At 45.7% G+C, this 72,089-nt stretch overlaps 1 protein-coding gene across 8 annotated transcripts; it reads right to left on the reverse strand.

Annotated features, from left to right (window-relative positions):
* Positions 1–13,040: 13,040 nt before the first annotated feature.
* PEG3 (paternally expressed 3) lies at positions 13,041–45,844 on the reverse strand. 8 transcript variants are annotated; one of them, XM_053210584.1, is made up of 14 exons: positions 45,663–45,844; positions 41,403–41,495; positions 39,330–39,372; positions 38,661–38,790; positions 34,674–34,810; positions 32,939–33,008; positions 30,446–30,522; positions 27,737–28,216; positions 27,043–27,132; positions 26,229–26,378; positions 26,035–26,144; positions 22,019–22,121; positions 20,860–20,952; positions 13,041–20,691 (listed from the first exon to the last, which is right to left on the reverse strand). In XM_053210584.1, exons 8-14 carry the CDS (start codon positions 28,128–28,130, stop codon positions 16,667–16,669), a joined length of 4,965 nt encoding a protein of 1,654 aa, XP_053066559.1. In that variant the 5' UTR covers positions 28,131–28,216; positions 30,446–30,522; positions 32,939–33,008; positions 34,674–34,810; positions 38,661–38,790; positions 39,330–39,372; positions 41,403–41,495; positions 45,663–45,844; the 3' UTR covers positions 13,041–16,666. The 8 variants fall into 8 exon arrangements, with proteins under 8 accessions (XP_053066559.1, XP_053066558.1, XP_053066560.1 ...); XM_053210583.1 differs by having other exon boundaries at positions 32,939–34,810; XM_053210585.1 differs by having other exon boundaries at positions 32,939–34,810; positions 39,330–39,409.
* Between the last annotated feature and the right edge of the window lie 26,245 nt (positions 45,845–72,089).

Genomic DNA, 72,089 nt, shown 5'->3' on the forward strand with positions numbered 1-72,089 from the left:
CAGGTGCCCCTCTCCACCTTGATCTTCACAAGCGTCCTCCACAGATGCCCTCCAAAGCCTTCCCAGCAGCTCCATTCAGCAACCCCACCACCCGCACTTTGGCCCGCACCCCCACTCCCACCTGCATCCTCACCCCTCTATGACACCCCCACCCCCACAAATACCCCTCAGGACTCTCCCCTAATATCCTTCTCTTATGCCCCCCCCACCGTCCCCACCGGCCATCAAGTACATAACCTTCCCCACTGACTCCTAACTGACCTCTCCAGTGTGTTGAACCCCACGGATGCTCTGTGCCTCCCCCTCCCTGCCCCCGTCTCACTAGCATGGAGGGTGTCCCCCAGCCATCTCCTCTGTGAGGTCCCCTGTTCTGTGTCCCCTCCAGTTTTCTCTCCTGCAGGTGGCAGGAAGCAGCCACACAATTCAGAGTGGCTGTCAGCTAGGAAATGGCCTGGAAAGTGCCAGCGGTGGTCGGGATGACTCTCTGGTCCTCTGCCCGGCTCCACACCTCCCACACCCATCTCAGGGACCCCCAGACAGTACACTGGAGCCCCGGACCCCAAGGTGTTTCTGTGCTCTGCTGGCTGGGTGCCTCCGCTGCCCTTCATGCAGAGGCCCAGCCAGGAGATCCTCATCCCCATCCAGATCCAGAACCTGATCCCACCGCCACAGGGCAGGCTCCCATTAGCACCCCAGACTTGAGCTGAGCAAGGGCGGTCCCTTCTGAGCCTCACAGGCCTGGGACTGTCCCTCTGGCCCTGTCAGACTTGGCGGCTGCTTTCCCGCTGGGCAGGGGCGGGGCGGCCCTGCTCAGCTCCTCTCCATTTGCTTGCTCAGGGCCCCTCAGGACTGGCCCAGAGACCCGTGCAGGACAAAGAGTGTGGGAAAGAACGTGCTCTCCCAGGGCTCAGGGACACTCCCCGCCCCCACTGCCCCATCTGTGCTCCCAAGACAAGACAAGCGATGCAACAGTGCCTGAGCAGGACACAGGCCGCTGTGTGCTGGCGACAATTTTATTGTGTTTACAGGTTGAGGGGCAGGAGGCCTCTCCCACCTCCTCCTCTCTGGCCCTGAAGCACTGGCCCAGTCTCGGGGTCTTCTTCGTGCACCCAAATGGAAGAGGAACAGGAGGGGCCCTGCAGGAGCATCAGATCAGACACACCGGGACCCCCAGGGACACTGGGCTCCCCCCACACCACGCGGAGATTGCACACAATGCATACACAATGAAAACCCACAATCACCCCCTTGGCGCTCACAGTCTTATGTGGAATCATTGAGACTCACGTGGATCCCACAGACACACAAAATCTATAGACGCATCCTCATGCTCACAACACGGGGGGGAGGGGTGCGGTGTCAGGTCCCTACACAATGGCAAACACACACATTCCTGGAGCCTCACAGACAACCTGCGGGCTTCGCACTCCGATTAGCAATCTAAGACTGACTTGCAGACCCGCACACGGAAACAGGCAGACACAAAGTCCAAAGAAAGCACAATGAAGCACAGACACACAAACCTTTACACACACACACACACACATTTTCAAACGAACCCCAAGACGCCTGGACATAACGTCACACACACGTCTGCAGACACACGCTGCAAGGAAACTCTGAGACACGCACACACCCAGGCCTGCAGGTCTCTCCGGGAACACGGACACGCATGCGCACACGCCGGGGGACACACGCATCTGTAGACGCACAGCTTGCAAACGCCAAGTCACCCTCCAGACACGCAGACGCCTCTGGCTGACACCCAGGACCCAGGCTGAGCCTTGTGGGTGGACCTACCCCCCCCCAGGGGTCCCCTCCTGGATGCACACACCCCACACGCGCCCAGCCCCCACCCCAGCCGGGCATGCGCACACAGACTCACTGGAGGCGCTGGAGCCAGTGCGCAAGCGCCCTTCTCATCCGTGAGTTTTCAGTCCTGTCCTCCTCACAAGTCAGCCCTCTCTGTCAAAGGTCTCTTGAGGTCTCCCCGACACTCCACGGCCCCCTCCCCTGCCTGGTCCTGGCTCCAGACTGACTTTGGGGTGCCGCCAAATTCATTCTTCTCTGTCTCTGCCTGCCAAGTTGGCCACTGTCTCCCCTGATGCCCAATTGACCTGTTCAGCATCCTGGAGGCCTCCCGAATTACGTCTGTCTCCTCCATCAGACTGCCTTAGAACAAGGCCCTACCATCCTGCCTCTGGAAGCCCTCCCCACCCCCGCCCAGGTCTGCAGGCCTGTCCTGGAGGGAGCCTGGGTGGTCCCCTCTTGCCCACTGGCCCATCCTTCTCTGTCCCTTCCAGCCTTTTCTCCTGCGGGTGGCCACAGAAATTAACGGGAGCTGGAGGCACTGACCAGTTCCCATGTGTTCAGAGCAGGGCTGCCCGAACGTGGAGGCGACCCCTAGGTCTTGGCCCGGGCTCCGCAGCGTGGATGCACACTGGTCTCACCGATACCAGGGCCCACACTGACTCTTACCCCGCACCCCTCTCCCCCCGCGGCTGCACACACTGGGCTCTCTCCCAGGCCCCACTCGCGGCAGGGCTCGGCATGCACACTCACTGGAGGCTCCAGGGCTGGTTTGCAGGTGCCCTTCTCCTCCTGGAACTTCACGAGCGCCCTCCACAGCGGCTCCAGTCAACAACCCCCACCCCCACCTCACCCGACCTAAGCCCGCACCGCCACCCCTACCCCCACTCCCGCAAACATCCCTCAGGACTCTCCCCTAAAACCCTTTTCCTATGCCCTGCCGGCCGAGTCCATAACTTGCCCCCTGACTCCTAACTGACTTCCCAGTGTGTTGAACCCCACCAGATGTGTCCTTGCTCTCCCCCAACCCACGTGTCACTAGTATGGAGGGTGTCCCCAGCCATCTCCTCTGTGAGGTCCTGTGTTCTGTGTCCCCTCCAGTTTTCTCTCCTGCAGGTGGCAGGAAGCAGCCACACAATTCAGAGTGGCTGTCAGCTAGGAAATGGCCTGGAAAGTGCCAGCGGTGGTCGGGATGACTCTCTGGTCCTCTGCCCGGCTCCACACCTCCCACACCCATCTCAGGGGCTCCCAGACAGCACACTTGAGCCCCAGGACCCCGAGGTGCTTCTGTGCTCTGCTGGCTGGGCGCCTCCGCTGCCCTTCACGCAGAGGTCCAGCCAGGAGATCCTCGTCCCCACCCCAAACTGATCAGGATCCTGATTCTGCTGCCACTGGGTGGCCCCAGATTAGCACCCTAGCCTTGAGGAGAGGGAGGGCGGTCCCTTTTGAGCCTCACCAGCCAGGGACTGATTTTCCCCCCAGGGTCTGACTCAGCACCTGCTTTTAGTCTTTGTAGGGGAGAAGTTTTCTGAATTAGGTCTCTCCCATGGGCTTTCATGTTGTGACCTTAAGATAAATCTGGGATCTACCTTGTTCCAGGAGTGTGGGTACCAGTGAGGGATTTAGATTAGCTCAAGGTCATTCCCTAAGTCTGTCCACTGAGATACTTGAAAAAAATTTTTAAATGTTTTTAAATTTATTTTTGAGAGAGAGAGAGAGGGAGAGGGAGGGAGGCAAAGTGTGAGTGGAGGAGGGGTAGAGAGAAAGGGAGACAGAGAACCTAGAGCAGGCTCCAGGCTCTGAGCTGTCAGCACAGAGCCTGATGTGGGGATCGAACCCACAAACTGTGAGATCACGATCTGAGCTGATCATGTGAGATCTGTGAGATCATGATCGGATGCTTAACTGACTGGCCACCCAGGCACCCCAGTGTTAATTGTTCTTTAAATGTTTAGTAGAATCACCAGTAAAGCTATCTGGTTCTGGACTTCTCTTTGTTGGGAGGTTTTTGATTACTGATTTAATCTCCTTATTCATTATTGGCCTGTTCAGATTTTCTATTTCTTCATGATACAGTCTTGGTAGGTTGTGTGCTTCTGAAAACGTATCACTTTCATCTAGGCTGTCCAACTTAGTAGTGTGTAATTGTTCACAGTGGGGTCATAATTTTGTTTTGTAATTCTGTGGTCAGTTATAATGTGTCCTCTTTCATTTACAGTTTTATTTACTTGAGACTTTTCTTTTTTTCCCCCTTAGTCTAGCTAAAGTTTTGCCAATTTTGTTTATATTTTTTAAAAACCAGCTCTTTGTTTTATTCATCTTTTCTATTGTTTTGTGTTTGGAAAAGACATGGTGGCTCCCATCTTCCTAAATTAGTTAAGCCTTCTTTTGTGGTGTAACATATGAAGTATCTGAGAAGATGTTTTGTGTGCACTCGAGAAAAAGGTATATTCTACTACCACTGGATGAAGTGTTCTGCATGTCTGTAGGTCCATTTGGATAGCGTTGATCCAATCTGCTGTTTCTTTATTTCCTGTTGGATCTATCCACTGTTGAAAATGAGGAACTAAAGCACCCTACTTTTATTGTATATTGCTGTCTCTTTCTTCTTTCATTTCTGTTAATACTTGTTCTGTGTATTTAGAGACTCTGATGTTAGGTACATATATAATTATTATATTTGCTTGGTGAATTAATCCCATTACCATTGTATAATGACTATTTTGGTCTCTTGTAACAGTTTGTTTGCTTGTTTGTTTATTTATTTTGAGAGAGAGAGAGAGAATGAGTGGGGGTGAGGCAGAGAGGGAGGGAGAGAAAGAATCCCAACCAAGTAGGCTCCATGATGTCAGTGCAGAGCCCGATGCGGGGCTTGAACTCAAGAACCATGAGATCATGACCTGAGCTGAAACCAAGAGTTGGTTATGTAGACTGAGCCACCCAGGTGCCCCTCTTGTAACAGTTTTTGGCCTGAGGTCTACTTTGTCTGATATAGGAATAGCCACTGCTATTCTCTTTTGGCCAACGTTCCATTTACATGAAGTATCTTTTTCTAACCCTTCAATTTCAGCCTATGTGTGTCCTTAAACCTAAAGTATGTCTCTTGTAGGCAGCATATATGTGGATCATGTTTTTGTTTTTTGGTTTTTTTAGTTTGTTTTGCTTTTGTTTTTGTTTTTTTACCCATTCAGATATTCTATATGTTTTGATTGGGGATTTAATCCATTTATACATAAAGCACTTATTGATAGGTTAACTGTTTCCAGACTTTTAAAAAATAGTTCCTGGGGCGCCTGGGTGGCTCAGTCGGTTAAGCGGCCGACTTCGGCTCAGGTCATGATCTTGAGGTCCGTGAGTTCGAGCCCTGCGTCGGGCTCTGGGCTGATGGCTCAGAGCCTGGAACCTGCTTCCGATTCTGTGTCTCCCTCTCTCTGACCCTCCCCCGTTCATGCTCTGTCTCTCTGTCTCCAAAATAAATAAACGTTAAAAAAAAATTAAAAAAAATAGTTCCTTTGTTCTTTTCTTTGTCTTTTGCTGTTTTCCTTTGTCATTTGATAATTTCATGTAGTGGTATGTTTCTTTCTATTTTGTGTATCTGCTATTTTCTTTAAATTTTATGTTTATCATAAGACTTAGAAAGCATCTTATATTTTTAACCATCTATTTTAAGCTGATAACTTAATTTTGATTGCACAGAAAAACTCTGCTTTCACTCCCTCCCCTAGACATTTTGTGATTGATGAAACCATTTACATCTTTTTATATGGTGTAGTCATAAGTTATTGTCATTATAATTATTTTTAATGATTTTGTCTTTTAATTTTTATACAAGAATTGAAAGTGATTTATGCACAACCATAACAGTATTTGAGTATTTTGTGTTTAACCATATACTTATCTGTACTAGTGAATTTTATATTCATAGGTTTTCAGGCTGCTGATTAGTGTTTTGTTTTTTGTTTTTGTTTTTTTTTTCAGCCTGAAGAACTCTCTTTGAAATTTCTTGTTTTTTTAATTTATTTTTTTTTAATTTTTAATGTTTATTTTTGAGAAGAAGACAGAGCACGAGTGGGGGAGGGGACAAAGAGAGAGAGGGAGACACAGAATCTGAAGCAGGCTCCAGGCTCTGAGCTGTCAGCACAGAGCCCAACACGGCGCTCGAACCCACAAACTGTGAGACCGTGACCTGAGCCAAAGTCAGATGCTTAACTGACTGAGCCACCCAGGTGCCCCTCTTCGGGCATTTCTTGTAAGGCAGATCTAATGGTAATGAACTCCCTCATCTTTACTCTGGGAAAGCCTTTATTTCCCTTCATTTCTAAAGGACAGCTTTGGCATGGATAGTATTCTTGACGGGCAATTTTTCCCTTTCAGCACTTTGAATCTGTCACCGCATTCTTTTCTGGCCTGCAAGGTTTCTGCAGAGAAATCTGCTGACAGTCTTATCTGGGCTATCTACTCTGAGACAAGTTTTGCTACTTTCAAAATTCTCTTTTTCTTTAGCTTTGGACAACTTGATAATTTTTTTGTCTTAGTGTCTTTTAAAATTCAACCTATTTGGAATTCTACGGGCTTCACGAATCTGGATGTTTATGTGCTTTCCCAGAATTGGGGGAATTTCAGGCGTTACTTCATTAAAATGGCTTTCTGCTTCTTTCTCCCCTCCCTTACCTTCCCCCTCCCCTCTTCTCCCCTCCCCTTCCTAGGACTCCCCCGTAATGGGCATATTTGTTCATTTTATGTAGTCCCATAAGTTTTTTAGGCTTCCTTCATTCACTCTTTCTTATTCTCTTTGTTTTGACTAGATCATTTTGAAGGACTTTGTGTCAAGTTCATTGATTTTTTTTCTTCTGTTTGATTAAGCCTGCTTTTGAACTCCACTCACAAATTTCTCAATAGTTATTGTATTCTTCAGATCCAGTGTTTGGGTGTTTTATTTGTTTTTATGTCTGCTGATGTTCTGCTTGTTCATGTATTGTCTTCCTGATCTCATTGACCTGTTTATCTGCGTTCTGTTCTCACTAGGCCTTTTTAAAAGTTTATTTATTTATTAAAAAATTTTTTTAATGTTTATTTTTGAGACAGAGACAGAGAGACAGAGAGAGACAGAGTGCAAGCAGGGGAGGGACAGAGAGAGAGGGAGACACAGAATCCGAAGCAGGCTCCAGGCTCTGAGCCGTCAGCACAGAGCCCAACACGGGGCTTGAACTCACAAACTGTCAGATCATGACCTGAACCACAGTCGGACGCCTAACCGACTGAGCCACCCAGGCGCCCCCAAAGTTATTTATTTTTAATGTAACTCTCTCCCCGCAGTGTGGGGCTTGAATTCACGGCCCTGAGGTCAAGAGTCACAAGCTCCTCTGACTGAGCCAGCCAGGTGTCTCTAACTCACTGAGCTTCTTAAAGATGATTATTTTGAATTCTTCTGTCACCATCAGGAGGTGTCCCACGAGTCTCGGGAGGATGAGGCACGTACTAAGAGCCTCACACCCCCTGCTATAACTAGCATGCACCAGCTGACAGCCAGGGAAGACAGCAGGCCAAGGTGAGATGGCAGAGACTCCTAGCCCATCCCGAACCGATCCTACAGACACTTATTGTGTGATTTATTGAGGTTTCACGGTTGGTTGTTATGCAGCGTTATTGGGATTCATAACTGCTATATATGGTACAGAAGTGGGGCAGCAAGCCGACTGACACTGAGAAGAGGACGGTAGGCAGCGAAAGAAAAATCTAAATCCAGAACGAGCTTCTCTTCCATTGAGGATAAAACATTGCCCTCTCCATGATGAAAGGGGCTCCACGTGATCCTCCTGCCTCCAGATGTCTGGCTGGTGTGGGGCAGATACAGAACCAGTCCTGGCTTCTCTCTCACTCATGCCTTCCCAGGGCGGGGAGTGACTTAAATCAAAGGAAGGATCTGGAAGGTCCATCTAAGAAGTGCAGAGCCCAGTTCTCAGTAACCTGTTTGCCCACAGACAGCGTGTTATAGTTATGTCTTTTTTTTTTTCTTAAGAGAGCGTGGGGGAGGAGGGGGGCAGAGGGGGTGAGAGAGAATCTCAAGCAGGTCTCATGTAGCGCAGAGCCTGATGCAGGGCTCCATCCCGTGACCCCAGGATCATGACCTGACCCAAAATCAAGAGTCTGACGGTCAACCAAGCCACCCAGGTGCCCCAACTTGTTATATCTCAATTGCTCTTCATGTGGCAATGTTCTGATCCCCAATAATTAGTTTGTTCAGGTACAATGTCCACTAGTCCTTGGAAGATTTATTTCTTTGTCAACAAATGGATTGTCTGTGTAAATGGCTGCAGGTCCCTTTACAGGAGGCTAGGGGTAAGGCATAAGTGTCATACATAGCAGAGTCCTTCCTCAAAGGTCCTGGGACTCTCCCTTAAGTGTCTATAAATTGACTCAAGGAGGTTGTGACTCCAGTACGGTGGCCCTAGTCCACCTCTTCTTCTTATGAGCCTGTACTTTGGCTTATTTTCTTATATAAATCACTTTTGGGGCATCACACCCAAGTTTCTGTGTTGGAACTCCCCCTGGGATCTCATTACAGCAGCCAGGCCTCCTATGAGAAGTGGCTCCTTCCTTTATCAACACTTGGGTTCCTCCCATCACCATGGAGATCACAGAGCATCTCAACTGCTGCCCCTCCCACAGGCGCCCCCTCAACTCTGTCTTGTGTGGGAGGGAAGTGGTGAAATGAGGAGTGTTTCCAAGTGGTTGGAGCTTCAGCTGTCTCAGTCTTTCCAAGTCTCCCACACATCGTCCTTCCGATTGCCAGGATCCTGTTTCCCTAGGGCCACCCTAACTTTCCATGTTACAAATACAGCAAGGCTATCAATGTAGCTGAATAAGTCAGTGGCCTGCAGGATCAAGGTGTTTGTAGAAACCCTCCGATACTTCTGTTCTTGACATTAAAAAAAAAAAAATTGTTTTGAGAGACAGAGAGAGAATGTGAGCGGGAGAGGGGCAGAGAGAGAGAGAATCCCAAGCAGGGTCCCACTGTCAGCACAGAGCTCAAGGTGGGGCTCGAACTCACAAACCATGAGATCATAACCTGAGCCAAAATCAAGAGTTGGGTGCTTAACCGACTGAGCCACCCAGGTGTCCCTTGACATTTTTCATGGTTTCTGAATTTGTCTAGGACAACAACTATCAAGCCCTTCACCCCAGGAAGGAGATGACTCCAGAAGGCCAACCACAGGCAATAATTAGGTATTTTACTGCCATATGCCTTGATCCTCGAGTTTCCCATCCCAAGGCCTAACATCAAATTCAAAGTATCCTACATTTCCCTCAGGTTTATTATCTCCAATCCATGCTCTGGTATCAACTTCTATTTCAGTTAGGGCTCTTTTGGGTTGCAAATAACTAACGCTGGCCAAGTAAAGCAAATAAGGAATAGATTGGAAGGATACGGGGTAGCCCAGACAATCAATGACTCCTTAAGAAGGACAGTTACCAGAACAGCTATCTCTGTACAGGAACTAATAACAATCAGCACTACCATTGGAATGACTTCTGCATTATCCTGCTCTGGGAGCCCAACAGACACCAGGGTCAGCCTTTGGTTGGGGAAAGGGGAGGACACTATGGCATTCACATAAGACAGAGTAGTCTCCAGAAAAGGGAAGGGATTTTTTGGTTTTTAAAGAAGGTTAAAGATACAGGGATTCTTAGGGAACTCAAAAGTAGACAGTTCAGCCAGGATCCACAAGGTACTGGGGTGGGTGAGGCACCATGAGCCAAGTTTCCCTCCAGCTATATGGCCGTATTCCATGCCTGTTTGTCCATCAGCACACCCAGCCCCAACCTATGACCATTCAGGTAGCCCTTAGTCTGAGTCTGACTGCACACTGGGAGCCCAAGAGCACCCATCAGCTGAGACCAGGTGTGTGTGTGTGGGTGGGGGGTGGGGGGAGTCAGATTTCATGGAATAAACATGGCGGCTGGGTGTGGTTACTTCTACACCTGACATGCAGTGGAGGAATTCCTAGACAGTGTAAGTGCTGGTCAGGCAAGCCCAAATGACCTTCACTTAATTACCTTCCTCTACTTCCTTTTGTAATATACTCCTCAGGAAATCAATCTTAAAGAGAACTGACCCTGGCACAAAAACAGACACATAGACCAATGGAATAGAATAGAAACCCCAGAACTAGACCCACAAACGTATGGCCAACTCATCTTTGACAAAGCAGGAAAGAACATCCAATGGAAAAAAGACAGTCTCTTAACAAATGGTGCTGGGAGAACTGGACAGCAACATGCAGAAGGTTGAAACTAGACCACTTTCTCACACCATTCACAAAAACACACTCAAAATGGATAAAGGACCTGAATGTGAGACAGGAAACCATCAAAACCTTAGAGGAGAAAGCAGGAAAAGACCTCTCTGACCTCAGCCGTAGCAATCTCTTACTCGACACATCCCCAAAGGCAAGGGAATTAAAAGCAAAAGTGAATTACTGGGACCTTATGAAGATAAAAAGCTTCTGCACAGCAAAGGAAACAACCAACAAAACTAAAAGGCAACCAACAGAATGGGAAAAGATATTTGCAAATGACATATCGGACAAAGGGCTAGTATCCAAAATCTATAAAGAGCTCACCAAACTCCACACCCGAAAAACAACCCAGTGAAGAAATGGGCAGAAAACATGAAAAGACACTTCTCTAAAGAAGACATCCGGATGGCCAACAGGCACATGAAAAGATGTTCAACGTCGCTCCTTATCAGGGAAATACAAATCAAAACCACACTCAGATATCACCTCACGCCAGTCAGAGTGGCCAAAATGAACAAATCAGGAGACTATAGATGCTGGAGAGGATGTGGAGAAACGGGAACCCTCTTGCACTGTTGGTGGGAATGCAAATTGGTGCAGCCGCCCTGGAAAGCAGTGTGGAGGTTCCTCAGAAAATTAAAAATAGACCTACCCTATGACCCAGCAATAGCACTGCTAGGAATTTATCCAAGGGATACAGGAGTGCTGATGCATAGGGGCACTTGTACCCCAATGTTCATAGCAGCACTCTCAACAATAGCCAAATAATGGAAAGAGCCTAAATGTCCATCAACTGATGAATGGATAAAGAAATTGTGGTTTATATACACAATGGAATACTACGTGGCAATGAGAAAAAATGAAATATGGCCTTTTGTAGCAACGTGGATGGAACTGGAGAGTGTGATGCTAAGTGAAATAAGCCATACAGGGAAAGATAGATACCATATGGTTTCACTCTTATGTGGATCCTGAGAAACTTAATAGAAACCCATGGGGGAGGGGAAGGAAAAAAAAAAAAGAGGTTAGAGTGGGAGAGAGCCAAAGCATAAGAGACTCTTAAAAACTGAGAACAAACTGAGGGTTGATGGGGGGTGGGAGGGAGGGGAGGGTGGGTGATGGGTATTGAGGAGGGCACCTGCTGGGATGAGCACTGGGTGTTGTATGGAAACCAATTTCACAATAAATTTCATATATTAAAAAAAAAAAAAAAGAGAACTGACCCTCTCACCCTGAACTACACTGACCCCTCACATAGAAAGGCCATCAATGCTGTGACCAAGGGGTTAGACATCACAAGAGATAACCATAGTTCAGTGGGATTTCATTTTAATATAAATAAAAGTTTCTAATAATATGAAATCACCAGGGATTCTGCCACTGTCAAATTCTAGTCAGAATTAAATGAAAACTGTATTTTTATATCTAACAGTAGAATTCAATGATGTGACCTGCAGATTAGAAGGAGTCAAGTATTTGACCATTTTTGTGTCATGGAGTCAGGGACAGTAATTCCAAATTGGGCATAATGCACACCACCATTGTAGCCAGCAGTGATATACTCAGCAACCTGGCCAAAAATCTCTGGTCATGGTGGAATTACAAGGTTCCTCAAAAAGTTAAAAATACATCTACCCTATGACCCAGCAATAGCACTGCTAGGAATTTACCCAAGGGATACAGGAGTGCTGATGCACAGGGGAACTTGTACCCCAATGTTTACAGCAGCACTTTCAACAACAGCCAAACTATGGAAAGAGCCTAAATGTCCACCAACTGATGAATGGATAAAGATGTGGTTTGTATATATAATGGACTACTACCTGGCAATGAGAAAAAATGAAATCTGGCCATTTGCAGCAACGTGGATGGAACCGGAGGGTATTATGCTAAGTGAAATAAGTCAGGCAGAGAAAGACCGATACCATATGTTTTCACTCATATGTGGATCTTGAGAAACTTAACAGAAGACCATGGGGGAGGGAAAGGGGAAAAAAAAAAGTTACAGAGAAGGAGAGAGGCAAACCATAAGAGACTTCTAAGGACTGAGAACTGAGGGCTGATGGGAGTTGGGGGAGAGGGGAAAGTGGGTGATGAGCAGGGAGGAGGGCACTTGTTGGGATGAGCACTGGGTGTTGTACGGAAACCAATCTGACAATAAATGATATTAAAAAAACCAAAAACAAAAAAACAAAAAACTCCCAGTTCACCGGGGAATGACACCCTACCAAATGCGTGAGATGTTTTGGGTGGTAAAGTCAGGTTAAAATAAGGGAAGTGACTCCCCTGAAAACTTTTAACCTCAAGGAAGAGTTGGAAATAGACACTTTAAAGAGATTCTAAACCATGATATTAACCTTTTTATGTTAAGGGCTCACTCTTGTTTGTGGGGTTTTTTTGTTTGAGAGAATCTCCTATTTGAGATTAAAAATTAAAAATGCTAACTCAAGTAACTGAAATACAGTTGTGGTTATCAAGTTAAAAAAACGCTACTGGAATATATATAAGTGCAGTTAAAAATGTGGACTCAAAGGGATGCCTGGGTGGCTCAGTCAGTTGGGCATCCGACTTCAGCTCAGGTCATGATCTTGTGGTCTGTGAGTTCAAGCCCCACATCAGGCTCTGCGCTGACAACTGAGCCTGGAGCCTGCTTGAGATTCTGTCTCCATCTCTCTCTGCCCCTCCCCTGCTCTCTCTCTCTCTCACTCTCAAAAATAAAATAAAAACATAGAAAAAAATTTTTAATGCATAATCATGTACTCTTAAAAGGAATTGTTGAGATATGCAATACTTAAAAATGGAGTAAGATTTGTAAGCCAAACTTAAGGGCCTAAGGAGGCACTGAGCTTTTGGACTTCTGGTCATAACAAAAGACTATATTTACCAACCCCAAACTTGTAAAATGGACAAAAGAGGAGACTGACCAATATCTTATTTTTAACTTTATTTTTATTGTTGACACTATTACAGATAGATAGAACAACCACAACCATATTAACAAACCAAAAACCTGTGCACAGAAACAAGATGAAGAAAATATATCAAGATGTTAACCACAGTCTTTGGATGGTGAAAATATGGGTGAGTTTCTCTTCTACATTTCTGTAACTTCAAAGTTTCTATAATGAACACATACAGTGTTTATAATGGTATATATGTAATAAAGGTGGATTACCAAAACACTATGATAGAGACCATTCGAGGAAACCAAGACAAAATATTTCACCATAATCCCACAACGACCACACAACTATTTAATTGTTTTCCATATTTCTTCCCATCTTTGACTCTATGTATACCTATCATTAACACCCTAATTATCATAGACTGGTGCACAGACCGAGATGTTAACAGCAACTGTTGCTGGGTGTTGGGAATATGGGTGAATTACTTTTCTTCTAGTTTTACTGAATTTTCCAAAGTTTGCTATGAGTATGTATTATATTTGTAATGGAGAAATACATACACAAGATTTAATACCAAAACACCAAAGGTCATTCAAGGAATTTGAGACAAAATATTTAACCATAATCCCACAATGACAACACTATTTTAATTATTTTCAGTATTTTTTTCATTTTAGACTTTATGCATACATATTTAACACTGTTATAATCACAAGCTTGTGCACTAAAACAAGATGGAGGAAATAGATCAAGATGTTAACAGTAGTTGTTGGGTGTTGGGAATATGGGTGACTTTTTCCTCTTTTCTAATTTACTATATTTTCCAAATTTTCCTCTGGGTATGTATTATGCTTGTAATGGAAACAAACATAATAAACTTTGTTATAAGAACACTATCATAAGGAACATTTGAAAACATTAAGATGAAAGTGTTTAACCATAATTCCACAAAGGTAACATAACGGCTATTCTGAATACACGTTTTGACACAGTTATAATCATAAACCTGTGCACAGAAACAAGAATAAACAAGATGTTGAAGAGTGTGTATCTGTCTTTGGAAGGTTGGAATATGGATTTTTTTTTCCTCCACTTTTCTGTATTTTCCAAGTGTCTGATGATGTGTTCAAATTATGTTCACAATGGAAACGTGATTATAAACTTTTTAGTAACACTACTATAAAGAACATTCAAAGAATTTAAGAAAATAATGCTCAACTATTAGCCTACAACAACAACAACACAACAGCTTTTGACTATAAGCATACATTTTTAATCAGTTATAATTGTAGTATAAATATAATTCTGTGTCCTGCTTTTTCCACTTAATATTCCGTAAATATATTTCCACGTTGCTACATAACTCTCGATTATCATTTTTAAGCAGCTGCGTACAGTCCATGAATACCTTCACGTAATCGTCCTATTGTTTTGGCATTTATGTCATTCCTAATTTTTCACTAACATGAGATTGGAATGGACACCCTGTCATTTGGCAAGTTGTTTTCTGAAAAGGTTCTACCAATTAATACTGCCAACAGCGATCAACCCAAGTTCACCCTGATAACATAACGCTGGTTCCCATCTAAAGGGTCCCCCTCCTGTGCTGCGGGGCCTCGATTCTCCTGTTTTCTTGGCTGTCCATTCCAACCTCAGGTCCTTCGATGCAGCTGGCCCTCACCTATACCAAAAAGGCCCCTTCTTCACGGCCCAGGACATCCTGCTCAATTCATTCCCACCAACCTGGGCTTCCCAGCCCTGCTTCCCATTTTTCCTTCTGTCTGCTTCCCCACCCTCCTAGATCTGGCGATGTATTAGGACTTCCTTCTTTGGCTTCCTCATTTCTGCTTCGTGCTCTCAACCCTACAGCCTTCCTCAACTTTGGCATTCCCTGCAGCTCTGACACACGTTCCCCAAGCCCTAACCACGCGGATCTAGGAGAGGAAGATTTAGACACGTTCCCCCAGCACATAGGTTAATTTTGCTTGCTCAAATTATCTGCTGTTGTCTTTTGCTCACTTAATCTACAGATCCACTTCTAAGGTTTTTTTTTTTTTTTTAATTTTTTTTTCCAGCCAACTCAAAGCCAAAAAATTTAATAGTCATTATGCAAGGGGAGGGGAAGCAAAAGGAGTACAGGTGGTCCACAGAACAGGACACAGGAAACCTCAAGCTATGAGGTCAATTTGTGATTAAGTGGAAAACTGAGGTGATCCGACAAACGTGACACTAGTGGATAGATAGCTCGGAAATACTTAGAAGGGCTGCAAGAGGGAGGAACAGATGGTAAGGAAACAAATTAAGGCTGCTGGGGAACCTGAGTCCATGTTAAGCTTAAGTTGACTGTAAAGAAAGCTTTTTTTTGTTGTTTTTTGTGTTTTTTTTGTTTTTTTTTTTTTAATTTTTAAAATTTAAGTTAGACATGGGGGAGGAGGGTCAGACAGGTGAAGACAAGAAATCAGGTAAGCGATAGAAAGCTCTAAGGATACTAGCTCCTGGGCACCCAGGGTGCAGACTGACTTGTGGCAGTTCACACTACTGAAGCCACGATGCTACTTGTCACTTAAGGCAGGAAGCGCACAAAGGAAGTGATGGAAGTTGTTAGCCTGCATCCTTATTTACAACACAAAAGTCTCTCCCTCTGGTTCTCAACCGTCAGTAGGCACTACTGTGATCTAGTGATGGTTGCAACCCACTCTTTAAAGGCAAAAACGTAGGATTTATAGGGAAAAGCTTCAGTTTTTGTAAATTCATTATCAAACACACATCAGGTTGGTTAAAAAAAAAAAACAAAACTTGTAATATTTTAGCATGAGAACCACTGCAAGGTACAATGTGGCAACCAACCACTTTGGGTCACAAAAGGCCAATCCACATATTGTAAAGGCTTACACAGCATTAGGTTCCAAAGTGTTGGTGTCGACGAAATGGCTGAAAAGGAAGTTCAAAACACTTCTCTTTTCAAACAGCAAAGAATAAAAGACATTTTACCTTTCATGCTTACACTTGTACAGGAATACTTAACAGTAAGGAATGACACACAATTACTCGAAACGATACCAATGGGGTCCAAATAATGCACAAGAAGTCTTTCTCAGAATCTAAGATGCTTAGAAATATATTCTAATTTGTTGCTCTCTTCCTCCTCCAAAAAAAAAAAAAAAATCCGAGTACCAGGTAAGGTACCTCTGCACAGTAAACTGTAACTGTATATAATATCAAATCCAAAGATATGTGATTACTGTTTTGCTACGATATGCTATTTTATATACACTGCAGGGAGCATTATATATAGGTTACAGAAATGTCATTTACAGTTGACTGGGGCGATTTCTGTAGTCTCAAAAACCCCTGGGGTTTTCCCTCAATAAGGTCACTCAGATGCAAGGTATGTGCTAGAGCTTTCCCATATGCACACACTGGTGCTGGATGGGAGACAGCTGGATGGGGGAGAGCTAGATGGGGGAGAGCTGAGACCAAAGCAGTTTCCACCTTTGGTTTCTTTTTAGTCTGAGTTGTCTGATGTTAAAAGTCAGGTGTGTACGTGCCAAGGTAAGTTTCTTCTGACATTGTTATGGATTGGTCTGAAGTCTCTGGTTTAGTAAGGGTCAAGTTCTAAGTGAAGGTTTCCTAACCTTTATACTTATGTTCTCAGCCGGTATGAGTATTCTGGTGTCTAGCGAGGGACAGGCGATCACTGAAAAGCTGCCCACAGACATCACACTTGAAATATTTGTCATCGGCCCTGTCGTTGTCGCTGGTGCTGGTGCTGGCATGTTCAGTGTAGCGGGAGCTTTCCCCATAGACATTTCCAGGCTCAAATATTATCACCCTGGCATGGGTTTTCAGGTGCTCACCATAGGCAGAGTTGGAAGCAAAGGTTTCTCCGCATTCCCTGCAGTCGTAGTATGGCTCCTCAACCTGAATCTCTTGATCTTCGCCTTCTTCTTCTGGGTCTTCGATCCCTGCCCCATCTGGCTCATCAGCATCTCCCTCTGGCTCTTCAGCTCTTTCCTCTGGGTCTTCGATCCCTGCCCCGTCTGGTTCATCAGCATCTCCATTGGGCTGTTCGGCCTCTCCGTTGGGCTGTTCGGCTTCCCCATCTGGCTCTGCAGCCTCCCCATCTGGTCCCTCGGCCTCTCCATTGGGCTCGGCGGCCTCCACATTGGGCTCGGCAGCCTCCACCTCAGGCTCGGCAGCCTCCACCTCGGGCTCGGCAGCCTCTACGTTTGACCCCTGGATCCGCAGCACTTCTCGTGGAACAAGGACATTGGCTTCCACCTCCTGGGCTCCTTCTTCTTCCTCTTCTTCAAGATGAAGCTTCTGGTGCTTGGTGAGAACGGTGTTATGAATAAAGGACTTCCCACAGTCCTTGCATTCATAGAATGGTGAATCTCTTTTGGGGGGCTCAGTAAGAAAGGAAGTATGAACAAAAGAGGCCCCATAATCATAGGGCTCGTCTTTCTCGTGAATTCTCATGTGCTCCCTAAGGTCTGACTGATTGAGGAAGGTTTCTCCACATGTTTTACATTCATAGTGTTTCTCTTCGGTTTGACTTCTCTGAAACTCAGTAAGGGCTAAGCCTGGACTCACTGCATCTTCACTTCTCTGGCCCTGTTCCGGTAAATCCTCTCTGGTGTGAATTCTCATATGCTCACCGAGGACAGAGCCATGAATGAAGTCTTGTCCGCACACATGGCACTGAAGGGATGTTCCTGCAGTGGGATTCTTCTGTGGGGCACGAGGCCTCCGCGGGTTGATGACCAGGGGCTGCACAAAAGGCTCATCATACCTTCTTTGGCCATAAAATTGATCTTGCTCGTGGATTTTCTGATGCTCAAAAAGGAATGAGCTATGAACGAAGGATTCCCCACATGCCGGGCATTCATAGAGCTGCTCTCCAATGTAATCTTTCTGATACTCGCTGACAGAATGGGTGTGGATTACAGAATGGGTGTACTCACGACTATCGATGAGATACTCTCTGCCATGAACTTTCTGATGATCCTTAAGGTCTGCGCGATCTGCAAAGCCTAGCCCACAGTCCTTACAGCCATAGATTGCATCTTCAGGCTCGTCCTGCTCGTCCTGCTCATCTGGCTCATTCTGCCGAGGCTCTTCCGGCCGAGGCCCTTCAAGGCCTATGCCCTGAATAACAGTGTCTCCAAAGAGCTTCCGACCATGGAATTCTTCTCGGGCATAGATTTTCTGATGTGCACCAAGGTCTCCGATGGTGGCAAAGCATTCCCCACACTCCCTGCATCTGTTGCGTACTTGCTGTTCAGCGTAACTTGTCTGCGCTTGCTCCTCGTCATAACTGATTTGTGTCGGTTGCACCATGTAGCTCGTTTGTGCTGCTTGCTGTGTGTAACTCATGTGCCCTGGCTGTACAGCGTAACTCATGTGCATTCCAGAGTAACTCGTCTGCACTGGGTGTTTGGCGTAACTCGTTTGCGCTGCTTGGTCAGAGTACCTCATCTGTGATGAGTGTCCAGCATAACTTGTCTGTGGTTGCTGCTCAGCGTAACTCGTCTGAGGATCAGTAGAGACTAAGCTGCGAATTACAGAACGTTCGTAGTTTTTACTTCCAGAGGGCTTCTTTCTATCGTGAATCTTCAGATGCTCAGTGAGGTCGTAGCTACGAACAAAAGATTCTCCACACTCTGGACATTCATAGAATTTCTCTCTAGGGCGAAATGTTTGATGGTCACCAAAACGTAGGGAGTGAATTACAGAGGTCTCATAGTTCCTACGCTCAATGTTTTTCTTCTTCGAACGAGCCTTCTGATGTTCACGGACATTTGAGGTGGGAGTAGATGATTCGCCATCCTTCTTAAGTTCACTGGATCCCTGACTAGCTGGACTTTTCTGAGATTCCATATGGGATACACTTTGTATGACAGAGTCCTTGTAGTTGTTATTCTTACCCCCTTCATTAGGGTTCTCTCTGGCAGGAGTTGTCTGTTGCTTATCATGACAGTCTGAAACAGAAGTGGAGGATTCTCCCTTCTCTTCACATTCAACGACTTCATTTCCATCGCAACTTTTGGGAGGTTTGAAAGCAGCTACACTATGGATAACAGACCTCTCGTATTTCTTTCCTTCAGAGGTATTCTCTCCAGCATGGGCTTTCTGGTGTTCGGTAACACCTGAGCTTTGAATGGTAGACTCTGCAATCACTTTTGGTTTGCTGGGCCCCACTGCACTGTGACTCTTCTCAGCCTTAGCAAAGGCTAAGCTATGAATAACAGACCTCTCATATGGTTTCCTCTCATAGACGTTTTCTTGAGGAGGAACCTTCTGGTTGTCATCAGGGTTAGAGCTGACGGTGAACGCCTTCTGGTCCTCATCATCTTCAGGTGGTCTTGTTATAGTATGACTCTTCTGGGATTCAGTGAAGGGCACGCTATGAATGACAGACTTCTCGTACCCCCTGCCTTCAAAGAGGTTCTTTCGAGAATGAATTTTCTGATGCTCACTGAGGTCTGAGCTTTGCCTAAAGGCATCCCCGCCATCTGTAAAGTCATACAGCTTCTCTTTTGGGTACGTCTTCTGACGCCTTTTAAGGGACTGACCAGGAATAAATGTTTCCTCACACACTTTACCCTTACTTTCAAAGAGGTTTCCTCTAGTATGGATCTTCTGATGTTCTTTCAGGGATGAGCTGTGATGGAAGGTCTCCCCACACACCTTACATTCATACATTTTCTCTTTACCATACGTTTTCGGAAGATCATTGGGGGGTGGGCTGGGTTTAAAGCCTTCCCCACGCTCATTATCTTTGTCATCTCTACCATGGATTTTCTGGTGGTCAATTAGGGCAGAGCTATGAAGGAAGGTTTCCTTACACACCTTACATTCATAGAATTTATCTTTCCCATATATTTTCTGGAGCTCACTGAAGGTTGGGCTAGGCATGAATGGCTCCTCATACTCCTCATCATTACATTCTGCAAGATGCTCTCTAGCATGAATTTTCCGATGTTCGGCAAGCGCGGCACTCTTATTAAAGGTTTCCCCACACTCCTTACATTCAAAGCGTTTCCCTCCAGCCTGACTTTTCTGAACCTCACTGACAGCCACACTATGAATAAACGATTCACCATACTCATAGAGATTCTCTCTAGTATGCATGATCTGATGTTCGACAAATTCGGAAATCACACTGAAAGACCTCCCACATTCATCACACACATAGGGCATTGCCCCAAAATCAAGTGGCTGCGACTCAGTGAAGGAGGGGGCGCTAAGGCTGCTCATGCTCATGGCTTTTCTCATTTCACTACATTCAAAAGGTCTCTTCCTTGCATAGCCCTTCTGCTCGTGAGCTGAACCCTTCCCATCTGTGTCAAACTGATAGCGCCTTTTTCTCTCAAGAACTCTCTTTTTGGAAACAAGACTCGAGTTAAAATTAAAGCCTCCCCCAAAGCCATTCCCTTCATAGCCCCTCTCCTGAATCACCGACTCCCTCTTGTTGAACGAAACTTCCTTCCAATCATTGTCTGGCCTTCTGGGGAACCTCTGGGACCGATCGTTAGATTCCCTTGCCCGTCCTGATTTAGAGTTGCGCGAAACGTCCTTGATGAATTTTTCCATGATCACCCCGTGGGAAGATTCATCTTCACAAATTCCCCGCCGATGGGTTGACTTTTTGGTTTCAGGCATAGATTTTAGACCTGAAAAGAAACCCCAAGTGTAAATACTCCCTAATTCCTATACCTGTAACATTGAGACTTCTGTGACGATGGTGTGAATATAAAATGTAACAGGTCTACCAATACGTACGTAAGGCTCCCATCTCATTAACTCAAATGGCCACTAGGTACAACCTGCCTCGTGCTTACCTCGACTGGTGCTTGGGTAGGCACTTCTCTTTGACCTCGATGAATGGCCCTGTGTCATGTGGGAGTGGCCGTCGTCTTCTGCAAGCTGAACCCCTGTTCACAAGAATGATATGACAGCTTACGCTCAAGCTGGGCACAAGACTCATCACCGTAAGATGGTGCCTACCTTCCTAGGAACCACTAAACAGGAGGTGGCCCACGCCCAACTCCTGGAGTGTCTTCTATGTGCAGTCCCATGTCCTTACTGTCCACTCCTCAGCCCATTCTAGCCTGAATTTTATTTTTTAATATGAAGTTTGTTGTCAAATTGGTTTCCATACAATACCCAGTGCTCATCCCAACAGGTGCTCTCCTCAATGCCCATCACCCATTTTCCCCTCCCTCCCCTCCCCCCCCCATCAACCCTCAGTTTATTCTCAGTTTTTAAGAGTCTCTTATGGTTTGGCTCCCTCCCTCTCTAACTTTTTTTCTTCCTTCCCCTCCACCATGGTCTTCTATTAAGTTTCTCAGGATCCACGTTAAGAGTCAAAACATATGGTATCTGTCTTTCTCTGTATGACTTATTACCTGAATTTTAACTAATTCTCCTGATTCCACCTAGAAATCTGCACAGAGACCACTACATGTCCTGAAATTCAGTGCACCTTTTTCAGTCTTCACCTTCCTGTAATGAACACTTAAATCCTGACACCCTCTTTTTCACTGGCTTCCATGATTCTCTTCCTCTTTCTTGACTCTTCCTCAGCTGTTCCCCTAACACCAGAGCTCCCTGAGGCTCCATTGCCTTGCAAAGCTCTCTCCCCTCAGTGCCAGCCAACTGCCCACTATGCTAGCCAACTTCAAGGGAAGTCCAAACTGGAACTCAGGATCCCATTCTAAGTAGGTATTTAAAAATCCTCACTGCCACCTCTCTAGAAAAAGTACCAACTCGTGGCAAGAGCCATCTCCCCATTCTCCACGACCTTGTACAATATACTCAATATACCCACAGCCAGAATGATTTCTCAAAAACACATCTCATCATTTATTTCTCTGCTTAAAATATTCCAAAGGCTTCTTATCACCCTTAAAATCCAAACATATTAACATGGAGTCTAATGTCCTACAGCTTTAAGAGTCAGGTGACAAAAAGCTCCAGTAACTGGGTCTCTCTGCTTACCCAGAGAGAGCAGCTTCCTGTAGTTTTCCATGTTGTCCTGAATCGGGTTCTGAGGCTTCCTGTCCTCGGTCAGGTTCACAACGTCCTGGTATGACACGGCATCCTAAAATACCAAACACAGACCTCTCGATGGAGTCCTTCCATGGGTGCCCAAGAGAGAAGAATGCTGGCAATACGGGCGCTACACACACAGATATGTAGAAAGTGCGCACAGTGTCTGGGGTTCTGAGTGATCCAGGGCGAGTTTTACTACGGACCTACTGCGTACCTACCTTGGTGCTAGACTGTGAGGAAGATCCAAAAGACGTATGACACACATTCCTTGCCCTCATGCAGCTTATAATTTGGTTGGAGAGAAAAGACTCATGAAACAATTAGAGAACAATAAACAATAAAGTGGGGTACAGATAATCAGTGCTAAATGGGTTTGGTAGAGGAACTTCAGTGGGGCCTTAAGTGGGAAGACTCTGACACAGAGAAAGGGGGCGGTGGTGTGAGAGCTTCAACAGGCCAAACATGGACTACACGTGGCATGTGCAGGGACGGAAAACGTGTTTCAGCAGGCGTCTGGTCAGGAGGTGGGACTTAAGCCTCCCTCCGCGGTCCCACTGTGTCCTGTGTTCACCTTCACTGCACAACATGGGTACATGCTGTGCTGTTCCAGGTGTGGAGATGTCCCAAATAACCCCGATGGAACCTGAAGCACTGAATGCCTTCATTTTATAGCTGACTTTCCCACCTGCTGAACACGTCTCTAAAAGTCATTTTACAAGTCCCTGAATTACTCGGAAGAGTCTCCTATGCAGGACCTCACAGTACCTTTTCTTACTGATGCCCTAGGACACTAGCAGTCTCAGGGAAGTGTTGTCCCAGGGACCACGGATGGCACTGAGGCCTGGAGATAGATGTAAGGATGGACATAGCACCGTGGGAAGCCCACAGGTTTTGGAACCAGAGAAAACTCAAGGACCAAAGGAGGACTGTACCATTTCTGAGCCATGCAACCTTGGGAACAGAAATCTTTCTAAGCCTCAGGTTCTTCATCTGTAAAATGGGAGAGTCAGCATCAACCCGCCTTGCGATATTACAGGTGAGGGTTTTCTGCAATGGGACGTGTTGTTCAAACATCAAGAAGAATTACATAAAAAAAAAATGTAAATTACTAAACTACTATGTAAAGACATTTTGATATTGAATTTATTACAGCTCCTTGCTGGGAAGTGGCACAGACACAGCCGTGTGAAATGCGGAAACGAGGGCACGCACGACAAGATAAACCAGCACATACACTGGGATTTAGAGGAAGGCCTCATTGATGCAACTCCCAACATCTAGTGATGAAAAGCAAAAGCCACAGCCAAAACTGAGCAGAGTTTCAAAACTAGAATTCTTTCTGGGTCTGGGCTGAGAAGGCCTAGAACGACGCACAAGCTACAGAAGCTCAGGAGGCTCTAAAACTCGGGACAGGCACCCTGTAGAGCAAACTGGCATCATTTTTGCTGGTTGCCCAGCCCCTGTCCGGTGGCAAGCTCAAGAGCCAAAGCTCCACTAGGCTCAGGTTTGTGACAGTATGTCCTGAGTCCCAGCACTGGCGTATTCTGCTACACCAGCAGGGACACAGGACATCCGTAGTGAGAGGAAGGAAACCAGGGCTCCTGACCTGGGGCGTTAGCAGAGAGAGCAGAGGAGGTCAAGAACTTGGGAGGCTCAGGGAGTCAGAAAGGTCACCGTCCCCAGTGCTGAGAGACCCCATGGGCAAAGGCAAAAGGGAAGGGTTATTTTTCACACTCTTCTTTCTGTCTGCCTGAGTAAAATAAGAGCACACTGAATTTTGAACTACACTGTTCTATGAAAGAAAAACAATGCTTTATTTAAGGTAAAGTTAATCTCCATAAGTGGGCGTCCCTATAGTGGCTCGTCACTTAGTATCTGCAGCCAAAACGGCACCTCAACTTGCAGGAGCGCCCACCGAGTTCCACTCGAATGGGTGACACCCGGAGAGCAGGCAGCTCAGAGAGTTACATGCGGTGCTAAAAGAGGATGAGGACTTCCTGCTCTGGGTGCCTCACGATACCATTCGTCTGCCTGCCGCCAGCCTGGCACGCCGGGTTAGGAGTGACCCGCCGCGACTAGACTCTCGGCCTACACTGACCAGGAGCCAACCCTCACTGGGGTCGAGGAAAGGCATTTAAAGAGCAAAGTAAGACAAAAGCCAATTAGCAACCTCCTCTCATCTTTATTTCATGACTGTTTCAACACCCCCTAAACAACGGCTCGTATCGCTCATCCCTCTACAGACAAGTGGGAACGGAGCAGGGCTTGCAAGCCGTGCATGCACACCGCACCACATTCTCGGAGGTAAGGGCGTATCACAGAGCCTTTTTGTTTTCAAAAACCAAGCTTAAGAGTGAGTCTGTTTAGTATTTTTGTCTAGATTCCTAAAATTTTGGCCAATTTGGTTTCTTCAAATAAGATAACAAAATTAGTAGCAAACTAAGTGTGTCACAAACTTAGTTTCCCTGGCACAAGGGACAAGGACATCTGGGCTGGAGGGACAGTCACCTCCGACCCTACCCACCTTCCTCTGCATCCCTTCCCCTGTAACTGCTGCTTTGGGGTGCTCTGCTTCCAACATCTGGACACTGCCGATTCCTCCCTCTCATACACACCTGCATTCCTTGCTTATCTCCCAGACAGGGGACCGGTGACAGAGATTTCAGGGTGGGATCCGAAGCCTTCTATCGGCTGATGCCAACTTCTGAGTGCCGCTGCAGGAGTGCACGGGGGACTGACCTGAGCTCTCTGCTCGGCTGCAGGACACAAGACCCTTGCAGCCAGGCCCAACCCCACCTTGTGGCTGACTCAGAAATTTTGCCCTCGGGGTTCCGGCCTGCCTGGCCTTTCTGTCTGGTTCCTGTCCCCGGGCCTTCGCCGGAGACCTCCTGACCCTACCTTCACCTGGCCTTCAGAAGTCAAGGGTTACTGCCTTCAAGATGCTTCCTTTCAAATCCAAATCCAAACCACTGGGACAACTGCTTCCCAGCGCTCAATTTTTCCTTCCCAGAGCTCTGTGGAACGAGCATCACACGGTATCCCACGAAGGCTTATTTGTGGGACTGCTGAATTCCACTCTGTCGTTAAGGCTTGAAGTTTCCAGGGCATGTGGGGACCCAGACGACCTCAGACACCATGGCACTCCCTGACCTGGGCGAGGTCCCTAGTGCTAAAAGGAGATGCAGGTTCCTTGCACTCGGCTCCCCTTCCTCTCAAAGCCCTTTCCACGCTGCGGCTCCCCTTCAGAATGCTGGGTCACGAGTGACCCTACTCCATACAGGTCAGCCCAGATCCCAAGGCCTTTTCCCCTCCACTGATCTCCCCAGCATACCGCCTCCTAAAACTACTGCCAGAACTGCCGACACGCAGGCGGTGCCGACCGCATGCCAGGCATCACATTAAGCCCTTCTTGGATACACATGAATCACACTCACTCCTCACAGCAGCCCACTGACCCAATCACTGCATCCATTCTTCAAATGAGGAAACTGAGGCTCAGCTTAGTCAAGCAAATGGTCCAAGGCTGCACACCTAGCAGGTGGCAGAGCTGGGCCTCACACCCAGCCCTCGCTGGCTCCAGAGCCTTCGCTCTCTCTTGCCTGTGTGCTGTGTGGATGTACAGCCTCCCTGGTTCCCTGCAGTGGGCCAGAAAGACCCCTGCAACGGTTCTGCTTCCCTGGCTCCATAGGGAACCACTGACATGACCGACGTACCACATGCCACAGTTGTGGGATGGCAAAGTGCTCCTCTGACAATGTGGGTCAATCAGAAAGTAGGCAGGAGTCACCCCAGCCACTTGCCACCTCTGCGGACAGGCCTGGGCTCCATGCAGGGCAGAAGTGCCCCTCTGCGCACCCAGGTGGGATTCTAAGGGTGGATGAGCATACCCTCCTGGGAAAGAAAGGCCTCTCTGCCATGAAATGAAGATGGCCTTTCCAGAAAGAGAGGAGACCTAAGCATACCTGGGATCTTGACTCATAATCCATCACAGAATCCCTACGTTTGCGTTCTCTTTCTGTTGCAAAAGTTGTTTTCTCCATCAGAGGAAGGGAAAGGTCCCGTTGAGGAAGTCCTGGGAAGAGACAAGGCGTCACAGAGGGACAGGGTGTGGTGTGGCCCTGCACGCCCACCAGGGAAGTCCGAGCATGGGACATACTGCCTCTGGGGTTCCTGGGGTATGGCCAGCGGTCCCGAGACCCCAGGTCTCTGCTCCTGCCTCTCCGCTCCCGGTCCCGGTCCCAGTCCAGATCCCAGTCCCGGTCTCGCTCCCGGTCCCACTCCTGGTCCCAGTCCCGGTCCCGGTCACCTGAGAAAGCCAGACATGGAGGAGTTAACACGGTCCTGGGCCACGCAGGATGGGGGCCCTAATCCCCCTCCTCCCTTGAGGAGAGATGGATCCCACACTGAGGTCTCCAGACTCCCATGCATGACCTGGGCTCTTCTGATTACCCTGGACCCAGAACACCACTTCTGGAGGCTTTGCCCAAGTGCCACGGACGGCAAAGCAAGCGCCACAGCGTGGTTTAGAGGCCGGTCCCCTGCAGACACTTCTGTTGTTTGCTGGCTGCCAGACCATCAGCCCCACACTCTGGACCATGACTTCAGACCCGCCTGCCAGTCTCAATGTGCACATGACCCTGCTCCAAAGAGACAAAACACGTGCCCTCCCAAAAGCAAGCTTCCTTTTTAAAAGTTCTTGAAGGACCTTAAAACAGGTTTTAGAGGCAAAGTAGTGATGAACTCTGCCCCTCCTGGGCCAATTTCAAACAGCTTCAAATACTTTCTCATTATTTAAAAAAAAAATTATATTCCACACCAGACACTGGTGTCTGCTTGGATATAAAAATGTCTCATTCCATCATCAACTGTCCTTCCCCTCAGATCTGCACCGCTGTCTCCACTGATGGTGCCAGGCCCACCATACACTTCTGGGCACTGGGCGGAGCTGGTAACCTGACACAGTTACTCACTGCAGAATGATGACGCAGAACGTGGCGGTGGGGACTCTGCTCCCTTCCGGCTCATGCTGTCTTCGCTGCGGAGGTCACTGTTGTTGTCATCTGAGAGGACCAGATACTGACTTAATGCTCTATCACCTCTCGCCTGTGTTCTCAAAATAGCTCCCCCGAGTGGAGTCTGCCCTTGCCCCAACCGTGCAACCCCCTGCCTCCCCGGGAAGCTGGAGGGATCTGATCCCCACATTCCTCAGCTTCCTACCACGCCTGGGCAGGCTACGTGGCTGCGACCGCCCTCACCTCCTCTCCACACAGCAGCCACACACAGCTCTCTGGGGTAACACACCCTTCGTGTCATGAAAAGGAGCCCAGGCCAGGGTTGTGAGGTGCACAGAGGCTTGTCAGTTCCTCACAGAGGCCCTCACTGAGGTGTGCCTTTCCTACCCACACCACCTTAAGGCGGCGGTTCTTAACTGGGGCGCTCTACTCCCCGGGGACAGGTGGTAACATCACGTCTGGCTGTCACAGCTGGGGAGGGGTGCAACCGGCATCCTGTGGGTAGTAGAGAGGGGCTAGGGGTGTGTCACTGCACATCCTATGACAGGCTGGCACCCCACGAAGAGAGTGACCTGGCCTCGACTACCAATGGTGCTGCGGCTGTGAACCCCAGGGAGATCATGGCTCCCCAACAGCCTCCACCGTGCCTCACCTCCTGGTTCATACATCTCCTTGTAATTTTCCAGCAGAGTAACTAGCTTCTCACAGTTCTCGGGCTTTTTTGCCCGCACCCAAGGCTTGATCTTTTCTGGAAGGATGGTCAGGTACTGCTCAAGGACCAAGAGCTCGATAATCTCCTCCTTGGTGCGAGTCTCTGGCTGCAGCCAATCGAGGCAGAGGTTTCGGAGTTTGAACAGTGTCTTCCGAGGCCCAACAAATTCCACGTAGAGGAAATTCCGAAACCTCTGATGAAAGAATTCAGGGTCAGTTGCACCTTCTCTTATGGTGGCATCCGGCTCCTTAGTCAAGTCACTGTCTAGCTCATGCACATCTGGGGCCCAAGACTTCTTGGGTTTGGTGGCAGACAAGTACTTTGGAGGCAGCATTTTTCTAAGTGAGATTTTCACTGGAGGAACCAAACATGAGTCAACAGGAAAGACGCGGCAGGCTGTGACAGTCAGTACTCAGGGACCTGTAGATCGTAAGGAGATACACACATGTCCCAGAAGTTGAGGATCAGGCAGCAGTGTGGGGCTGCCCTACATGGGCATCAACAACACTTTGTGAACAAACCACGGGGGCAGAGATGTGCACACTCGCAATACACAGATGCATGCGCAGCACACGAACATAGCCTCCCACAGGGGTAACAAGCATGACCTCTGGGCACCATCAAACCTGTTTGAGAGTCACCTCTGCTACTAACGGGTGTCATGACTGTGGGCAACTACTCAACGTCCTGGAGTCTGTCCCCTTATCTACACCAGGGAACAACAGCCCTCAACCCTTTTTAAAACTGTGAGATTAAATAAGCTAATATACCTAAAAGGCCTACCAACCCAATGCCCACAATGCTCAAGGTGCCAGGCATTACTAAAAGTGGAGGTTGATTTTTGTTCTCAGCAAAAATGGAAAAGGGGATACAGGGAATGAGGGCCAAACCTACCATTTCTGGTGACTTCTGAACATCTCTATCACTGTGGAAAGTTCTACTGGCCAGAGTGGCAGAGTCTGCAGGTCTGCTCAGGACCCCTTCCCTCGGCACCGCACACCCTTCTGACGAGTGCCTGTCCTGAACCCCAGCCTCGGGCTCTGCTAACACCACCTCCTCCGATAGGTCTCCTGAGCTGCACTATCCATCTCTCAGGTGTTGCAAGCACTCCTCACATGTATTTTTAAATGCTGCAGTTAACTTGCCCCTCTCTGCAGCCTAAACTATAAACTCTACTCGAGGGATTAGAGACTCACTTTTCCAGACCTGTATCCTCTAGTGTCTGCCTGGCACAAAGTCAGGTACCAACAATGGTAGAACAGATTGAAATTAACAGACATAAACCCATTTAAAAACTGGTTTTAGGGGCATCTGGATGGCTCAGTTGGTTAAGCATCCAGCTCTTAGTGTCGGCTCAGGTCATGATCTCACAGTTTCGTGAGTTTGAGCCCCGCATGGTGCTCTGTGCTGACAGCGTGGAGCCTACTTGGAATTTTTTCTCTCTCTCCCTCTCTCTCTCTGCCCCTCCCCTGCTCATGCTGTCTCTTTCTCAAAAATAAATAAATAAACTTTAAAAATAAATGAATAAATAAATAAGTAAACAAACAAACAAACAAATAAATAAAATAAGTTTTAGACGTAGGCACGCATTATTACATGGCTGAAGAAGCACAGCTAAGTTTCTGGGGAGAAAGAAACTCTCTGGATTAACCTCTATGCCCTTGCTTCCAAAGAACATTCTGGTGTGTCACCCACCATCACCTGCCCACTTTTCTACCAACCCCCTCTAGGAAAGAACCAGCTTTGATAATCCTCTGTATTGCTGCATTTATTTACCTAGTTGTCTTTTTATTATCTGCCCCTTCTTTTTAGAAAAACCTCTTAGACTGAGTTTAAAAGCTGATTTTCATCTTTTTTCTAACATAACCAATTAAGGCTATACATTTCCCGTTACCTAAACCATCTCCCTCTGTGGACAGCCACAAATGGTACAAGAAGGTAGGCAATATGGGAAAGAAATTTAGGTTTGGGTGGGTGAATTAATTCACCTGACAGTTTTGTACTTCTGGCTTTACTTCCAAGGAAGAACAAAACAATATGCAGCAAAAATTCTATGCTTTTGTTTTAAATGGAAAACCAGTAAGTTTAAAATTAAAGTTCTTTCTTTAATGTTTAAAGAGAAAACAAGGTGTTTCATTTATCATTGGGGAATAAATGTAGCAAACTCTGCCATGCCCTTTTCTCCCCTGCAGTGATGGGCTTCGGTTCTGCTCACGCACAAACACCACCCCCACACATGCTCTCTCCCACCGCTGTCCTCTGAAGCATCAGCACACACGTCCATCAGGAAGACCCTCAGCAATCAAGCACTGCCTCCCTGTCTGCCCTGCCCTCCTTGAGGACGGGTGACAACAGAGGAGAGGGCATGAGATGGCACCCTGCCAGGCAGAAGACTTCCAAAGCCAGGGAAGGAAAAGGACAAGTATCCAGTCTCTGAGGACTAGAGTGATGCTTGGCTAAGAGGGACAGAGAGACTGCCCCTGACAAGGCAGAGCTCTCAAACCCAGCAGGCCTGAATGGCAAAGATGAAAGGGCAGGAAGCCCAAGATTGCTCTTTGGCATTCATATCCCAGAGGAAACTCCAGTCCCCTAGAAGATGCTAGTGCAACTTCTCAGAGGTGACAGGATACCTTCAGGTATGTAAATCACCTGTTTGGGAAGAGGATCCTTTCCAGAACTTCAGAACAAGCAGCTCTCCACGGGAACAGAGTCAAAATGCCAGGGACCTGCAGACATTTTAAAGACAAAAATATATGGACAAATAAACATGGAAGAAATGTAAAAAGAGTGTTAGAGAATTAATTCTCCAAATGGCTGTGAATTCAGATAGCATTAGAGGTGAGGACTTACATATCGCCTTCAAGAAAAGGCCAATTCCCAGGTCATAAACCAACAAAGAGAAATACAAAGCCTTCCCGTTGTCTTTATGAAATCAGAATAATTTAAAAAGCCACTACAAAACTAGCATTAACAAACCACAGATCAAATTCAGTTATAAAAGCAGACAAAAATCTCTGGCACTATCACTGTTGAACACTATTCTTCAGAGTTCCAGCCAATTACGAGGCAAGAAAAATGTGAGGCATAAAGAAAGATCTAAAACTATCATTCTCTTTTATGTAAGAGCATTCACTCAGATTTTGTGAATCAATGGAAGCAGACCTGACAATAATTTAATAAGAAAATCACTTACAACAGGCTCCCTAAATACGTATCAGCAATTAAAAATTTTAAATAGTGGGAAGAGAACTGCCATTATAAAGACAGAAAAGACTTAATGAAAGACGATACCATCCACATGGATAAGATTACAAATTATAATAATAAAAGGCAGTAAACGGAGAGACATAGGATAATCATGGGAGATGTATGGATCTGGCATATTAAAGCTCTAAAACCTCCCCCAAGTTAATCTATATAATTTAATGGAACTTCAAAGAATATTAATGTTGGGGAACTTGGCGATGGTTCCAAAGTTGACCTGGAAGAGTTCCATTTGGTCAATATTTTGAAAATTCACATATCAAAAGACCAACAATCCATACAAAAAATTTAAGAAATATTTTCACGTAATCTCATGGTAAGAAAGTTCTTTTATAATATGCCTGAAGGAGAAAGACTACATAAAAATAACAATGATGGTTGTTTACACCATCAAAACCTAAGAAATAAAACAACAAAAAGACCCACTTGTAACTTATGATAAGAAAGTGGATTCTCTTAGGAATTGTGGTCTAAGTTGACCACACGTAGTCAAGTATCCGGCAGTGGCATGAAACGTGGCACTTACAAACTAGTAAGGAAGGCACACATTACTTCAGTAAACAGTGGTAGGAAGACTAGCCAATCTTTCACTTGGGGGGAGAAGGTCATACCATATATAAAAATGCTAAAACTAAAATCAAAATAAAATAAATAAAAGATTACTTTTTAGAATTATGGAGCAGGAAAGGGCTCTTCTAACTAGACGATAAAATTGAAAGCTATTAAGGACAACTTTGACTTCATATATGTACTTGTTTACTATGGTAATTTTTCCTCCCAGTACACATATATTTGAAGCATAAACCACCAGCAGGTGAAAACTACATACAGTAACTGTAGGATGAAAAGGTTTGACAGAGAATCAATAATTTTTCTAAGAAAATACAGGCAGGCAAACCTGACTCAGAAAGCAGAGGAAAATCTAGGGAAGAAATTTAAAAAGATGAAATAATTTAAGGAGCAACTTCCATAAAAGTTCCATGAGCAATGAGTTCACCATGTTATAAAAACCCTCCCAGAGCACAGAAAAGAGATGGAGGACATCTTACTCATTAATAATACGACCGTTTGAACACCCTTAAGAATTCGATCACAAGGTACACGCCAACTTCTACACCAAAAATTCACTCATTTCTTTTCTCAAGAAATTCAGGACTAGAGTAAACAAATTTGATGTTCTTTAAATGTGCTCAAGATTTTCTAACAAGGGCAACAGAACAGCCTGTGGTCAGCAAGAACATTATACATACATATATATATATATTTTTTTTTTTTTTTAATTTAACAGGAAAAACTTAAAAAAAAGAATCAGGCCCTAACAACTCCTTCCCACAACTGCAGAGGAAGTTCATTTCAGATCTGAGAGTAAAAAAGGACTTTGAGAACAGAGTAATTGTAAAAATGGACAACGTAAGTATCTGTATGAAAAAGAAATGGGCGTACTCACATAATGCTTATGGCAATGGAGATTTGATGGAGGGCAATTTGGATAACTTCTTGAAATTTTAAATGTACACACCCTGTCCTATAAATTCTATTTCCATGAATTTATTCCAGAAATACATAATCACATATGTCCAAGAATATAGTCACTGAATAGTGCTGACAATGCACAAAATATAGTACATGTTCATATAATGATTATGAAACCTTTTAAAATAATGAGCCAATTGTAAATAAATGGATATAAGATGACCTCTAACGTAGTTAAGTGCAAAATGGGACACGAAAATGTGTACAGCATTCTAAGAAACTATAAAAACAGACGTATTTACTTAGACAATTTCTGTAAGAATATATATGAAACTAGTAATAGTGATTAATAGTGATCACCCCTGGGGAAGGGAACTGGGGGCCAGGGAAAGAAGGGAAACTTACTTTTTCACTGTATAGTCTCCTTTTGTTTTTTGTTTTTATTTATTTATTTTTTACCATGAGCATGTATTACCTAGTCAAAAAAATAAATTCAAAGTTAAAACAAAACAATAAACAAAAGCACTAGTAGAGGCCTTAGAGACTGTGCTGCCCACTGAGTGGGTTCACGCAACCCTGACACCTTAACACTGAGGGGGTCTCCTCCCTTCCCTGCCTATCCCACCCTGCTGGAGTCCAAGGTCATATTCTAAACCAGATGGCAGGCAATTTAGAAATCCCCAAAGAATCAAGTCTGGAACTTCTGAAACCAAGAATCACATAAGGAAATTGCAGCTATAAGTTGAATATACTCCCCAGATCTCCAGCAATTATTAATACATAATTGTAAGGTCATCCCCTATCCTAGGGATTCTGAAATCTAACTGATAGACCTGTCTGCCCATGTGCACAGAGGTACAGATCTCAAGTGTGTTCAGAGAGGCACTGTGTGCAACAGCAAAGAACAGGGACAGGGAGGAGAAGGCCCAAGCATAATTCCAACGCCAGAGCCCACCAAAAGACCACTCACTCACTACTCAGCAGATGGGAAAATAAAAATGGGTACAAATTTTCTGTGCTATAAGATGCAACCAAAATAAAAACAAACCAGAAGAAGAGGGGGGAAATATTTTGCAACATAGACAACAGTTAATATCTCAAATGTGAGAAGCTCTTAGAAACCAATAAGAGAAATGTCTACCCGTGAAAATAAAAAATACAGTTCATAAAATTAGTGATAAGTTCCAACAGTCACATCGGAATCAAAGAAATGTGAAATATTACAGTCAACACCTTTTGGCCTATCAAAGGGGCAGATATTTCAAAAATAATCAAAAAGAAAAACTGATGTTGGTGAGAAGCTGGCTGGTGCAGGCATGAACCATAATTCTGGATGCCATTTCAGCCTATGTTTTAAAAACATTAAAAATGCCCATTCCTTTTGAACCAGCAAGTCTCCACTTAAGGACAGTCAAGTAGGTAAAATATTAGTAGGAAAAAAAAAAGCTATGGGGTGCCTGGGTGGCTCAGTCGGTTAAGCGTCCGACTTCAGCTCAGGTCACGATCTCGCGGTCCGTGAGTTCGAGCCCCGCGTCGGGCTCTGGGCTGACAGCTCAGAGCCTGGAGCCTGCTTCCGATTCTGTGTCTCCCTCTCTCTCTGCCCCTCCCCCATTCGTGCTCTGTCTCTCTCTGTCTCAAAAATAAATAAACGTTAAAAAAAATTAAAAAAAAAAAAAAAAAGCTAAAAAGTCAGGTGCCCACTACAATAAAGTCCTTATATATACACCTAATTTCCAGTTTATAAAAGGTAACACATGCAGCACTAAAGAGCTGCTGCAGTAAATGATGGCAGGTGACGCCATTTTACACATGGAGCCATGGGAAGGGACAAGCACATGTCAGAAAAGTGTTAAGCACATGTCAGAAAAGTGTTATGTTGCTAACGTGTTCTTGTATAACTATGGTCCTAACACGGGGCACAGATCCTGTCTCAAGAGTCAAAGTCCGGAAAAGGAGACACTGATCGACATACTCCTACAGTGGTACCTGACAGCAGGTGAGTCTTGTGAGATGAGGTTAGGTGCCATCCTGGCCAAGTGACCCAACCTTTACCCCTTACTCACTCTGTTTACAGACCAAAGGGCAACTCAGAGTGGGGCCAGATGTGCTGTGCTAGTACTTGCCAGGGTCCCATACTCACCTTACCCCCAGGAAGACCCAGATCTCAGGTGAACTCGTCCTGTGACAGCACCTCTGGCCAATCAAAAGCATAACTGCTCTACCCACTTCGCCCCCACTTCCCCAGTCCAGCTTCTGCCTCCATGGCAACAGCCACGCCTACCGTTGAAGAAAACAGAAGATACAGGTTTGGAGGTAGCTGAGACGAAAGCATCACAAAGGAGCCGAGTAAAGGTTTGTCTGAAACGATCGCATGAAATGTTGGGGCTGAGGGGGTAGCCTGTCCAAGGACAGACCAGAAAGGCCAACAATAACAATTTACCCATATGATCAGAGATGTGCCTGAAGATGCGTGAACCTAGTAGAACTGAGAGTGCCTGCACTTAAACCCAAAGTCTCTGAGGGCAAAGCCTCTGCTGCCTTTTTCCACCATTGTATTTTTATCTCACAGGACTGGCACATAGGTGTTCAATAAACAGTTTTTTGCACTTAGATGCAAAAATGTTTAATAAATCCAGTCTAGAAAAGTCTAGTCCATTCCAGTAATACAAAGGAAGATATCCCAATTCCAGGGGTCTGTTCTATACGGTGGATTATAAGGGGAAAGGGATCCTGTGAGCATTGTTTCGTGTTAAAAAGCATTTGCAAACTTCAACAGCCTCTCCTTATAGTGTTCTTAGCAAAGAGTACAACTAGGAGGCCACCTATGAACAATAGAGATTTATCTCAAATAAAAGCAAGCAAGCATATTAAACACTAAAGGTATTCCAACTAAAAGTGGGGGCCAGGAAGGGAGGACCTCCACCACAACCACCATGCAACACTATTCTGGAAAAACCTGGCTAACACAACTGAAGAAGAAGAAACGAAAAGCATAATGTGGAAAAAGCATTATTTTGAGCTAAAAAACCTTGTCACTAAATACAAGAAAAGAATCCCATTAATAGCAAAATAAATAAATTCTCATAAATAAATTCAAACTATCTGCAACTCCAAACAAAAATTTTTTAAATGTCTAGGACATAACACAAATCCTAAATACATGAAGACATATGTTTTTGGATGGGAATGTGGAAATTGTTGTCAATCCTTCCTTGAACATACATTAAAATCCAATGAAAGGATGGGAAGCTTTGATAAACTGAGAATCCAGTTCCTCTAAAGAATAAAGGTACAAAACTATCAGGACAATCCTGAATAAGGTATGTATCTGGTGGGGGCAATGTGTTGTCTGTAAAATGACCCAAACATATGGAAACGTACAGTATTCTTTCCAACACAATGACGCAAGTGTCAAGACAAATACACTTAACCGAGCTAACACAGTCCAAAACCTGACTTGCATGAAAGTGTACACACACATGGGATTTAGTTTACAATAAAGAAAGGTCTTTAAATCAAAAAGAGCATTAACTGTTTAAATACAAACTATGAACTCTCTGAGGACTAAGTGGTAAAGAATAATTTTAACAAAAGTGATGAGAGGGGATGGCCAACACTTTAATTTCTGACCAGTTATTCAAGCATGCATTTCCAAGAAGGTTGGGACAGCCTCTGGCATTAGGAAAGCACCACAAACCAGTGCTGGGGTCTGGCCTCCTGCCAAGCAATTCTGTATGTCAACAACGCATCACTGGAAGCCTAAGGCCACAAAGGCCAATAATCTACTTTGCTCTCATTAAAATAAATCAGTGCCCTCAAAAACCAGCATTCCTCCAAAATTTTCATCAAACAGGAAGGAATGAAAACATAAATATCTTTAATAGAATGCTATGTAGCCATTAAGTCATGTTTTCAAGAAGTTTTTTAACATTATTTTCTGATTGCAAACATAAAAGATAATACGACATTCAAACATTACAAAATATTTAATGTAGAAACCACAAGCCACATCCACTGATCAAATCTGTTGCTATACTAAACCTTTTGACATCCATATATAGAGTAGCATCAAATTTTTACCCAAATGAGATCACATTAGGTGTTCTGCATGTGTGTGCTTTTAACTTTTATTTTTTCCAGTAAACTTTATGCCCAATGTGGGGCTGGAACTCACAACCCCAAAATCAAGACTCGTGTGCTCTGCCGACCCTGCCAGCCAGGCGTCCCTTGTGTATGTATTTCAAAACCTAGTAATTTATGATGGTTATCTTTCTATACTAGTACATATAGATCTACATCATTCTGAAGGCCACATAATATTCCATTCTACAGGTACACTGGTTTATTTAAACTCGGTGAAACCACTAATGTAAAAAAACTTTTAAAGCATTAAATGAAAATAATGGGGCATAAAATTGTACAGCATACGTGGCATTTACATGTATACCTATTTATATGCACATAGAAAATGATGGAAATATCCACACAATGGAATAAGGCAGTTTTTAGAAAGCAAACCTATAGATAGAAGTGTATTTATATGGAAATTCTTGTAGATAGTGCTAAATAGCTACTAAGTAGTATGTGTGCATACACAAAGAAACACACCCACAAAAATGGAGACTAAAAACATAGTGTACACATTATCTGAGCTCTCCAGGTGGCATATGACACCTTCTCCCCGCCCACCAACTACTGTCTCACATCCCAGGAACTTCACTCTTACAGCTTGAGTTTGAAATGTTAATGAACTGGGTATGATCTCATTGTGCTAAAAAAACAAACACACAAGAGCAAACAACTACAAGGATATTTAAACATACGGAAATACATATAAACTAAGCCAGAAGAAAATTTCCATATAAACTAGTATAGATTATTCATAAAAGGGGGATAATAAAAAAATAATAAAAGATACTACTTCTTTTTTCATTTTAATTTCAAATGTTATTCTAAGTTTATAATTGGAAACAAATTTTTGAATATAAAATTCAAAATAAATTCAATTGCTGTTGGTCTTTCCTTTTCCTTTCTGCCTACTACTGCTAAGCAGCATGCCCTCTGCTGTGGTGGTCCCCGGGATGTGGCCCCTGCTTACGAGGACACTTCATCTTCCCCTCTGGCCACCTCCCACTGCTCCCATGGCACCCTCCACTCGCTGCCTGTATCACTTGATGGTGCTCCACACCCACGCCCTCCCCTCTGGCCTCATAGTTCAAACTGAATTCTGGCCACATGGCAAACCCATCACCTTCATTTCCTGACTTGGAGGTGGACCCTCGCATACCCCTACTCAAATTTCTGCATTTCCTTCTGCTCTCTGGAGTACAGATCCCAGTGTGGGTTGAGTAGCAGCCAAGGGCAGGATCTTAAAAGGTCTGACCACATTTGGCAGACAAAGGCAAAGGTGGAGACACAAAGGGACCAAGCCCTGGTCCTAGGGGCCAAGACCACCAATTCCAAGAGGAAGGAAAGAGAGGAGATGAATGACAGAAAGCAGTCTCTCTCTACCCTGGGCAGAGGGCCTTATGGATTTCTAGCGTTCTTTAACCTCCAAATATTGGTTCTTGCATACACTAGACATCTAACCATGAAATGTTATATGCATCATAAACATTTCATGCAGAATAAATTTCACTTGTGAGCCTGACCACTTAAAACTACAGGACAGTGGTGCCGCCTGTACAACAGTGTTGCCACTGTGGTTTCTACCACAGTATTTGCGCCATTCTTTGAATGTTTTATAGCACTTTACTTCTCTATTTCATAAAAAATGAATAGAAAACAAAAGTATGGGCCTCACATTTAATGTAACTGAAACAAGGATGGAATTCATCAGACACCTCTGCTACAAGGTGGGGCGGGGGGGAGGTGTCTTTGGCCTCAAACAACTGAACTGGGAAGAAATCAATTAAAGAACACAGATCAGAGGCTTGGAAACATTGAGTGGGACACGTGAGGAGAGCTAACGAAATCCTGTGACCCCACTGTTTCACCTCAGGCTCCCCACATCCCATCAGTTGAGAAAGAAGCTCCATGAGAGCTTCTTCAACCCCATTTCTACTTACTTACTTTGGCCCCTCATCATGGTGCACCTAGATTCAGCCCCCTCACTCATTCTACCTACCTCATCCGAGGGGGCTGGAATTGAGAACTTTAAAGTCAGGAAGCGAGGAAGTTACTTTCTTCGTTTCTTGGGGACAGCATGGTGTGCGGTCTCCTCTCTCTTCTCGTTTGCTCCATTCTCCTGCCTCTCTCTGCAGACCGACATGCTCTACTTCAGCATGCACGTGGTAAGCGCTGCCCCAGCCCCAGTCCTACCTCACCTCCCGGTGACACGCCCAGTGCTGACAGCCTCAGCAACCCAAGTTCTCCGAGTCTGCAAGTACACACCGCAGCTCAAGTCCTAGGGTGGTGGTTCTCAAACTTGGGGTGCCAAAAGCCATCTGAGGTACTTGTGAAATACATACCTGCCTTTCTAGATGTGACGATCTAGGAGGCCTGTGGTTCTCTAGGATAAAGAGGCATTCCAATAAGCACCCCAGTAGTTATACTTTGAGAACCACTGCTGTAGGCTTAGGTGTCTGGTCTTGTTCGAATAATCACAAACAGAAGCATACGGACAACAGGGGCTGCTGGGGGGCCAGTTTCATATGGCAATGTCAGCAAAGAGTAAATGACCACTCTCCCTACCATCCTGGCCGCAACCTCCACCCTCTGGTCTTTTAGATGGCTCTTCTCAGATCATCTCCACATCACCCTGGGCTTACCTCTATCACAAAGGCTTAGCACTTACCACACTGCAGCAAAATTTCCTTGTTGGTGTCCATTCTTGTGGGCTTTCCCCCAGAAATTTCAGAAGAGAGGAAATAGTATCTAAGAATTGTAGTTTAATGATCAGACCCCAAATAGTTCAAGACGAATAAAGCTACTTTAAAGAGAATGTCTTCTGAGCCAGTATGACTAACCTGGCCATATTTTCACGTCAATTATTAGCTGATCATTTTTTTTCTCCCAAATGAGAAAAAAAACATGAAAAGATAGGCCACAAACGATGTACAGGAAAGGGCTACTCTGGTCAGACCTAATTTGAGTGGAAATTGGGAACAAAGAGGACTGGAGATAGGAGACCTCCGGTGTCCTAGTTACCCTAGCAAGAGCTTCACTGTAACCAGATGCTGGCGCTAGACTACCTAAAGGCCAGTGCTAGTGAACCTTCACCTTCTCTCATTTGGATTCCATACTCACCAAGCAATCTTTTCATTATGGTTTCATTTCCCATGTAGGTCTGTCTACAGGGAGAGAATCTGTTGATCATACACACTTTTGAGTATTTGGGTCCCTGCTATAGTTATCTCCCACTATAAGCTAACAAGCCAGAATGGAGAAAACAGGAACATTGTACTTTAGTACAAAACACCGGTTTTCAACATAAACTAATATGTCAGTAGGGTTTACATAGGTTTCCCCAGCTTCATTAATGTGGATCTACTAACACAGGATGAGTCCTTAGGTGAAATAAGGTTTCTGAGTGTCCACAGGCTTTAGGACCAGACACTGGATACTTGAGGCACTCACTGAGGCCAGGCATAAACCAATGATTCCCAGGGACCAACCTGAATGGCACATGAGCCTTCCTTCAGATGGTAACACACCATCAGCACAGCCACCTGTTTTGGTAAGCATGTTTTCTTACTCGTCATTTAACTACAGTTCTCACTCAGCAGACGTTGAGGCCAGTGATTATGTCACCCACTTCCAGAGATACAAAGTCTGGCATGGTTCTGTCCCAGAGTGGGCAGTTTCCATGTTTGCTGACGGAATGAACAACTTTTGCTATTTTGCTCACTTCCCCACACGATGTGATTCACTGCACCTGACCTGAAGCAGTCAGCAAGGTGTGAAAGAAGAGTACGGGGCCGACTGAGTCTCTTAGTAGTTCTCTAATATCCAACTACTTCACTTCTCCCCCTGCTCTGACCCTAATCCAAGCTATCATCTCTCACCCAGACCTGAAATGGTTATTGCTGCAGCCACTGTTTCCACCCTCCTCTTCAGAACCCTACAACAGACCGTATTTTTAAAACACAAATCTGATTCTCACGTTACTTTTACAGCTAAAACACCTCAATGGTTTCCCACTGTGTTTCATATTGAGCCCATATACTTACCACTCACTGGAAGGCCTCTCACAGCACAGCACCAACTGACCTCTTCCCCACCTTGATCAAACGCCACTCAATTCTTTCCTTTGCTCCAGGCATCCTAGACTTTTGGCTCTTCTCTCTGGAGCCCTCAGAAATGTCCCTGTGCCCTCTGCTTCAGACTACTCTTGCCACAACACACTACCATCCTCACTTCTTCAGTGCTCAGCCTGAGCTTCCCTGGCCTTCCAGAAAGGCCCTATGTGGCCTCTTTCAGGTTAACTGTCCACAGTGAAAATTCTCTCTCAAAAACATCAATTGTACAATTATTTTTTCAAAGTCTTTCATTACCCAGTAGACTATGAGCTCCAGGAATACACTTCTTTTCCCACTCTAGGCCATGTTTGCTAGAAGAACCGATGGACCTCTCATGCTTCTCTAATCACCCAACAAGAGAGAAAAAGTAGGCCTGAAAGTGCAACTGAGTGTTGGGGGGGGGGGGGGGGGAGCGGGAAATGAAGGAAACTGAAAAGCATAGCATGAGGCCAAGGAGAATTTCTGGCAAACACACAATTCACCGGAAGAGTCTGGGAGTTTTCAGAGAGCACAAACGGGTACTTGCATGGCTGTATAGAACACGTATGCAGTAGAAAAGTGTCAGGATGAAGAAGAATGTGTTCACTCTAAGGATGAGTGTGGCAGTGTGAGAAGGGAATTCAGCTCACCTGGACCTGGACCCGGACACCTAGTGTTTGGACCTAGTTCCTCTTCCTCTGGCCAGGTGTCTCTGAGAAGGGTAGGAGCTCGAGAAGGCAAAGCTGGGGAAGGAAACGAAAACATGAGATACCAAATTTACTTTGCAAATACCAGATTCCTCAGACTGGAAAGGACTGCACCTTTATCTCCTCCAGTGGCAGAGGTCAAGTGAGACCAGGAGAAAGAGTCTTCCCTCCCAGGATGGAAGGGCCCTGGGCATTGCTCCCTGAGGCAAGAGTTGTACTGTGGACTGTAATCACAGTCTCTTCCCTGTGGGGTTATGCCAATGGCTGTGCAAGTCATTCTCTGAACTTCTTAGAATGTCTTCTAACAAGCAAAGCAAAACAGTAAAGACACAGGGCTTTGGATATAGAAATCAATTCAAGAACCCAACTTCCCACTTATTAACTATGTGATGCTGGCAGTTCCTCTAAAAGCAAAGGACACGTGTAGGCAAAACTCAGGAAAACAATAGCTGAAGTGGTACTATTATTTATTTACATATTTACGTATTTTACACACCCCATACAATACTTAACAACTTGCTTTTGTCTCTGTTACTCCTCACCACAACACTGTAATCTTCTAAGTATCACTTTATAGAAAAGCAGATGCTCAGAGAACTCAATCTCAGAGCTCATGGCAGACTGGTACAGATGAACCTAATGTCACTCTGAAAAACAGAACATCTACTGACATTTTCCGTGGAGACCACATGGATTAGAGATACAGGTACCCCTTAGAAAAGTGAGTTAAAACTCCAGTTTTGCCATCTAATAGCTAGTGATGCAGGGAAAGAAGTTTAACTGCATTGTAAATTTAAGTACTATGAAAAGATTATCTTCTATTAGGACCTTAGTATTATTGCCATTAGGTAGTTACTTCATTCCTTAACCTTACCCACCATCGTAGAGGTTTTCAACATGCTCCAAAATGGGGGGCTTACGAGATGCTTTGGTGGAGCTAGGACTAGAGGTGCCCCAGCTGGAGTCTAGGATACACGTAGGCAAACATGGTGAGAGCTACTTTAGTGCTGGAATCGCGGTAGTCCTCCAGAGGACGCAGGAGCAGTGCCACAAGTGACTCTGCGCACGTGCACCCCCCCCACCCCCGCCACCAGCAGGTAGCCCCACCCAAGAACCAGGGCGGCCCCCCTCCCCCCCACAAACCACGCCCGGACATGCCTAGAGTACCTCCCCTGGATTGTCTCCCGTGCCACGCCCCTCTCCTGTCTGCAGCCCTGAATTGTCCAGTTCCAGGCTCTTAGACATTTTTCTTTGCGTAAACTCCATACTGACCTCAGAGCCTCCACACCCCAAAACTTATGTCCACAGCACGCGTCCTCTTCCCACAGCACGGGTCCGTCTTCTGGAGACCTCACCTTCCCCAAATCTATTAAAATGCCGACATCTGAACCCCAGTCACTCAAACGGACCCTCAGGGCTGCACAGATGAACTCTGTCCCCACATTCCTGAGACTTGGCTTTGGTGTCCTTCGAGGAAGTATCTCGCCTGCCACCCTGTTGAGTGGCCACTGCGGCAAACGCTCTGGGCTGGCCAAACTGGAGCCTACACAGCAAACCTGACTCCTGTTCTTAGCCATGCAAAGGTGGATAGGGCTCCCCAGGACCCCTCAGTCACTCAGGACACGGCAGTCCCACCCTCAAACCACCGCCTACAACTCCACGGTCCTTCTTGATGGCGCTTTAGCAACCGCCTACTGGCCAACATGGCACAAGGATGGGCAGGTGTTTGCAGCCCGGTGAATCTGGACCCGACAGCCCCTCCTTACACCCGTGCCCTGCAGCTCGGCCATCACTCAGATTGCGCCTGCGCAGCAAGCCCCAGCTGCCCACTCTGGGCCCGCCCCCTGCAGCCAAGCCGTCATTCAAGATGGCGCCTGCGCAGTAAGCTTCGGCAGCCACCTCTGGGCCCGCCCCCTGCTGCTCCTCTGTCATTCAAGATGGCGCCTGTGCAGTAAGCCTCGGCAGCCACCTACTGGACAACAAACATACTGCTGGGATGGGCAGGGCTCTCCAGGGTCTATTTATCGTTCAGGACAAGACAGCCCCTCCCTCAGGCCCACCCCCTGCAGTTCTGCCATCATTCAAGGTGGCGCCTGTGCAATAAGCCTCGAGGGGCCACCCCACGCCAACACAACCCAGGCCTACCCAGCCAATGGGTAGGGGTCTGCAGTCTCCTGTTATTCAAAACATGAAAGCCTCTCTCAAGCCTGCTCCCAGCAATACCACCATCACTGATAGTGATACTTGCACAATAAGCTTTAGCTGTCACCTACAGGTCTTAATATCAATCGAGTGGGTGGGGCTCTGCAGCCCCTCCCTCACCCCGCCCCCTGCAGGACCTCTGTCACTCAAACGGTGGCTGCGCAGTAAGTCTTGGCTGCCACCTGTCACACAGTAGGCGGAACTCCGCAGCCCCTCCCCTTGGGCTCAGCCCCTGCAGCCAAACCCACGTGCACTCAAGATGGCGCCTGCGCAGTAAGCCTCAGCTGCCACCTGTCGGCCAACAGCGTCAGAGTGGGCCCAACTCTGCAGCCCCGCCCCTTGGTCCCACCCCCTACAGCTAGCCCCACTGTCACTCAAGATAGCGCCTGCGCAGTAAGTCACGGGGAGCTCTGCAGCTCCTCCCCCCTTGGATCCACCCCCTGCAGCTCGGCTGTCCTTCAACATGGCGCCTGCGCATAAGTCTCGGCTGCCACCTGTCGGCCAACAAACAGTACTACAGTGGGCCGAGCTCTGCAGCGCCTCCTCTCCCCTTGGACCCGCCCCTGCAGCTCCGCTGTCCTTCAAGATGGCGCCTGCGCAGAGAGTCTCGGCAGCCACCTGTCGGCCAACATGAATAGTGCCAGCGTGGGCGGGGCCCGCAGCAGGGTCAGTCCCCCAAACTGCCCGTGGTCCCACCCCCAGCCCCGCTGACAGGGTCTGCGCAGCACAGCTAGGCTGCTCCCGTCCCCAGCATTTCCCCTAGCCAAAAGATGGGGCCAGACACACCGCAGGGTGACAACCACAAGGGAAGGCCTCTGCCGCGCCCAGATATCACCAAGGAGTAACAGCCGGTGCGTCCACAGCCTGTAGCTCTGTACCTCAGTACTAACAGTTTCATGGCGGCCGCGACCGCGGCAGCCGCGGCAAACTTAGCACAACGCTTGGCTTCTCCAAACCACATGGACCCAGCCAACAAAACGGTCTCCGGGTCACTAGCCATGGCCCATTCTCAGAAGTCAGAGCTTAGCCCTCAAGCCAGTTGAGGTGGCACCGTCACGGCAAACCTCTGCAGCCAAACCTTCGACTGGCAAAGAAAGTGCGAGGTAGTCAGGACCCTGAAGCCTTCAGAGCATAGAACATAGAACACGGGGTCACCACGGTCCCCCCCCCCCCCCCCCCGCCAGCCCTCGGCCCCGCCCCGCTGCGGCCAGCCAGCCACCATCGCACCAGCCTGCGCAGCAGACCTTAGCCACCCCCATCAAAGATGGCGCCAAGGTAGGAAGGATTCAATGATATCGTCACAGCCCAGGCTAGCCGCAGTCTCAACCGCCCTTGGCCCCGCCCCAATCCGCGGCCAACCAATCAGGATAGCGCCTTTGCAGCAAATTTCACCGCCCACACCAAATATGGCGCCAGGTGGGCGGGGCTCCCCATCACTCACAGCCCTGAGAAAATACCCACAGGCGTGAAGCCCTCGGCCCCGCCCCTCACGACTTGTAGCTCCTCCCGCCGCCACTGCGGCAAAACAAGCCCCGCCTCCAAAGTCTGGCAAGGATGCTGAGACAGCCTGAGAGACCTGGCTGTCAGGGACGCCGTGGGACAGACGTAGTGATCTGTAGCCCCCAGACCCGGCCAGCCCACCACTTCCCCAGCACCCACCCTGGCGGGCTCGCCTGACACAAGTCCGCGGTCATCCCGTCCCCGTCCCCCACCTCCACTAGGCAAGATGGCGCGGCAGCCCCCCGGCTCCGCGGCCACCTCAAAGGGGCAGCCGGTCCCTGAAACCCCGGCCAGACACGCAAGATGGCGTCCGCGGCAAGCGCGGCAACCCGAGCACCGGACCCGTTGAGAACCCCACCAGGCGGTGTCCGCCGGCTGCCTTCCCCCTTCCCCATCTGACCAGGGTCCCAGAGTGCAGCGTGTGACGGCCGTGCTGCCTCACGCGGCATCCGGACACCGTCCTGACACAGACGTGTAGCGCGGGGGTCCGGCCGGACTCACCTCCCCTCACCACACTGCCTCGGGCCCCACGGCTCGGCCCAGGAGCAGCCCGTGTGCACAGTCTAGCACGCCCACAGGGCCCCTGGCGCCCGGCGGCGCCACCAGCCTAGGGTGGACATGTCCGCTCCTCAGCTCCGACCTCGTCCTCCCCGCGGCTCCCAGCGTCTGCACGGAGCCTCTGCGCGCGACTCCTTGTCAGGCTCTCCGCAGAGGCGGGGCTGCAGCGCAGGCCAATGAGAGGCCGAGCTGCCCACCCCGGGCCCCCCTCGCCACGCCTCTGAGCGCTGCCAATCAGGCTGCAGTTGCCGTGGCGATGGCTTGGCGCGAAGGCAGGAGGTTGACGTCAACCCAGCCAACACCAGGGGCCCCTGACAGGGGTCTCGATAAGGGGGTGTGGGGGTGTGTGAGACCCCCACACAAAGAAACGGGGGTGACACGCAGAAGGGCTGACCAACAACTCCCAAACACAAAACCAATGAAGAAAAAAAAATACATTTGTCCCAAAAGTGGAAATCCTGCGGGCAAAACCATGTACGTTGAAGTGTGAAGAACGAGAAAGTGGGAGACGACACGTTTGCGTCCAGGACACGCGAGAGACGCGGGGCTAGTCCCTCCGTAAGCCAGGCTCTCTCGGGCCCCGGGCGGTACAGGCCGAACCGCGCCAGAAACCCGGGCAGCGAGGGAGGAGGCTGGCACCTCACGGGAGCGCACTGGCGCTGGCGGACCCGCTGTGGAGAGTCACGCGCGGACTGCACGCCGGGCCAGGCGGACCCCGCCGCAGCCCGCACAGATCCCGACACGGATCCCCACACAGACCCCGCCGCGGCCCGCACGGAACCCGCACAGATCCCAACGCGGATCCCCGCAGCATCCCACACAGATCCCACAGCCACCCCGTCAGTACCCGCACAGATCCCCGCAGCCACCCTGTTAGCACCCGCACAGATCTCGACACGGATCCCCACAGCCGCCCCACACAGATAAATCCCCGCGGCGTTCCGCACAGACCCCGCAATCGGTCCGGTAGCACCCCGCACAGACCCTGCGGCGCCCTCATACAGATCCCACCAGCGCCCGCACGCAGCCCCCCACCACGCCCGGGGCACGGACCCCGCAGTGCCCCGAAGACTTCCGCGAGCCGCCCCACACGTGGCCGTGCACAGACCCCTCGCAGTGCCGCGCACGTGGCCCGGCTCGGACCCCGCGGACCCCCCACAGTGCCGGTGGGCACACGGCGGACCACAGAGGACAACGGGGAACCGTAGCCCGGGACAGCAGCGAGGGGCGGCTGTCCGGGACTAGGGACAAATTGCTCACGTTTGTAGGAATGAGCTGGTAAGTGTTCTCATTTGTTTGTTAAGGATGCACACATTTGCAGGTAAAACTTGCGCAAAAGAATACAGGAAATCGCAAGCTGGTTACCTTGAAGGAAAAGGAATTGCGGGTGAGGGGAGGAGGATGAAGGGAGGAATTTTTCCCCTGCTCCAACCCATGCTGTTTGTTATAAATACGAATTTCTTTTCTAGCGGTAAAAGCAATGAATTATACAAAGTTCATTAACATACCATTGATCCAACTGTTCCATGAAGGCAGAGATAAGCAGCGAATGAAAGATTATATGCAAGCATGTTCATGGAGCATCATTTTTTATTAGAAAAGTGTACCCTGCAGAAGAATTAAGCTGTATTCTGGTCAATCCGTACACTGAAACTTTACCGTGGCCAATAAAAAATGTAGGATTTTAATTTTCAAGGAACAAATTCATTAGATGGCTAATTACAATAAGCAGGTTACTTACTAGCGCACAGAATGTGGTGCCGAAAATTAAGTGTTCTGTTCATACATAATAAGTATAAATAGAAATCAGTGGTTGCTTGCTACCTTAAGAAGCTACTGGCTTGCGGTGGGGGGTGTTTTAAGCTCCCCAAGTCTTCCACAGTCTCCTCTCAGCCAGCAGCGCCACAGTGAACTTAAAATCTGAATGAAAACACTGTGCGTGCTGTGCACCTCCGAAACCTATTCCCCAGCAGCCTCTCGGGAAATTCGAGAGGCATGACTGCAAGTGAGCGCTACTACCCTCAGGTCAGAGGTTTTCACATCTGGCTACACCTCGGGATCAGCCGGGGAGCTGTTCAACCCTGGAGCTGCCCAGGGCCCCGCAGACGCGGTGGTTTTGGAGCTCCCCAGGTGATGCTAATGTCTGCCCATGGTGCAGGAGGTGATGACTTTAACACATTCTACGACCCCGCTCTCTCTCCTCAAAGGCCTCTGCCTGCAGTACAAGTGTCTCTCTGGATCCTCGATCACTCATTCCCTTCAGATACCACACGCCCTCGGGGCTCCCGCAGTGACTACCCCTTTCCTCAGTGCTCCCTCCCCCTCTCCCTCCAAACCGCTCTTGATAGAGTGGTCTGTCCCTAACTCACTGCATATCCTCTCCCCCTACCATGCCCCCCATGAAACTGCTGAGCAACTCCCTATGCAGCTAGGAAACTTGACCTTAATCTCGCTTGATCCTTCAGTAACATTCAACATCCTCATTAAAAGAAACAACAACAAACAAAAACCCAGGCTATCTTGTTTTTCCGTGACACGACACGACACCACCCTGGTTTTCAATGGCCTCTTCTCCATCCTCTTGGCTGACTTTTGCTCTGTTCAACCTCTAAACGCTCACAACTCGGTCACTAGACTTCTCCATCAACATGCGCTCCCTAGGCATGGTTTAAATACCACCTAGACGCCAACAGCTCCCAAATTTAAATCCCCTGCCACAGAACTTTCCACAGAAGCTCCTGTATCTGACTGCTCCACCTGCATATTCAACAGGAACTGAAAGCATTTTAAATAAATATTTAATTTCCCTTTCCTCATTCTATAATTCTATATATTTCTATAAGCAGTACCAGTTGCTATAGCCAAAAATCTCACAATTGCTCTTGATTCTTCTTTTCCTTACTGTCACCATCTAAATCATCAGCAAGTCCTGCTGACCCTACATCCAAGACATCCCAAATTTGTCCAGTGTTTTCCCTCTTCGTGACAGTCCTAATCACCGTGACTTCCCCTGGTTATTAGCCTACTCACCGGATCACCTGCTTCCACTCCAAACCCTTCCCTCCCAAGATTCTCCACACAGCACCAGGGTGATCTTTGAAGGTGCATAAGATGTCATGGACCAGCTTGAATTACCCCGTCCCCTACCCCCGTCGCACTTAAATATAAGTCTAAAACATGTACCATAAACAAGTCAAAAGAAAAGCCATCAATATCCTTTGTTATGGAAGTGTTAAATACTGGTGCTGTAAAATTTAACAGTCTTTTCCTTCATATTTCTGCTTTTTATTCCTTAGGAAATCCCTACCCACACAGAAGTCAGAAAGATACTCTAATAGCCTTGGTTGTTGTTGTTTTTTAATGTTAACTTTTCTGTATGTTTTGTGGTAAGGATCTAATTTCTCTCCTGATGTATGTTTCTGCATATGAGTAGGCCTGTCCCACTAGTCTGTCCCACTGGCCCATTTGTCTATCTCTGTGTGTTAACACATCATAGTAATTATTACAGCTTTTGGTATCTTGATATCTGAAAGGGCATCTGCCCTACTTTGCTTTCAAAAGTGTCTTTGGCTATTCTTAGCCCTCCATCTCCAAATGACTTCTAGAATTAGCTTGTCAAGTTTGATGAAATATGCTATCAAGGGGGAACCTGACTGGCTCAGTCAGTGGAGCATGCGATCCCTCAGATCCCTCAGGGTAGTGAGTTCGCATTGAGTGAAGAGATAACTAAAAAAGAAAAACAACTGAAAAAAATATCCCATTGGGATTTCAATTTGATTTTAGAAAGTCTTTTTTCCTATTACTTATCCAATCTGCTATTTGGGGTTACAACATGGTATAGTTGTTTTTTTTTGTTTTTTTTTTTAAATAACTTCAGGTATACAGGAAATTTGCAAAGATAGGGTAAATATTCCTTACCCAGTTTCTCCTGATGTTAACAGCTTACACAACCTTGGTACACTGTGAAAATGAAGGAATTACCTTAGTACAGAACTATTAATTAAATTACAGACTGTATTTGAATTTTACCTGTTTCTATAAATCTCTTCCTTCTGTTCTAGGATCCTAGCCAGGATACATTATTATTTCTTCTTAGGCAACTCTGGGCCATGATAGCCTCTCAGTATTTCCTTGTTTTTCATGACTTTAGCAGTTTTGAGGTACTAGTCAGGTTATTTTATAGAATGTCTCTCAATGAGTTGATCTAATATTTTCTCATGATTTGTCTTGGATTGGGAGTTTTTGAGAAGAATTATCTGCTCTTCCTTTTTATATGCTGATTTTGTATCCAGTGAATTTGCTTACCCGTTTTATTAGTTCTAATACTTGTTAGTTTGTCTATAGATTTTCCTGGATTTTTTGTAATGTTAACATCTTTATTAATGATAATTTTTTACTCTAACAGTCAGAACTCCTATCGTGAGCATTAATGCATTGACTAGGACCTCTGAGGTGGGGATACTTCTTATCTTTCACCAACAAGTAAAAATGTTCACAAGCTTTTTTGCAGAACCTCTTTATTGGGGGTTAAGGAAATTCCCTTAAGTTCTAGTTTTCTGAAAACTTTAGCATGAATAAGATTAATTTTATACAATGACTTTTCTATGTCTATTGGGAAGATTCAACTTTGTTATTTTATGCAATCTGTTAATATGGAGAATTAAGGCAAATTTTCTGTTGTTGAAACATGTTTGCATTCCTAAACCATACTTGACCATGATTACGAGGGTCTGATTTATATACACATACTGCTGTATACTACTGGTTTATATTCCATGTTTGTTTTTTACATCTAAATTCTTAATTATACTATCCGTGCCTGGTTTTAGCATCAAGGTTATACTGGCCTTATAAAATGACTTGGATTATTTTGCTGTTATTTTCTCCACAATTGTTTATAAAAAATAGGGTTCTCTGCTTTTTGAAAGTTTAGTATAACTCACTGTAAAATCCATATCTGATGTCTTTTTACATGGAATATTTTGGACTTCATTTCCTCATAAGTTTGGGACTTATATTTGTCTTGAGTCATTTTGGTCATTTATATTTTACAAGAAAACTGTCGATTTCACTTAAATTTATTAGCATAGAATTGTTCACAGCATTCTCTTTGATTTTTAATCTCTTCTGCATTTGTAATATGTCACCTTTTCTAGTACCAATATCATTTATTCTTGTGTTCATCAGTTTTATTAAAGATTTGACAATTTTATGTTTTTTAAATGGCTTTTGGCTTTTTGACCATATTCTTCTTTTCCATTTAATTAATTTCTGTTCATTTTATTATTTCCTTCCTCCTACTTATTTGGGTTTCTCTTCCAAGCGTCTTGAGTTGCATATTTACCTAATTTATTTTTACTCTTTTGTGATTTTTAACAGATACACTTAAGGCCATAACTTTCTCTCCGAGTATCACTTGAACCGCTATCCATGTATTTCTGTTGTTCAGTACTGAGTTATACTGTTTCCATTAGATTTCCTCTTCATGACATTAAAGACTGCATGCATTCAGGTTCCCAAGTTCTTCAAAAGTCTTTTGATTATAGATTTCTAATTTAACTGCATCACAGCCAAATGATATCGTCTATAGGTTATTATTTCATAGTTGTTAAAACTTCTTTTGCGATCTTAGGATGTAATCAATTCTTAATTGTTCAATGCGTTAGAAAAGAATGAGTATTCTGTAATTGTTAGCTACCAATTTTATTTGTGTTCATGAGATCTGGATTATTAACTATGTGTTTACATTTTCAGAATTCTTACTAATTTTCTCTCTGCTTAACGTATCAGATCTAAATAGTTATAATAATATCACCTATTATGCCTTTGGTTTTATCCACTGCTCCTGATATTTCTTTTAGCTTTTGCTTTATGTTTCAAGGCCATATTTTTCGGTAGAAACAAGTCCATGATTTCCTCTTTTAAGGTGAACATCTAAGAAATTAATCTGGCAGTTTACTTTTAACAGAAGAGTTAATCTTTCCCCATTTTAAATTTCTGATGTATTTGCTTGTTGAATGTGCCTTTTCCTTTGCTTATTTTCTCCTTTCTTGCCTTCTACTGAGTAGATCAATTTTTCTTTACTCCTTTTTCCCCTCTGCTAATGTGGAAACTCTCAGTTATATTTCAGTTACTTTATTGTCTATCTTTAAAGTCCTAATTTATACACAAGTGTGTATATATACTTTTTTTTGCAAGTATATATATATTTTTAACAAAGCATAAAATAATAAAGGATATTCTGGAATAACTTAGCAATTTATTGAATTTCCTATTCCCCCTTCCTAGTTATTATCTAGAATTTTAGCTATACTTTTTATTTTAAAAAAATTTTTTAGGTTTATTTTTTTATTTTGAGAGAGAGAGAGAGAGAGAACACGCAGGAGAAGGGCAGAGAGAGAGGGAGACAAAGAATCCCAAGCAGGCTCTGCACTGTTAGCACAGAGCCTGACATGGGGCTTGATCCCACAACCCTGGGATCATGATCTGAGCTGAAATCAAGGGCCAGACATTCAACCAACTGAGCCATCCAGGTGCCCCTTAGCTATACTTTAAAGAAAAAGAAAATTTGAGACTCAATAATTATATTTGTCCCTATTTTGATAATTTATTCATTCTGATTTCTTAAATTTCACTCCTTCTCTCTAGATTCATCTGTTTTACCACTGAAAAAAATCCTTTAATAAGTCTTTTAGTTATGGTATAAGGTAGTCTATTTGTATTTCTAAAAATGGCTTTAAAAGACATTTCTAAATGACAGTTTATCTAGGTATGGAATTCTAAGGTGACCCTCATATTCTCCCCTTATCTTGAAGATTATTTTTTCTAATGTCTTCAGACACTTCTGAGGTCTGCTGTCAATTGAAATGTCCCACTGGAGCTTTTAGAATAGGTAGTATTGTGGATTCATTTTTATCCTGCTCAGGACTTGTGTGCCTGATGAAGGTTTTCTTTCCCTTCTGAAGAATTCACACCCAGCATGTCTTGGCCAAAATAGCTTTTTTTTCCATTCCAATTATATTCTCTTATTCTCAGCCTACTGGAGTATATTGGCCCTTCTTCATCTATCTTCCATTTATCTTCTCTATTTCTTGTATTCTTTTCTGAGTTGCTGAGTAATTCCTCTACTTTAAAAAAAAATATATATATATATATATACCATATATTATATATGTATGAGATATATATGTATATATACATTTACATATATACACATACACACATAACACACACATTTTATTAAGTCAACTCTATGCCCAATGTGGGACTTGAACTCATGACCCCGGGATCAAGAGTCGTATGCTCTACCAACTCCGTCAGCCAGGCACTTCTGTAATTCCTCTTTTTAACTGCATCCAATAGAGTGTTTCCCTTGTTGTGTTTTACAGAGGCTATATTTTTTTCATGTCTAAGATTTTCAATTGGTACTTTTTTATACCCACCTTTTCTCAAATGGATGAACATTTTATGAATACTGTTCCTTATCTTTCAAGAATCTTAAAGTCACACTAAAACTATCTGATTTGAATTGCATTTTGTCAGTGAATTCATGTCCTACCTGTTGATTTTGTTGTCTTGCTTATTATAGGTCTTCCTAAGTTTAATGCAGTGCTTTGCAATTTTGGTTTCTAAGTGTTTCTCCTATGGTATATCTTTATCCCCTTTTCCCCTTCTCTCAGAACTTCACTTTCTTCCACGTCTAGCTTTTTTTTTTTTTTCTTATTTTTTGGTTATCTCTACCTGCCCATGAGAAACTTACTCCTAAGACAAGTTTTATATTGTCAACTGGGGCTTCTGTGCCATGTGATAAGAGAATATATTATCCACTGAGCAAGATTTAAGCTTACTTAGGCTGGGTCCTCTCTACATGGCTGTCTTTTTACCTACTGCCACTACTCACAATATCAGCTGGAGCCCTGAGTAACTATCACTGGTTTCTTCCAGCCTCATTTCATGTCAGGAGAATCCCAGCCCAGCCCATTTGACAGAAGGATCCTGGGGCCTCAAGATGCATCGGGGACTTCTGGACCTTGTTACTCTTCAACAGTCCAATTGTGAACTTCCTCTATTTCAAGATCAAAAGTCCTGAAGGTTTATGTCTTTGAGCCCCACATATCCTTGCATTTTTCTGTTCAGTTTTTTGATCTACAGAGATGTCATAAACATCACTGCAAGTTTATATTAAAAAGAGATTGAAGTGTGCATGCGAAAGTTCACAGCACCATCTCAAAAACAGTATTTTCTAAATTATCTACAGCAGTAATCTCATTTCTTTCCCAAGTGTGCAGTGGCATTCTCCTGAGGCTGACAGACAGAATACTGAGGCAGAGGAGGATTTAGTTATTTTCATTTAAGCCAGATGTTGAAGAGATTTGCAAAAATATAAAACAATGCTGCTCTCCTCAGTCATCTTTTGTTTTGGGAATTAAGACATTTTCAGGAAAAAAAATGTTACTTCCATTAAAATGTAATGGATTTACTACTGTTATTTTCATTAAAAAAATTTTTTTTAATGTTTATTTATTTTTGAGAGAGAGAGAGACAGAGTGCAAGAAAGGGAGGGGGAAAGAGAGAGGAGACACAGAATCTGAAGCAGGCTTCAAGCTCTGAGCTGTCAGCACAGAGCCCAACACAGAGCTCAACCCCACGAACCATGAGATCATGACCTGAGCTGAAGTCGGACACTCAACCAACTGAGCCACCCAAGCGCCCCTTACTACTGTTAATTTCAATGAATATATGTTTATAATTTTCATTTTAATTTCTAAAACTACGTAGATAGAGTGATAGATACAATTCACATAAACAGAATTTTTGCAGTCCTCAGTCATTTTCAAGAGTATAAATGGGTCTTAAGATCAAGAAGTTTGAGAACATTTGGTCTATAATAAATCTGTAATAGATTGGGCTGTTGGGTGTTATGATTGATCCCATGGTTTATCCCAGAGCTTAATACATGGAAGTCTCTCAGTAAATACTTATTCATTCATTCCTTCAACACATATTTGAGTGCCTACTACATATAAGGGCCAATGCTGAGGCCAGGTTCATGGTTCACTGTGAATGACACTGAAATGGCCCCTGCCCTAATTCATTTATTTGATAAATATTTCTTCAAGCTTCGCTCTAGCTAGGAAGATACATACAGTAAGTTAGTTGACAAAATGAACCTTTAAAAATCGTGGTGAGTGCTTTGAAGAAAAAAACCAGGATGTGGAAACGACGAGGGGTATGTTTGTGGTAGTTACAGAGTAGTCAGGGAAGGCATCTCTGAAAGAAAAGCAAAGACCAAATGGTAAGAAAGAGCAAGCCCTGGAAAAAGCAAGGGGAATAATAATTTAGACAGACAATGTACAAAGCAATGCACAAAGACCATAAAGGAAAAAGAGGAGGACACCAGGAAAAAGATAAGAGGACATCAGAATGGGTGGAGGACAGCAAAACTGGGATTGAGGGGCACAAAACAAGGTTGTCCAGGTATGTAAGAGCCAGCTCTTTAGGACCGTAGGCCAAGATGATCTTGAATTGAATCCCAAATGTGACGGGGATTTGTTAAAGACTTATACACAAGGTCTGACTTAATCCACTGTAAGATGATTCATGTTGCTGTGTGAAGCAGTAGAGATTCGGGGAACAGAGGAGTCAGCTGTCCAGGCAGAGGAGGACGGTGCTCTGAACTAACATGGTGGCGGTAGACACAGGCAGAGATGAACAAACAGAGGATGTATTTTGGAGACGGAACAGAGACATCTTGCTGATAGAATCTGTGTGTGAGGCAAGGGAAAAAAGTATCAGAAATGATTCCTGTGTTTCTCGTTTGGGCAACTGGGTAGATGGAAGTATTATTTAGTGAGTCTTTGAATCACATGTTTGGTGGGGGAAGAGCCTAAAATCAAGAGCTCTCTTTTGGATGTGTTATATTTTAAATGCTTATACTCAGATCAAGGATAAGGAGAGGCTGAGTAGGGATTCTGGAGAGGTCTCTACTGCAGCTCTAACTCTGGAAGTCCTCTGCACAGAGCTGGGTTGTTGCAGAAATGGGTTAAAATCAACACTTTGCGAAATAAAGAAAGAAAATCGGTTTTTCAGTGTTTACAACTTTTATGTATATATTCACTGCTGAATAGGTCAATATTTTAGTATACAAATTTGTATAAAGTTCCTCAGTGATGCAGATCTAACCAATTTTCCTTAAGAGTAAACTTACTTTTATTTTTTAACTCTCTCAAGGAATTTTGGGACAACAGAAAACCAAACATTTATATTAAAGGCAACCAACTCTTTCACATAAACTGCTCCTAAATTCAAACATTAAAATAATAGCACCCCCAAGTAGTTAAATTACATGTAAGACGAGGGCTAGGCAAAGGACAACCCTGTCATAAATCAGAGGTTGTAAGAGGAAACCATGTCAAGTCTGGCAGACAGTGTTAAGGTCCAGAACCATGAGAGTTCCCGTATGCCAAGAAGGCTCACCCGCCATCCAGTGTTCTCACATGTCCCCAGCCAAGAGAGCACTGGGCACCTTCTCTCATCAGAGGCAAAAGCATTCAGAAGTCAATTATCACATGCTAATCAAAATACTTATTTGGAAAACGCAGGGTTATTCACACACTTTTCTTGTGAATTGGTTTATCAGCCAGAAAGCTCTAGTCCTGACCTGGGAAAATGGCAGATGCTCATCTATTCAACCGTTTGCGAAATAGGTGTGGAATTTCAACTACGTCCAGACGCTAGCAATACAGCAAAAAAAGAAATAGTCTCTGCCTGAGTGGGACATACATCCACAGAGGAAACCCAACAATCAAATACCCACACAATGTGAGGGACAAGCAGTAAGTGTGCTAAAGACGCACACGTACGCTGCGAGTGTGACCCAGAGCTGGTGCTGAGGAGAGACGGCCGGTGCCTAATTAAAAGTGTGTCCAAAGGTTAGGAGGCAGAGAGGAACATGGGAGCCGCAGAACGGGAATACAAAGTGGCATAAGCCAGATGCTGCAGAGGAAAGTCAGACCCTGCAGGGTCCCGAAGGCCATTTAAGGACCGGAGACCCCTGGCAATCATGATCTCCAGGACACAGCAGGAATTCCTCCTAGGGGCGACCACCGCTCAGATCTCACCCAAGTCTCCTGGAAAATGGCACAAGTGCCACACATACTCACAGGCTGACACCTCAGGACGTGACCAAGATGATACGGAGAGGTGATCCAGCTTTCACAGCGCAGATAGGCCAGGAGAGGAAAATGCATTCTTACCTGGCTGGTTTTGCCAAAGGCCCATCACGAGATATGATCTGAAGAGAACAAGAAAAAGGCAATCATTCAGATAAAAGTAAAAAAATGACTCATAAAGCAGAAAAAAGCTGGAGATAAGAGATACAGATTTTACAAATTCTATGTATTACATAGAATACAAAATTCCTAAAGAATGAGAAATAGCTCATGGAATGATCTCCAAGATACACTGTTAAGTGAAAAGCCAAGGAGTTAAACACTTCATTGGTTAAATTAAAAGGCAAACAAATATATACCTATATTTGCTTTTTTTTTGAGAGAGACAGAGTGAGTGAGCAAGCACATGCATGTGTGCGAGTGGGGAAGGGGCAGAGAAAGAGGAAGAGAAATCTTAAGCAGGCTCCACGCTGTGAGCGGAGCTCAATCCCACGACCTGAGATCATGAGTTGAGCCGAAACTACGAGTCGGACCTTTAACCGACTGAGCCACCCAGGTGCCCCCTACGTTTGCTTCTGTATGCATGGAATAACTTTGGAAAGATTATTCACAAAACTAGTGACACTGGCTGTCAATAGGGAGGGAAGGGAACTGGTGGCTGGAGACTGCATATGGGAAGGAAATTTTCACTCCATACCCCTTTCTCCTGTTTGAATTTTGAGTCACATAAATATATTACCTATTAAAAGCTACAGCAAACACATTAATATTAAATAAGATTTGACTAACACATATGAAAATTTAATGAGAAGGAACATTTTCAAGGAAAATAAAAGTGACCAAAACCGACTATCAAAGGGATAGGAAAAAAGAAGTTAGGAAAAATCTTTCCACAAAGAATTTCTATGTGTTAAGATCTCCCAATACATTTTAATAACCTAGCACTGGGATTTTAAACCGCACAATCTCTAGGAGATTAAAAACTAATACTTATTGAGCACCTTTCTTGTGCTACGGACTGCATTAACCGTTACACGTTTTTTGTAGCTCATCCTTCAAACAGGCGAGACAGGTGTCTTCATCTGCTTTACATACAAGGAAACTAAGGCTCACGGAGTCTCACTCAAACTTGCATGCCTTGTAAATGACTCCAGAGGTCAGACTCTTCAACCACTATGCTACGTGATTCTATGCTAACAAATTGGAAAACCTGAAAGAAATGCATCATTTTCTAGGGAAGCAGAAAATAATGTGAAATCTCGGTTGACTGGAAGTGTCCTACAAATGCCCGAGGACTAATTACTCTTAGTCTGCACAAATTGTTACAGGGCATTAAAAAAGGCAGATGGCTTGCCAATTCCTTTAACTAAGTTGGGAGAGTGGCTTTCAGGAACATTTTTCTTACAATGACAATGTGTTACCAGAGCAGCTATCTTGTTGTGGTACTTGCTCTGTGTCGGCCACCAGGTTAAGCACTTTAAAAAATGATCTGGGAGCCACTTGGAAAACAGTCTGGCAGTTCCTTAAAAGGTTAAACAGTTACCAGAGGACCCGGCAATTCCATTTCTAGATGAAATGAAGCCATACGCCCACATAAAAACTTACACATGAATGTTCACAGCAGCATTATTGTAATAGCCAAAATGTGGAAACAACCCAAAAGTCCCTCAGCGGATGAATAGATAAATAAAATGTGGTCTACCCATACAACAGACTATTTGGCAGTAAAAGAGAATGAAGTGCTGATACATGCCACAACATGGGTCAACTTTGAAAACATTATGCTAAATAAAGGAGCCAGTCATAATAGCTTGCACATTGTATGCTTCCATTCATATGAACTGCCCAGAACAGGCGCATCCGTAGAGATAGAAAGATTAATGGTTGCCTAGGGCTGGGGAAGAGAGGAGTGGAGTGAGGGTTTCTTTTCAGGGTAATGAAAAATGTTCTAGGGGGCACGTGGGTGGCTTAGTCGGTTAAGCGTATGACTCTTGATTTTGGCTCAGATCATGATCGTATGGTTTATGAGTTCAAGCCCTGTGTTGGGCTTTGTGTGTGCCTGCTTGGGAATCTCAGTCTCCCTCTCTCTGTGCGCGCGCCCCCCCCCCCCCCCCCCCCGCTCACGCCTGCTTTCTCTCTCTAAAAAATAAAAATATGTTTTATAATGTTCTAAAATTGCTTGTGGTGATTGTTCCACAATTCTGTGAATATATTAAACACCACTGAATGGTACACTATAAATGGGTGAATTGTACGTTTTGTGAATTATATCTAGATAAAGTTATTAGAAAAAATATGTATCTGGATGAATTCTCCCACTAATCTTAATGAAATCAGAACTAATATATTTTATAGATGAGAAATTTGCAGCTCATCAAAAGATGTCATCTCCTCTAAGTCACGATCTAATTGGCTGAGAAAGCCCGATTCAAACCTAGGTCTTTCGGTCTACACCCCTTACTACTTCCCAATACAATCCTCTTCAAGTACAGTGAAGATCTCCAAGAAATGGTCCCCTTTATTGAGAACAAATAAACTGATGACTAACGGATTCGCAAAGGCAATCTCCTCAGAACAAATAATTCCTACAGTACTAAGCATTCCAAACCTAGAGTAGGAGGGAAGGCTGCCCATTTAAGAACCTAGCAAATGTTTTTCATTCTCAAATGGGTCTTCCTTTAAGAGTGCCCTGGAGAATACTAAAAGTAATAGCTATCATTTATTCAACCCTTACAATGGGCAGGGCCTGGCACCAAGCCTTTCTGTGCATTATGATGTTAAATCCGCACAACTCCATGAGGCAGATACTATTATTATCCAAGTCTTATAGTTCAGAGGCAAGCCTTGAGAGTTGAGAGGTTAGTGATCTTGTCCCAGGTACATGCTAGTAGGCGATAGAGTCAGGAATCAACCCCAAATCTGTGAGATGCCTGAGCTCCCAGCCACCATGGGCTACATCGCCAGGCTATTAAATTTGAAAGCCATGAAGAAATGTTATTCTTGAAAGGAAGGCAGTGATAAAAACTTGGCAAATGTCAAGGAACTGCTTTCTTGAAATAGTTCTCTGAACCCTTGCCATTTTCAGGCAACTTTCTTCACACTTCCAAGGAGGAAATAAATTTCTCTGCTTTGAAAATTGTACCACTTCAGTGAAGTCAAAAATCTCACATTTTAACAACACAGCACAGGGGTTTTCAACCCAAATATATCTTATTGTGAGATAATAATAGCAAATATTAATTGAGAATGTGTGCCAGCAATTTTTCTAAGCACTTTATAAAGTGTTAGCTTATTCAATTTTTTAGACAACTGTCTAAAGTGGGTACAATTATAATCTCTATTTTAGGGACGAGGAAAGGGAGGGAGGGTGGTTGAGTGACCAGCCCAAAGTCATAATAAGTGGCCAGAATTTAAACCCAAGTCACCTAGTGCCACCCTCTAACCCTTAATTGTACTCAACTAACTCTCAGAAAAGAGCGTGAGATACCTAATACGTGATTCACTAGATTCCCGACACTGAGCAAGACCTTCCACATGTATTATGTCAACCTAACAGCCCAAGGAAGTGGGTATGTCAGTAACAACGCCTACCTGCAAGATGAGGAACATGAGGCTCGGAGGGTAACCTGCCCAAATTCATACAGTGAATGCGTGTCAGAACCAAGTCTTTCCGACTCCAGATCACACCACGGTCACTATGCCATGAAATTCTGTGGTGGAGTCAGCAAACTACAGCCTGCAGGCCAAATCCGGCCCTCTGTCTGTTTTTGTACAGTCCACAAACAGCACGGTTGAATTTGAAAGTGGTTAAATGGTTTTTAAAAAAATCTAACGAATAGTGTTTCTTGACACATGAAAATTACATGCAACCCAAATTTCAATGTCCATAAATAACATCCTCTTGGACACAGCCACACCCATATTTACATACTATCTACGGCTGCTTTCATATCACAGTGGCTGAGTAATTTCAACGGACACCACATACCCCACAAAGCGTGAAATATTTACTATTTGGCCCTTTACAAAGACGGTTTGCTGACCTCGTTCTTTAGTATTACATTTAAAACTCTTAGCAAGGGGCGCGTGGGTGGCTCAGGCGGTTGAGTGTCTGACTCTTGATTTCAGCTCAGGTCACGATCTCATGGTTTTGAGAGTTCAAGCCCCACGTTGGGCTCTGCACACTGACTGTGCGGAGCCTGCTTGGGATTCTCCCTCTCTCTCTCTGCCCCTCTCAAATAAATAAACTTTAAATAAAAACAAAACTTAGCAAAATGGAAGGGGAGAGTATAAACAGTGCCTCCCAAAGGAAAGAAAAAGCATGACCCCGAAGGGTGACCAGAGTAGGAACAGAAACTTCCTTCCAACTTTCAAGGAACAAGTAATTTCTCTGTTCCATAATGTGTTCCAGGGCCTGGAGAACAGTGGAGGGCTTCCCAGCTCCTTTTAATTAACTAGTTCACAGAGGTTTACAATCCCCAAGCTGTTTTAATTGGAAGGAATGCTGCAGAATGAAAATAACAACAGCTGATAGTTATGCAACTTTCTCTATGCTGCCAGGTGCTGTGTTAAGTCAAAGATGGCCATTTAATCCTCTTGACAACAAGGGAAGGTAGAGTGCTATCGTTGCTCACTTCTGTGCATGAAGTTAGAGCCTCAGGAGGTCAAGTGCATTGCTCAAGGCACCCAAGTTGGTCACAGCGCAGGCCTCTAATCTTGTTTCCACCTTCAGAGACTACACTCTTAACACCACACCATTTAATTTTAACCTAATAAATCTGCAAATATTAGGAAATGTACAATTTCCTGAAAAAAATATAAAGTACCCAAACTAAAAAAATAATATGGGGGGGGGGGGTATAAACTTCCTACCAACTCCCAGGGAGCAAAGAATTATGAGCCACAAAATGGTCTGAGTCATAAAAAACAGGTTTCCCAATGAATTTTATGCCCTAGTCTGTGGGTTGCAACAGCATCCATTTCTTGACCTATCATCTTCTCTGTCCCCAAAAAGAATCCCTACAAGTTAATAACAGCTAACGTTTTTATCTGGACTTTGCGCCAAGGCACCAAGACTTTCTATGCAGTAACTCCAACTTAAGAACAATGATCCGCAAAGAGACACAGAAAGGTTGAGCGGTTGTGCACAGACTCACAACTTGCAAGTGAGAGGACTTGGATCCAAGGCCAAATCAGGCAGTAAACAAAGTCAGCATCTTTTTTTAATTTTTTAAAAAAATGTTTATTCATTTTTAAGAGGGAGGGGGAGAAAGAGAGAGAGAGAGAGAGAGAGAGAAGGGGAGGGACAGAGAGAGAGAGGGAGACACAGGATATGAATGAAGCAAGCTCCAGGCTCTGAGCTGTCAGCACAGAGCCCAACGGGGCTCGAACCCAGTAACTGTGAGATCATGACCTGAGCCGAATTCGGAGGCTTAACCGACTGAGCCACCCAAAGTCAGCATCTTTAATACACTTCCTATGATCCTATGGTAATGAATCTGAAGAAAATCCTATCGGTGGCATTCCCACCACGCCTGAGCAAGTCTGGACAATTCCTTTAAACTCCCAACAGAGCAGTTCGGGACCCAAAAGATCTTCCTTGAAAAGAGGTGGGATCCCACGCCCGGTAAACGCTAGAACCCTAACAGCACTACATCAAAGACCACGCGTTGCACGACCCCGTTTGTACGGAAGGCCCGGAGGAGGGACACGTAAAGAGACAGCAAGGACTGCAGCGGCTGCGAGGGGCTGAGGGCCGCTGCCGAAGGAGGCGCACGGGGTGCGAGGGGGTCCTGCGAGGGGTGTCGGAGTCGGCCTAAAACGGGATCTGGGGGAGGGCTGCACAACTTTGGACACGTGCTCTAAAGGACAGCGGGGCTGCGCACTTACAGGGGGTGGGTTTTCACGCACAGACACACCCATCTCTGCGAAAGCATCCTCGCGGCCGCTCATGCTCATCCAGGACCCCGCACCCAGGCTTGCTCTCCCTCGGGTCCGCGACGCTCACGGGAAATCCCCAGTGCAGAGAGCACGCGGGCCTGGGCAGGGCGCAAGACCGGCCGTCCTTCGGCAGCTCCTCCGGAAGCCGCTCAGGGGACTGCTCAGGGGACGCCTCAGAAGTCGCCGCTGGAAGAGGAAACCCAGGGTCCAAGAGGCCTCGCGGGCTCGAAGTAGACGCCCAGAGCGACGGCCCTAGAAGGCGCCACCCCCAACCCAGGGCCTGACTCTCTGCGCATGCGTCCTGGGGTAGGCCCAAGCCAGGCCGTGGGAGTCTCCCGCATTCGCCCGTGGCTACGGAGAACAGGCAGTAGAACCACGTACCCGTCTTGTTGTGGTCTTACAGTTGCCGGCCTCCAGGTGCTTCCCCGGCTCGTAGAGGAGGACCAGGTGCGGCCCAACGAACAGGCATTTCCCGGGTCAGGCCATGGGTACTGAGTGCGCACGCGCGCCCTGCCACCCCGGCGCAAGGGCACCTGGGAAGCCCTCGGTGGCGGGAGAACAGCTCTGCGGCAGAGGGACTCTCAGCTGGGACAGTGGGACGTCCGTCGTTGTGCCCGGGGGCCTCAGGTGGTGTGTTTTCAGTCGCCTTACCTTTACGTCATGATCTAAGCACTGCGCTAATCGATGCAAAGTAAGTTCCGGTTTAAGAATTTTTACCATATCCATTCTATTCCGGTGGAAAAGATAACTGATTCCAGCAGTTGAGTAAAACCACAGCCCTGTCAGGGCAAGTGTCCACGGTACCTGGGGCAGAACCGATGCTGCCTGACTGCTCCCCGAACGGCTGGATGAAGTCCCCCCAAACGGGCATGCTGTGTCTGGACCCAGTTGCTGGTAAGCGAACCATCTGTTAGATGGGCCTATAAAACCAACTTTTCGTTTGTCGCAGAGTAGCCTGGGGTGAGAGGTAGGGTTGCGGGATTCAGCGAATGCAAACGGAATAACCCAGTTAAATCTGAATTTCGGGGAGATGACAACCTTTGTAGGATTAGGTAGGTCCCACTTGGGCACACTGGGTTTCCTATACTTTTATCTGGAACCCTAGTGAGAAGGCAACGTGGTCAGGTGGGGAGGGAAGACGACTGCATTCCTCTTAGACAACTGAAGAAGGAAACGAAAATGGGTATCTGTAATTTATAAATAATTACTGAGCAGGTCTGAAGACCATCCTTGAGAAGCTTTGATTTATAAAATGCCTGGCTCTCTGCTAAGGGTTGTATTTATGTTATCTTAAATGTTTGTTTATTTTAGAGAGAGAGAGAGAGGGTGAGTGAGTGGGGGAGGTGCAGCAAGAGAGGGGGACTGAGGATCCGAAGCAGGTTCTGTGCTGACAACAGAGGGCCTGATAGGGCTGGAACTCGAGAACTGTGAGATCATGACCTGAACCAAAGTCAGATGCTCAACCGACTGAGCCACCCAGGCGCCCCCTACGTTATTTTAATTGAAATTTCGTTCGCAGTGGGGTAATTCTTACTTTACCAATGAGGAAAGAAGCTCCGAGATAGAAAGTCACTTGTACATTCCCACATTTTTATTCAATCACCCCCAAAATATTTACTGAGAACTGACTGAGTGCTGATCTGGTGTTTTGATTCCACACACAGTCAGCCTCCTGAGCTGGAAAATTCCATTCCCTGCCCACTCCTCAGCCTCCTTCCCTTTCCCCACTCCAGCTGCAGTTTCCATGGTAACAGGCAGAATCTGCCTCCATAGCTAACAAGAGCTAAGAGCTCTTGAGGGGGAACAAGCCAGAACCATTGACGTCAACCTAGCCTGGCTGGGGGATGGGGAGGACTGCCTGAAGCCTTAAAGCCTCCTCCATCAGTGATTTATGCAAGACTCTTATATGTGTGAAAAATCTGTCCTTGGATGGGGGGGGGGGGGGGTCTCTGCAGAAGAACAAAATTTTGGCTATGTGAGCCTCTGCGGAGTCCACACGGTTGTGGGTTTTCAGTTCAGAAGCTGCTGCAAGCAGCAGTGACGTTAACATGCGTGTATACCATTTACTAATTCATTTAGTCTGTCATTCAACCAGTAGTAATTGGTGGGGTGGTGGCATTCTATGTGTCAGGCATTCTGTTGCTAGATCCTGAAGATATGATTGCTGTCACCACATTCATGGTTGGGGTGCCTGGGTGGCTCAGTCAGTTAAGCGTCTGACTTTGGCTCAGGTCATGATCTCATAGATGGTGGTTTGGGCCACATCCGGCTCTGCCCACTTTGGACCCTCTGTCTCCCACGCTCTGCCCCTCCCCCACTTGCTCGCGCGTGCTCTCTCTCTCTCTCTATCCCTCCCTCCATCCCTCCCTCAAAAATAAATATACATAAACACACACACAAAACCCAAAAAGCCATTCGTGGTCTCTACCTTCCTGTTGCTTACAGTCTAGCAGGAGAAACATGTATTTATTTGCTCATTCTTCAGTATACTCTGAGAGGCCATTATGTGTGAGGCATAGATTAGAATCTGGAGGACACAGAGGTGAGTTTTAAAAACAAAACAGGGGCACCTGGGTGGCTCAATTGGTTAAGCGTCCAGCTTCGGCTCAGGTCATGATCTTGCGGTCCGTGAGTTTGAGCCCTGCATCAGGCTTTGTGCTGACAGCTCAGAGCCTGGAGTCTGCTGTGGATTTTGTGTCTCCCTCTCTCTCTACCCCTCCCCCGCTCATGATCCTTCTGTCTCTCTCTCTCTCTCTCTCTCAAAAATGAATAAATGTTAAAAAAATTTTTTTTAAATAAAACACTGTACTGCATGGAAATGACTGATGGGATCGACGTCAGATGTTAAACAGATCTTCGCAAACACAGCAAATATTTACTGGGCACCTCCTATGGTGTCAGGCACTGTTTTCGGTAAAGGGGCTATAGCAGTGAACACAATAGACTTGGTATCTATTCTTATGGAGCCTACATTATGGTAGAAAAAGACGGAAAATATGTAAATGAATCAGTGTTCTTTCTTACAACAAATAGGATACTCAAATTGACTTAAATAAAAATGATTTATTGGCCCAATTAATTGGAAATGCCAGAGATATAGATGGCCTCATCAATATTTATAAACATGATTTATATTATTGCAGACATTTATAGTTTTCCTGCCCAGTACTCTTTCTCCCTGCTTCTTGCCACAGCCCTCCTGTGTATGGGAAACTGATGGGTATCTGACCCAGGTCTGGTCAGTCACTCTGCTCCATTGCTGTGCCTGTAGTGATTGGTTCAGGGATGAGTACGTGACTCTAGATGAGCCACTCAGAGACTTACCTGGAAGTGTTCCCTGGGAGCTATGAGGAATGACATTCTCCTTGCTAGGGTGTGCACCTGGGCTATGGCCATCTTGTCTGCCTCTCAGGTAATAAAGCAAGAGAGTTAGAGTCCCCTACTCTCTTCTGCTTAGGTTAGAAAATGTATGTACTGTGCTTAGCACAACGTAAGCTCTCAATGCACGTTAGCCAGTGTTGTTACTGAGTTACAAAAGGGAGCAGCAAGAGGAAATTCTTTGTAGGGACTGGAAGACTGTGGGTTTGTTGACCACTTCAAAGTAAATGCAAATCAGGTCTCTTGGAGGGCATGGAATGAAAATGAATGGAGGTACACAGTGTAGAGGAATGTGTTGTCCAGGCTGTGGTGAGGTTTTATGAGCTATCCCGGATTCACTGCATAACCCAATTCCCTGGATTCAGAATGCTTGGACCAACCCATCAAGCTTTCACTGACATGGCCTTGGTACGTCCAGACTGCTGTAATGGAAGTATCATAAACTGGATGTCTTATAAACAACAAGTATTTATTTCCCACAGTTATGGTGGCTAAGAAGTCCACGATCATGGTGATGGCATATTTGGTGTGTGATGAAAGCCAACCGAAGGGTACAGTTTGACCCACAGCAGCAAGTGTGCCGCCCTCTTTGCTGGTTCCTCTGCTTCCACTTTTCCTTCCTTCTTCCATTCATTTCCCAGCCTAGGCCAGTGTGAACTTTCTGAAATGCAGATAGGACCAGAGGCCTGCTGTGAGTTTGGAGGCTCATCTGGGCCTGTGTTTTTCTTTTTTTCCCTGTATTTCAGGAAATAAGGCAGAGCCACCTTAGTCACTCTCTGCCCTCTTTTTGGATGGTGAATGTGGAAGTCTTGAGAAGGATGGAGCCTTGAGTCAGAGTGCTTCAGTTAGCGCTTGTCTCCTTTCTCCTCTCCTAGTTTTCCTCCCCTTATTTCTCAAGGACCCAGTTCTTCTTGGAGAGGGGAGCACAAGGTAGAGGGGAGGAAATGTATTCCCAACACCATCTGCCTCGGTTGGCCTTTTTCTCTCTCAGTCAGGGCCGGGGTAGGGGGTATAATGGTGGCCCGCCCCCAGAAAGACACATCTTCATCCAAATCCAGAGAACCTGTGAATGTTACCTTATTTGGCAAAAGGCTGTTTGCTGGTGTGATTAAATTAAGAGTTTTGACGTGAGATCATTATGGATCACTCGAGTGGACCCTACCAATGACCAGTGTCCTTATAACACTGAGGCAGAGAGGGGCACCTGGGTGACTGTTGGTTAAGCATCCAACTCTTGGTTTCAGCTCAGGTCACGATCTCACGGTTTGTGAGTTTGAGCCCCACGCTGGGCTCTGCTCTGACAACATGGAGCCTGCTTGGGATTCTATCTCCCTCGCTTTCTGCCCCTTCCCCTGCCCTTCAAAATAAATAAACATTTAAAAAGAGCAAGACAGAGAGGTTAGGTGGAAGAGAAGGCAGTGCGGAGGTGGAGGCAGGTGCATCCAGTGGGCAATTGACTGACGGGGGCAGGACTCTGACCCCACCTGATTCAGGCCTCTGGGAATTGCTTATCCACCCACTGTTGGTATGTGATGGGGGAATACTTGGTTTGCTTCCCTGCCCCGACCTGGGTGTGACGCCTCACTCTCAAGGAACCTAGCAGCTAGTGAGCTCTGCATACGTATCTGAATCCATTGCCTAGGATGCTCTGCACTCACCACACAACCGTCCCTGTGCAAGGAAGCATGGCATGAATTAGCAAAGGAAAAACACCAGGACAGGTCATGAGGGAGACCATGGAAGGAAGGAAGAAGCACTATTCAGTTTTGTGCCTTCCACGTGCCTTTTTTCCTGGTTTTGAACAATTTTCATTTTGCACTGGGCCCTGCAAACCGCAGCCAGTCATGCCTTCAGGAGTTAATACTTTCCCCCCAGTGGGTGTATACGATCAACTCTACCTCTTTCAGGAACTCCTCTGCAGAAATATGCACGTAAACATGATCCTGGTCTTGCAGAGGACTAGCCATCTGCCTGTGGTGAAGCACAGCTCTTCTCGGAGGCCAGGGCAAAAACTTGGCCTGTGTCCTTGTCAGTCTCCTCAGCACACCTGATATAACCCATCAGTCACCAGCCCTGCCAATTCGGCCTCCTGAAATAGCTGTTTTCCTCAGGCCTGATCTCATTGTTTCCAGTACAGAGAGGGCCACCACTACCACCGCTTGGATCCTGCAATCAAGTCCTAATCCCTTTGCATTTTTACCTCTTCGAATCCATTCTCCATGCCTTTCAAAAATGAAAATCAGACCATCATTTCTCTACCTAAAATCCTCCAAAAGATTCCTGCGGCTCTTTGGCTGAAGACCCACCTCCCCTCCAAGGCTCGTGTGGAGTGGAGACTCCCAAGTTCTGTTTGGAAAGTCCATGGAGTGGCAGTTTTGGCTTAGAAAACAGAACGTGTCTGGAAGCTATATTTGCATCACCTTATGAACAACTACATCATATTACTGTTCTAAGAAAATAGACAACGTTCATCAATACATACTTGCATTTTGGGATGTGTGTGTGTGTGTGTGTGTATGCATGCGTATACCTTGATATAGATACAGGGAGGTGACACATAGTAACAGTAAAAATATTCCCATTCTCTTATGGTTACATTCCAGATATATTTTGGAATTTTGGAACTTAGCTCGTTGGACAGTAATCAGGGCCTTTCTCCGTAGTGGCCATTGTGAAGGGGATTCAGGACACTGAACGGTTTTATTAGAGCATGAACGGGGGTAGACTATCAGCCCCAAGATCCAGGGTTAATCAGTGGGAAAGATCATTACCAGGGACATGTTTGTCTGCTTTTGAAATGTGGATGGAACATTGGAACATTGGAAGTTCCACTCCCGGTCCCCCACACCCACACATCCCATAGACTGCCCTGCATATATTGCGTGGTTCCTGCCTGGCCTTCAGCTCAGGAATCAAGGGAACATTCTGAGGTGGGGCATTGGCGGGAGGCCCTGTGTGAACTTTTGAAGCTCACTTTCCTCAGAGAGCACAGGCTTTGGCCAGAAATCTCCCTCTCAACCTGTCTCCAAATTTCTGTATCTGTTCAACAGTTGATCACCTCCCACCATCTCAGAACCTGTCAACTGGGTCCTTTTGTATCTGTTCCATCACCATGTCTATGTTGCCAGCTTGTCTCTCTGGACAACTGTCTCCTACATGTGCTCCCTCCTCCTGTCACCTTTCACCCATTCCACCAAACATCCAGAGTGACTTCCATGGCCCTTAAGATAAATTCCAAGTCCCTCAACCTGGGTCACATGAATACCTCTGACCTGGCTCTTTGTCCCAGACTTCTGCTTCCTCTTCATCCTTGTCTCCTAGCTACCCCTGCCTCCAGCCGTAATGACCTTTCTTTCTGTTCTCTGTGGAGCCCACATTTTCTCTCAAGATTTGTCTGTGCTCATTGCCCATGCTTTGTTCCTCGCCTTCTATTTTGTATTAACCATGTTTCCAGCTTCTGTAAATGTGATGCTGTCATATCTGCCCTACATGCCTATACTGGACAAGCCAGTATCTTATTTTCTAGATAAGCCAGTAGTGTGCCTATGTCTCCTTGCCATGACCTCCTGCCTCCCTCACTGCACCCCCCTCCTCAGGAGAAGCCTTCTTCCTGGGGGTGTGCTTTTTTTTCAAATGCAGATTCATCAATCCCCAGTCCATACATTCCTGATCATACGACCTTTTGTCAGCTTCTCACACTCTGGACCACCATTCCTGTGCTTTAGTTACCCCAGAGCCAGGCACCAGAGGACTAGGGACATCACCTGTGCCCCACAACCCACTGAAATTCAGTGTAGCGAATCCTAACCTGACTTATTCTACCTCACCTGTTCCTTTTTTTCAGAAACCACAATAAAGGATCTTACCCACATTTCTCCCCGGCTCCCTCTGCCTCCTGACTGGCCCTGATAGACCTGCAGGGCATGGTGTGCCCTTCTTGGGAATTGTAACAAACTATCTTTTTTTTAAAGCTTGCTTGCTTGCTTGCTTGCTTGCTTGATTGATTATAATTGCTACACCCAACAATGGGGCTCAAACTCAACCCCAAGATCAAGAGTTGCATGTTCCTCCAACTGGGCCAGCCAGGTGCCCCAACAAACTATCTTTTTAATGACAGTCATCTTCTGATCTGTTGGCCTTGCTGCACCTCACATTTCCTGTTGGTATACTATATTTTAGAACACATTCTCACACCAGTTCCTTCTAAATAGGCTTCCATTCACCCCACACCCCTGAAATTGCTCTGCTCAAAACCTACTATGTTGTTAGATCTAGTGGTCACTTCTGTGTCCTCAGGTTATGTGGCTTCACCATGGCCATCTACACAATTGACCTCTTTGTCTTTCAAAACACTTTCTTCTAGTGCCTTCTTTGACCCTCTATTCCCTTGGTTTCCTGACCCCACTTTCTCCTTCTAGCTTGTCTTCTTTTGCTTTTAGATATCAAAGCTGAAGATGTGCACATCCTTTGACTAGGCCATTCTCCCATTCTCGTTCAAGGAGCCTAGATGGTGACTCCCAGGAAGGCATACTGAGCGAGGAATAATAATCATCTCCAACATTGAGTATTTCATCTATACCAGTCGTGTTCTAGACACCAGAATGCATTTAGATGAGCAATTCAGATCATGTTCCTCTTTTCATTGAGCTGACAGTCTTGTGGGGCCAGAGTCATCATCAAACAAGTTGAGAATAAGGAAGTTCCCACAAGTTGGGAAAAGACATATTGGTCCCCAGCCAGGGAAGCAAACAGCTACCAGAATCAGTTTTAAACCCATTCAACCGATCGGTGAAAACTCGCCTCAGAGAATGCACTTTTTGCAAGCCAAACAATCAGTGTCAGCACTTTGCTTTGGAAAGTCAGCCACTGAAAGAGCTCATCAAGGATGGACTCACTCTGATAAACACGCCTATAAGTGCCAGCCAATCAAGAGGGGTCTCACTTGAGAGACCACGGTCCTGTAGATGATGTCAACCTGGTTGTGTCCCAGAAGGCCTGCCAAACCCTGAGCTCCAAATTCTGTATAAAGTCAGTCGATTCTGTACAGAGGTGACCCAACCAGCCTTGTACTCCCCCATTATGGTAAAAAAAAAATGAGTTCAGCATTGACCTTTTATTTCACATACTGAGTTGTATTCGTCTGCTAGGGTTGCCATAACAGAGCACCACCATGGTAGAAATCTATTTTTGTGCAATTCTGGAGACCAGAAGTCCAAGATCAAGGTGTCTACAGGGTCAGTTTCTCTTGAGGCCTCCTTTCTCCTTGGCCTGTAGATAGTTGTCTTTCCCCTGTCCCTGTGTATATGCAAATTTCCTCTTATAGGGATAGTAGGCAGATTGGATTAGGGTTTACTCTAATGACCTCATTTTACCTTAACTGTCTCTTGAAGGGTCCTATCTTCCAATACAGTTTCATTCTAAGATACTGGGGTTAGGACTTCAACATATGAACTCGGGATATAATTCAGCCCATGACAGAGTAGTAGTCTTATTGTGGGATTGTGTGTGTGTGTTTAGTTTTTTAATGTTTATTTATTTTTGAAAGAGAGAGAGAGACAGAGCATGAGTGGGGGAGGGGCAGAGAGGGAGGGAGACCCAGAATCTGAAGCAGGCTCCAGGCTCCGAGCTGTCAGCACAGAGCCTGATGCTGGGCTAGAACTCAGGAACCGTGAGATCATGACCTGAATTGAAGTTGGACGCTCAACCGACTGAGCCACCCTGGCACCCCTATTCCTGCATTTCTAAGTTTTCTGTGCTTTCCTCGGAATATGTCTCTTTTCCTCCAGTAGGAGTGACAAAGTCTTTATTACCCCTGGTTTTTGGACACATGCCACAAGTTCTCCCTATGAGCAAAATTCATTTCACCTAAGTCTTTATATTC

This window comes from Acinonyx jubatus, chromosome E2 (assembly GCF_027475565.1).
Source record: "Acinonyx jubatus isolate Ajub_Pintada_27869175 chromosome E2, VMU_Ajub_asm_v1.0, whole genome shotgun sequence".
In the NCBI taxonomy this organism is placed as follows: Eukaryota; Metazoa; Chordata; class Mammalia; order Carnivora; family Felidae; genus Acinonyx; species Acinonyx jubatus.

Coding starts and splice junctions, on each gene's coding strand:
- PEG3 (XM_027037421.2), bottom strand. CDS start 28,130: ATGCTGCCTCCAAAGTACTTGTCTGCCACCAAACCCAAGAAGTCTTGG. Junction 22,122..26,034: donor ATTATGAGTCAAGATCCCAG/GTATGCTTAGGT, acceptor TTGGTATTTTAG/GATGCCGTGTCATACCAGGA. Junction 20,953..22,018: donor CAGGAAGCTGCTCTCTCTGG/GTAAGCAGAGAG, acceptor TCTTGTGAACAG/GGGTTCAGCTTGCAGAAGAC.